This window comes from Pleurodeles waltl, chromosome 12, assembly GCF_031143425.1.
Source record: "Pleurodeles waltl isolate 20211129_DDA chromosome 12, aPleWal1.hap1.20221129, whole genome shotgun sequence".
Classification (NCBI taxonomy): Eukaryota; Metazoa; Chordata; class Amphibia; order Caudata; family Salamandridae; genus Pleurodeles; species Pleurodeles waltl.
Window position 1 is genome coordinate 163,735,291 of NC_090451.1, and position 72,089 is coordinate 163,807,379.

Sequence of the window (72,089 nt, forward strand, 5' to 3'; positions counted from 1 at the left end):
CTAAGTCTTTCATCTACCACTGGCCCACCCTTCAGGGGTGCTCTTGGGGTGGTGGAGGGCCCACTCAGGATTGGCCATGGCATTAGAAGTGCCAACCTGAGCATAGGCGTAACAGCGCCTCTACAGGCCTGCATTGTCAGGCCTAACGCATGTTTGAGAGGCTATTCTGGTGGATGGCACAGTCAAAGCAGCGTCTCCCCAGAAGCCAGGACCATAATTGCTCCGGGTATGTGGTGTACCTTTATACAGGCACTCCTGGGTACAGCAACTTAGCCAATCCCGTAAGAGCCCCTTCCTGGCATGTGAAGGAAGCATGCGTTCACTTTCCCACTGCAGTACTGTGGGAAAGTGCCCAGTGTGCTAAGGCCATTACAAAAGAGTCAGCTAAAACTGGGAGGAAAAAGCTAAAATATTTGTTGTAATCCCCTAAGAAGGGCCATGTCCAACATCAGTCCACTGAAAGACTTTTAACCAGACCCACTAGAATTATGTCTCGGTGAGGGCCACATTTAGTGGCAGGTTTGAGTAAATTATGTTGCATGAATAGGCAAAATATGCTAAATAACGTGAAAAACTTTGTGATGATATTACTTCACTATTTTGACATTTTTAATTTTGTTAACAGTGCCTGGGCATTAGTTTAACACTCAAAATATAGAAATGAGCAACAGGAAGGTGACTAGTCAACCTTTGCGCAGGGCCTTTCACTATGCGGCAACACGTGGCATTGCGTTCTTAGTAACTTTTGAACCGATTGTGCTAGAAAAAATTATTATTTAAAAAAGTCAGCAGATTGTGCAACAGATGATGGATTATGTGGTAAATGCAGCAAACATATCATTATATGGAAATTGCTACGGCTGCACAATCACACAGTTCCAGTAACCCTGCCTTTAACTTAAAGAAATGCTGCTCATGAAAGGATCTTGTGAAGGGTAGGGTATGTTATAAGAAAAAGAAGACTGTTAGACTGTAACAAACCTGCTTATAAATACAGACAAACATAATCATGCAGTCAACATTTGTACCTAAATGTATATTTAATTCAAAGCTATAGGTTGTTTTTCTGGTTCTGGAAAAAAGTTATTACATTGAATTGCAACATAATTGGGATTTTTGGGCATTTGGCTCTGTGGCCTAGCCTATTCACATTTGTTGAAGAATGTTAAATAGTGTGTCAACCAAGACGACTGGAGCCCATTTCAGCTCTAATAGTAGGGCAGCTTTGTTTTATGAGACACTTGAGGGGGCGGGATTGTACTTACTAAAAATAGGACTATAACCATTGTACCCTGTCCTGCAGTCTGTGAAAGAATAATCTGCAACCATGTCTGAATAACACTGTTGATTTTTTTATCTGTATAAATAATAAAATTAAACATAGAGATAAAAAAGAATGTTAAACAGCTGCAGCTTTGAAAATGCTTATTTTTCGTACAAGGTATACCGTGCTTTTAAGCTTGCATGTTGTGCCACAGTAAGAGTTTAGGGCGAAGGCCTGTACTCAAAGGGGGCTAGAGAGGCCGGAGCAAAAACCCCTCTAAGGCCTGCGAGAAAGTTTCCAAGAGGGGTGTGTTTCCAGGAGGGGCATGCCGGATAAACAATGGGCGATGCATGGAAGCGGCACCCCCCAACTTTTGCCCCTTTGCTGAAAGGGGTGGCCAAGTTGCTGGTCAAAAGGGAGGGCACGAGGCCTTGGCCAATGGGCAGCCTTGTGTAATTTTAAATTCTCCCGTCACACTGTCAGGGCTCGTGGGGAGGCTGCATCAATTATTCTGGGCAGCCGTGCAGTGACGCAGCAAGAACAAACCCATCCACCCGCACCAACCAAAGCTACCCAGGAAGTCACAGGCTGGGAGTCAGGGAGTAAGCGGGAAAGAATGTTAAAAAGTATTGAGAGGCCACCCAACATGGCAGGGTGGCAGGGCTACTTACCTTGGGATGCCGGATAGCAGGTTAAGGTAGTCATTGGAGGGGGTACCGTAAACATGGCACTTGCAGCCCAGGTCCACCGGAGGGCTGGACACAACGAATAATCAAAGGTAGCGAGTTAAGCGTAAGGGTAAAAAGCGTACCCCCCCCCACTACATGAAAGAACAAATGACAGCGCCAGAGGGCATTATACATAGGAAACTAATATGTGATTGATTTATGGCTAGGTGATTTATAAACATGTGACATTCAAATGATGTGCGATTTATGACAATCTGTAAACAAGGATTTATGGTCACTGATTTACATAAATGTAAGTGATTCTGACACAGTATGTAATGCAAATGTCAAAAATGTATATATGACAGGCAAAGAGTTTTTAAGATGTTGGTAATTATATTAAGATTGACTCAGTGATTTATTTCCCTAAAAGACGATAAGGGCAATCTTGCTATAAATCAATGTTAGTAAACTGTGACCAGTAATTCCCACAACCAAAAGACTGAGGTATTATTGTTGCAGACTAGGCTGCATGGAGGGGTTTAAGTAGTGAGCACAGTTTGACACTGGTGCCAGGGGGTCAAAGCAATTGGGCTGGAGCTCGGATTGTCAAGGTCCAGGCCTTTTGTCATTCAGAGCTGCCTGGGAGAGAGCCCATTCACACCTATTCCACTGGGAGGACAATGTAAGCCCTCACTTCGCAAATCAACCAGAGGGGGAAAGGACTGTCTCAGAGGATGGAGTGTGAATCCCGCTTTTCTCTTTTGAAGTGAAATGCTCTCGGTATGCAGCACAGACAGGAGAGTTTCCATTCTTAAGCTTGGTAGAAGGTGCAATCCAACACATTTACCTGTCTCAATCAGGCCACGGAGAGCCAGGATTTTGCAATGGCACAGACCTGCAATGTACAAATTCAGCAGCCACTTGTCATTTTCATGTGCTGTTAACTAAATTCCTTTTTAAACTAAAATAAATGTTCATGATTTTATTATGGCTGTTAGCCCTGACAGCCTTAGGGTGGTCACCCCTAACTTTGTGCCTGCCTCCCTCCACTTTTTGAGATACAGTTTTTGCTGGCTTTTAGACTCTGCGCACTTTACCATTGCTAACCAGTGCTAAAGTGCACATGCTCTCTCCCTTTAAACATGGTAACATTGGATCACACCAAATTGGGCAATTTAATTTACTTATAAGTCCCAAGTAGAGTGCACTATACGTGCCCAGGGCCTGTAGATTAAAAGCTACTAGTGGGCCTGCAGCACTGATTGTGCCACCCACTTCAGTAGCCCCTCAACCTTGTCTCAGGCTTGCCATTGCAAGGCCTGTGTGTGCAGTTTCACTGCCAATTCGACTTGGCATTTAAAACTACTTGCCAAGCCTAAAACTCCCCTTTTTCTACATATGTCACCCTCACCCCTAAGATGTGCTCTAGGTAACCACTAGGGCAGGGGCTGTGTGGGCAAAAGGCAGGACATGTACCTGTGCAGTTTACATGGCCTGGTAGTGTAAAACTCCTAAATTCGTTTTTACACTACTGTGAGGCCTGCTCCCTTCATAGGCTAACATTGGGGCTGCCCTCATACATTGAGTGGTAGCTGCTAATCTGAAAGGAGTAGGAAGGGCATATTTAGTATGGCCAGAATGGTAATACGAAATCCTGCTGACTGGTGAAGCTGGATTTAATATTACTATTTTAGAAATGCCACTTTTAGAAAGTGAGCATTTCTCTGCACTTAAATCTTTCTGTGCCTTATAATCTAAGTCTGGCTGGGTTTAGTTGACAGCTCCTTGTGCACAGACACACCCCAAACACAGGATACTCAGCCTCACTTGCATACATCTGCATTTTGAATGGGTCTTCCTGGGCTGGGAGGGTGGAGGGCCTGCTCTCACACAAAGGACTGCTACACCTCATACTGGGACCCTGGCAGACAGGATTGAACTGAAAGGGGACCTGGTGCACTTCTATTCCACTCTTTGAAGTCTCCCCCATTTCAAAGGCACATTTGGGTATAAAAACAGGGCCTCTGCCCTACCACCTTAGACACTTCCTGGAGAAGAAACCTGAACCAGAATCTGCACCTGACAAGAAGAACTGCCTGGCTGCCGAACGGACTCACCTGACTGCTTTCTGAAGAGGGCTGCTGCCCTGCTGTCTTGCTGTCTTGCTGCTGTCTTGCTTTGCTGCAGAAGTGCTCTCCAAGCGCTTGGATAGAGCTTGCCTCCTGTTCCCTGAAGTCTCAGGACCAAAAAGACTTCTTTCCTGCAGCTGAACTCCCCGTGCGCCGAAACATTTTTGACACACTGACTGCCGAAAACGACGCACAGCCTGCTCGTGGTGAAAAATTCACCGCCTGCCGAGTCTGGAATGACGCAGCCCGATTTCGTGACAGAAGATCGACGCAGCACCAGTGACACGACCTGAACTTCGACGCCCAGCCCTATTGAATCGACACAAGCCGACTCAGAACGACGCAGCCCGACTTCCTGAGAGGAATCGACGCAGCGCCTGCCGTGCAGCAGAAAATTCCACGAATCACCTACCGGAATCGATGCAGCCCCTGTGACTCCACTCCGCAAGCCCAGGATTCCACGCATCATCCCCAGGGCGTCTGAAAACCCTGCAACCCGCATGGAAAATAACAACACAAGTCCGTGTGCAATGGGGCAAAACCGACGCACTCCTACAGTTTTCCACACAACTTCTCTGCGGTCCCTTGCGAGGATTTTTCACTGCAAAACAGGTACTTTGCCCTGCAAGAGACACTTGTTGTTTCTAGGAGAAACATAAGACACTTTTTATTGCTTTTACAGTAATATTTCAATTCCAAGACACTTTATATCACTTTCAGTGATATCCCTACATTTGCTTATTTCATCTTTAACCGTTTTGACCTGCATTTATCCAGATAAACATTATATACTTTTATAAACACTGTGTGGTGTATTTTTGTGGTGTTATATTGTGGTATTGACGATTTATTGCACAAATGCTTTACACATTGCCTTCTAAGTTAAGCCTGACTGCTCAGTGCCAAGCTACCCAAGGGTGGGCACAGGATAATTTGGATTGTGTGTGACTTACCCTGACTAGAGTGATGGTCCTTGCGTGGACAGGGGGTAACCTGACTGCCAACCAAAGACCCCATTTCTAACAATGGCTTAAACGGTCAGTTCATTTATCCTGATGCTGGTTCTTTTTCCCATTTCAAGTAAACATTGCCTGGAAAATGCGAGGACAGTGGTGGCCTTTTTAGCTGCATTTCCTGTGTGCTTGTCAGCCGCATTTTAATGTGTGTCATTGCATTCTATGAGATTTAGTTTTAATGTGACCTTAAATGGTGTTTCAATCCCCAAGGTCAATGCCCCTCTATTCATGAGAAGGGCCTTCTACTAGAACTGATGCATTTTCGAAGCAATTAACTGCCTGCACAAGGTCCTTTGTGCTTTACTCTATGATTACCATTCTATTTGTTTAAGTAAATGACATTGTGCTTAAATCCATTAAAATGTAAGACCAGGAAACCAATGCATCCCACATTCATGGATGGGAGAAACAGCCATTTATGTTACTAACATACATAGATCCTGAGCTAAAAACATAGTGTTTTTATCATAAGCACTTTAAATAGACCATTTGGGTATGTGATTTGCATTATTTTAGTTAGCTATTCATATCACTTACCCTTAATGACTAAAAGTCTGTGTTGAGAATCTGAACTTGCAACCTGCAGAGGTGAGTGTTTGATTCACCCAGGTAGACTGAAATGAGGTGCTAAACATAAAGATATATGGGGAGAAAAGGAAAAATATTGATTGTTTTGGTCTAATGTAATTAAAAGCATTTTAACAGGTTCCACTAAAGCATGGAACAGCAATGGAATTGGCAATAATAGTTCAAGCCTCCTTAACAAAAGGAACAGGTATTATAAAAGTAGCAAATGCATAATGTGGAACTGTAGAGTTGCTGAACAAAAAAAGTACAGTGACTCTAGTAGCTTCTGTTGGAGTGATAGCCGCAACAGCTCCACTCTATGGGCTGGCCAAGACGTTTTCATCCATGTCTATCTGTACAATTTAAGGGCTGAGATTTCTTGGTGCTGCTGTTGTTTGGCTGCAGATTGGGAGGGGATTGCCCTTCCCCTTAGGCTCTCCAGAGTGTTATTGTTGACTCCACCATGTTCTTGTTGAGAGTAAGGCAACCAGTGTCTCATACAGTCCCTAAAACTGGTATATTTGAGCCCCCTGGGAGTTAAGCACTATTGTCCCAACTGTGAAGCACCCACCAGGAGCAACTTTATCCCTATTGGGGGTTGGTCCATGATTGCTCGAGGGACGATGTGTGCATCCACTAGTTTGTGTATCACTGGAAAAAGTCCAGAGGAGGATGTATGAGAGTGTGAATAGAATGTATATTCATTAGATGTCAAGTGGAGCAGGCGCCATGTATCTGAAAGGGTTAACGATTGTGCTCATTTTCCCAACAACATGGATTTGTGGGGTAGTACACAGTGTGTATCTAAGCCTGTCACTATAACAGGGTGGAAGGCAGAGCCCACAATGGTGTGTCCCGTCGGGTAATGAGGTAGCACTATGGTCAGAGCTTGGAGTGTAGCCTCAATTAAGGTGGGGGGGAGCATAGCCTGATGCTATAGTCCAACAGGGCTTGCCCAGGTTACAATCCCTCTTTGAAGTAGATTGTTCTCCCAGACTGGGGGAATGGGTTCTGCTGCAAAACATACACCTTTGTACAAGGAAGCAGTAGGAGGTGTGACTGAGCATTGATCATGATGGCAATCAGTGTCAGGCAGAAGCATTAAAAGGATTTAACTGATTTCAGCTTCCAGTGTGGAACGATTTCTAACACTTGGAAGCACATTACTTTTGATCCAAAATCGTGGATTGACTTTTTCGACAAGCTGAAATAAGCATCAGTGATTTCACAACATTTGAATCCAATTAAAATCGGGTCTCACTGGATTTTGAAACTCTAGTTTAAAGCATGTTTTATTAGACTCATGGCTCAAAATTTATTGGATGTTTGGAAACGTTTTTATTTCCTTTATGTATCGTACTAGTATCGGGAGCTGTGAAATCTTGTAGGCTCTAAAGCGAGCCCTGCACCATCCCAGCAAGACCAGTGAGTGTATGGAATGTCCAACATGCCCCCACAACTTGCCAAAACCTACATTTGGAAAGGAATTGCATTGTGCTGAGATCTCACTGAATTTTGAACCTCTAGTTTAAGGCATGTTTTATTAGACTCATGGCTCAAAATTGTTCGGATGTCTGAAAATGTTTTTATTTCCTTTACGTGTCGTACTAGAATTGGGAGCTGTAAATCCTTGTAAGTTCTGAAGTGAGGCCTGCACCATCCCAGCAGGACCTGTGAGTGTATGGAGTACCCACAATGCACCCACACCTTGCCAAAGCCCACCTTTGGGAAGAAAAAGCCTTGCACAGGGATGTTGGGAAACCTGAATGGAGTAGGAACCCTGACATACTCTACCATGTGCACCATCAAAGCAAAATATGTCATTTAGACATGTATAGCACTATTATTTGTACGCATAGGTATATCACTAGAATATACTTTGCAATTAACCAAAGTACTCCTTGTGTCCAGTTATCAACCGTGCAGCAAAAGGGCTTTCCTTGAAAGATATGTATCTCAGAGGCTATTTAGTTTACAAAGACACCAAAAGCACCTCTTTTCTCTCAGTTCCCATCTGTACTCTACAAATACATTTACTATACATGACGGCTTTCAATAGCTTCTTAAGCAACCCACTTCAGTTATTAGGGTTTCCTTTGTTGAGGAATTAAAATAGAAACGTGGTTATAAACTGCATTCATAAGCATCGTCAAAGGAGTTTGAATTTCTCACAATAAATGTGTCAATCTTTTATTCTGTACAATTGTGCAAACTTCACACATAGATTTATGTTTAATGTTTAAGTATTCATAAAATGCATGGCTATCCTTGGCTTTCTTAGAGCTGGGTGAGAGAGTAAATTATACAGCATGGAGCAATGTTGGGTGATGTTGCAGAATGTATTGTGGACAAAGCCATGCCTTGAGCATCTTCCTGAACCCTGGTTCCACATCCAAATGCCATAACTCAATGGGCATTGAGTTCCAGAGTTGGGGAGCCAGGTGTGCAAAAGATCTAACTCCCCACCTAGCATCCGTATTATTGGGATATTCAGTAGATGGCCCTGAACTGGTCATAGAGATCCGGTGGAAGGTATGGGGGTATGAGAACTCTAATCCCTGAAGATTTAATGCTTTATGTGCCAGACATGGTGATTTGAATTTTAATCTCACTTCTATGGGCAGCCAGTGTAATGTTCTCACAGCCTCTTTAACTGTTTCAGATCCGGGGATGTTTAGAAGAATTCTAGTGGCTGCTTTTTGAACTGACTGTAGTTTTTTTTGTAACATATTTTGGTGAACAGAGGGAATTGCCATAGTTCAGGTGGGGTAACACCAGGGATTGTATCACAATTCTTCAAGAGTACTCCAGAATGAGGTCTAGGAGCTTTCAAATGGTTCTTAGTAAACCAAAGCAAGTGGCAGCAAGTTTTATTGCTTAGGTGTCCATGACTAGGGCTTTGTCTAGCCACATTCCCAAATTCTTTATAGGAGCGCTAGGGACAGGAGGGATCCCAAAGCAGTCTGGCCAGCTAATCCCTGGCACAGGGTCTGAATTATTTCCCAAGATCATCAGTTCAGTTTTGCTGCCATATAATTTTAGGCAACAGTTTGCCATCCATCTGGCATCTTTTTCCAAGAAAGACCAAGATGGTGATGTTCTAGATTCATGCCCTCAGCGAAAGACGGCTAAGAGCCGAGCCCTGTAGTACCCCGCACTTGGAGAGCAGGATATCTGAGAATCATCAATTTTTCATGATTTGGAAGTCCCGTCTGTTATAAAGGAGGTGAGCTATCTAGTGCCTTGTCTTGACTCCAACGTCCTTTAGTCTCTGGTCAGAATCAAGTGATCTACTCTGTTGAATGATGTGCAAAAATCCAATAAAATAAGTGCTGCTGTACGCCCCTGATCAAGTATGCATTTAAGCTCCTCCGTCACAGCTAAAAGAGGGGACTCCATGCTATGTTGTACTTGAAAACCCATTTGCTTGGGCTGTAGGCACTGTTTATCATCAGGAAAACTCAACAGTGTTTATTTAACATGTTTTTCTAGCAGCATTCTCATGGCAGGCAAGAGCGAAATTGATAGATAGTTGCCCAAGGCTAATAGATCTAATTTGGGTCTCTTCAAAAAGGGTCTATTTACTGCATGCTACCATTTCTTTGGAACTAATCCAATTTCAAGAGAGAGGTTGAGTACTTCAACTATGGTTGTAATGAGTGAGTGCAAACCTTTGGCCAAACTATGTGGTGGAATTGGATCGAAAGGCGAACCCGATTTAACCTTATGCATGGATTCAAAAACCTTCTGATTAACCACTAGGATAGACACCAGTTGAGCTGAGACCACAAGAGTTGAATATTTGAAGAGAAGGTTGGGATAACTTGTCTAATGATGAATCATAGGTGTCCATGACCTTTTACTCAAAAAAGGCTGCTAGCTTGTTACAACAAGCCACAGTGGATAGCGAAAGAGGACTACCCTGATCAACATTGAAGACTGATTTGACAATCTTGGACAGTTCCTTTGGGGGGCTCGAGGCCTAACTAATTTTCTCCTCATAGTGAGAGGCCTGGTCCTTTTTAATTTAACTTTGATGATGCCTAATAGCAGATTTGTAATTCTTTTTTGTTGTGACTCGTGATTTTCTCCACCTCCTCTCAAGTCAGTTGCAATTTTTCCTCAACGAGGCACGGTTTTGCTTTTCAGGTCATCATGGATATTGGAATACAACCATCTAAAGCTTGAACTATCTAGTCTTCCCAGCATTTACAGGCTTGATCTGTATTACCCTTTAGTATTTGTAGTGTGGCTTGTAAAGCCAATATCCAATCGTTGGGTGATAGTTTAGCCCATCTACGCTCTAATCTCAGGAAGGAATTACTTGCTTCTCTGAACGATGAATTCTCCCGCATAAATGGGATAAAAAGTGGTCTGTCTATGGTAAAAGCAAAGCCATATCTATCTGAATCTTTGGGTCATTGCTAAAGGTTGGATCCAAAAGATGTACTTTCTCATGTGTGGGGGCATCTATTTTTTGTAGTAGCTGAATGGTCTCCAGGTGCTGTATTAATCTTGCCACCACAGAATGTGCAGTCTCATCTAAGTTAATATTGAAATCCCATAAGACTGAAAGAGAAAGAGAACTTTTTCCGACAACCAGGCTAGCTAATGTAGATGGTAACTCTTCTGTAAGTTTAGCATGTGAGCCTGCTGGTATAAAAATTAGAACACCTTAGAAGGTGTGGGTAGGAGATAGTGTGATATAAAACTGGAAATTTTCACACTCAGGGATTGGTCAAGGAGTGATTAGACATCTATATTTAGCTTTAGGAATGATTACAATTCTGCCCCCTATTCTGCCAATACGATTATGTCTAAAAATGTGGTAACCTGGTGGTAGAGCCATCAAAATGCCAGCACATGCACTCTCATGGAGCCCAGTTTCAGTGAGGAACGGAGCATACAGTTGTTCCACCTCTAGCATCAGTCTAATCTCTGTTGTATGGTATAGTAAAGACCTGCAGTTAACTAGGCCCATCTTCCAGCAATTCCGCCCCATCAACGGTTGTGCAATTGCCTCATTGGGTCTTTCCTGGACTTTTCATTAGTAGCTGCATTCAGACCAGTGAGTTTCACCATTGACCAAATTAATAGGTGTGCATGACAAAGTCCTAGTTAATGACCTAAGTGAAAGGAATTGTTGTGCTGAGTATCTAACTGGGTGTATGGCAGTTTGGGCAGGGTTCCTGGACCCATATGGATGTGGACGTGTGTAGATGGGCTTGATTTCTGTGACAAACGTAATGCAAGAGACTGTGAAAGCCATATAGTAATTTAAGGGAACAGTCATTGTCCAGATCAATTCCATTTGGAACCAGTGTCATCCAATTCTCTAAACACCAACATGAATTTATTTGTGTGATCTAATAACCAATGGGCAATTGTCCTGTGCACCACCCACCTTGGTGTGTTTGCTAAATTAAAAGTGCCCTCAAAAAGTACTATCTTGGAAAGCAAAGATGATGAAGTCTCAGCTTATTCTAGCAGTATCATTTACAGATTTGAGACCAATATCTCCTCAGGTGAGAAATTATTAATGGATGCCCTCTTCTTCTGAGGTAGTAGAATGTAATGAGTGTCAGCTGTTATGGTCTCCTATTCTTTCAAGGAGTATGCCTGGGAATCTGAGCATGGTGCATGATTCCAGAACCAATCCTGGTGGGCAATTGGAAAAATTATAAAAACTGCAGTCACGCAGAGGTGGAGATCTAAGCCCAACTTTTTCCTACTTTCTTTTGTAAATCAAACCCAAATCTTCAAGTATTGACCAATTACATAGCACAGCCTTACAAATGCAGCTGTCTCTTGTTTTATAAGTATTGAATGTCAGTATCCACTCTACGTTAATGATTTAATTGACCACATGAGAATTTAATCCTAATCACACCTTTGATCTGAGTTTATACACACACACATATGTCTGCATCAGGCACAAAAATCTATTGCACCGTCTTAACATTTGCAGTCAGAAAAGAGGAGCTGGGGATGATCTAGTATGCCTGCCTCAGCAGCAGAGTCACAGCTATGGGAAGAAGGGCAGATATTGTGACATTTTCTACAACAAATTGATAGGGTCATGAGATTTTGAAAACCAAAAACCAGGACAACCACAGACATAGAAGTATGATTGAGGGCCTGATTTAGAGTTTGGCAAAGGGTATTTATTACTCCATCACAAATGTGACAGATATTCCGTTCACCGTATTACAATTCCATTATAGCCTATGGAACTTGCAACACGGCAGATAGGATATCTGTCACGTTTGTGACAGAGTATTCCCTTCTCCAAACTCTAAGTCAGGCCCTAAATGTTGACACCGGGCATGGTAGGGAAGAAGTACAATGACAGCAACCATCAAAATAGCGTAGACTGCATTGTAGGTTGAATTAATGAACATGTTGTGAAAGCACACTCAGGACCCCTGGAACTATGCAGCAATAAAGGACAACTTATGTGCCAGAGTTGACTTAAATATGAAAAAAGACATTCTTTGCAAATCCCAAAAAAGTGTTATATAGCTAGCTCTTCTGCCATTTCTAAGCCTTGTCCATAAAGCAAAATATATATTTGTGACCTGCATATCACTATGTGTTTCAGCAGTGAGTGTTTAGGGCACTAAGCCATAATGATCCATCTTAGTGAACATTATACAGTAACAATAAGGACAATTTTTCCTTTCTATCTTTCACAGTAAAATGTTTTTTAAAACACTTACATGAAGTTAAATTCAGCTGAAAATGACTCTTGGAATGAAAGGTGTGCCTCTTTTACTCTGCACATCCCAATAATGTTTGAAAAAGTGTCTTCCATATTGGGTTTATCCTGTGTTCACTCTAAAGGTCTGATGCTGCTGTGGGCGGCGGTGGTTGGATTAACTTAATTAAAAGTATTTTGCATTAAAAAACATAGAAATTCACAGAAAAAAAACAAAGGCTACAGGGACGTTATCGCTAGGTCCTGAATTTACTCGCACAAAACCATAGAAATTCAGCACTTAAGATTTATTTCACGTAACTGTCACTCGCACCCTAAGGTAACTATTACTCGCTCCATTGGAGTGCACTGCTAATCTATAACACCATTAAAAATATATATGAAACATTGGAACTCAAATTATTAAAGAAAAAAACTGTGCATGGTGGGGGGGTGGCCAACCCCTATAATGACTAAACCTTGTGCTGCACATGGCCTTTAACTGTGTGCTGCAGGGGTTGTCTGCATGGCCCCCCTTCTCAGACCAATATCGGCCCTGGGGACCCCATCTCTTGGGACCCAATGTAGATATATTTTTTGGGGGGAGGTAGGGCTGCATGCCCCCCCCACACATCCCCGCCTGATCTCGTCCCGGGGACCCCATCCCCTGAGGCCTTGCCTAATTTAGGTTTATGGAGAGAATGGGCATGCGGGACCCATGACCAAACTCCTCGCTGTCCTCCATATGCTGGCGTCTGGATCATTTCAGATAACAGGTGCACATGTGGCTGGTATCTCCCAGCCATCCATCTCGGTCCTTCTACCTAAGGTCCTGGATGCTATCATACGCCTCACATCCCACCCCCTCTGCTTCCCAAACACCCAGCATCTGCAGCAGGAGGCCAAGTGAGGTTTCTATCAAATTGCTGGGTTTCCACACCTATATACCACTGTGGGCTCTTCATCCTTGCTAAATATACCAGCAGCATCCATGATGCATACTGTTAGAAATGGGGTCTTTGGTTGGCGGTCAGGTTACCCACTGTCCGAGCAAGGACCCTCAATCTAGTCAGGGTAAAAGAGAATCACCCTCAGCTAACCCCTGCTTACCCCCTTGATAGTTTGTAACAAGCAGTAGGCTTAATTTCAGAGTGCTAGGTGTAAAGTATTTGTACCAACACACACACAGTAATTTGATGAAAACACTACAAAATGACACAACACAGGTTTAGTAAAATAGGAAATATTTATCTAAACAAAACAAGACCAAAACGACAAAAATCCACAATACACAAGTCAAGTTATCAATAAAAATGCGAAAAGAGGCTTCATGTAGTTTTAAACACAATGCTAACGCTGTTAGCATGAAAATGTACATTGGGTGCGTCAAAAATAACCCCGCACGTCAAAAAGGGCTTGCGATGTGTCGATTTCACTCACAAGCAAGACTTCGCGTAGTTTCTCCTTACGTTGGGTCGGCGCGCATAGTTTCTTCTCTCCACAGGAAAGCGATGCGTCGATCCGGTCAGCACTCTCGGCTCTAGGCAAGCCTTGAGTTGTTTTTACACGCCCAGCAGTGTTTGCGTCAGAAATCCAGCCTCAGGATGATCCGAAAACCACACAGCATGGGTTGCGATCTCACCAGCCTCTGTCAGCGATGCTGCGCATTGTTTCTCGAGCCCGGGAGTTGATCTTCGGGTCGCGTTGCAGACGAGCGTCGATTTTCAGCTGCAAAGCCGGCAGCGCATCGATTTTTCAGCTGCAGATCAGGGTTGTTTCGATGTTTTCCCTGCACGGTGCTCTGTGCATGGATTTCTTCCTCTTAGGCTGCCAGCTTCTCCTTTCAGGGTCCCAGGAACTGGATGGGCACCACTTGGCAGAGTAGGAGTCTCTCCAGAGACTCCAGGTGCTGTCAGAGAGAAGTCTTTGCTGTCCCTCAGACTTCACATAACCGGAGGGAAGCTCTAAATCAAGCCCTTGGAAATCTTCCCAAGAAAGAAGGCCACACAAAGTCCAGTCTTTGTCCTCTAGCACAGGCAGAAGGAGCAACTGCAGGATAGCTCCACAAAGCACCGTCACAGGCAGGGCAGCTCTTCTTCCTCAGCTCTTCAGCTCTTCTCCAGGCAGAGGTTCCTCTTGGTTTCCAGGGTTGCTCTAAAGTCTGTGGTTTTGGGTGCCTTTCTCATACCCATTTTCTCCTTTGAAGTAGGCTTACTTCAAAGCAAAGTCCCTCTTGATTGTGAAATCCTGTCTTGCCCAGGCAAGGCCCCAGACACTCACCAGGCGGTTGGAGAATGCATTGTGTGAGGGCAGGCACAGCCCTTTCAGGTGCGAGTGACCACTTCTCCCCTCCCTCCTAGCACAGATGGCTCATCAGGAAATGCAGACTACATCCCAGCTCCCTTTGTGTCACTGTCAAGTGTGAGGTACAACCATCCCAACTGTCAAACTGACCCATACAGGGAATCCACAAACAGGCAGAGTCACAGAAATGGTATAAGCAAGAAAATGCTCACTTTCTAAAAGTGGCCTTTTCAAACTAATAATCTTATAATCAACATTACTAAAAGATGTATTTTTAAATTGTGAGCTCAGAGACCCCAAACTCCACATGTCTATCCACTCCCAAAGGGAATCTACACTGTAATCATATTTAAAGGTAGCCCCCATGCTAACCTATGAGAGGGACAGGCCTTGCAACAGTGAAAAATGAATTTAGCAGTATTTCACTGTCAGGACATTTAAAACACATTACTATACGTCCTACCCTAACCATACATGCACCCTGCACTTGAGGGTACCTAGAGCCTACCTTAGGGGTGTGTTACATGTAAGAAAAGGGAAGATTTAAGCCTGGCAAGTGGGTACACTTGCTAAGTCAAATTTACAATTAAAATTGCACACACAGACACTGCAGTGGCAGGTTTGAGACATGATTCCAAAGCTACTTATGTGGGTGGCACAACCAGTGCTGCAGGCTTACTAGTAGCATTTGATTTACATGCCCTGGGTACCTCTAGTGCACTGTACTAGGGACTTACTTAGTAAATCAAATATGCCAATCATGGATAAACCAATCAACCATGCAATTTACACAGAGAGCATGGAGAGCATATGCACTTTAGCACTGGTTAGCAGTGGTAAAGTGCTTAGAGTTCAAAAGCCAACAGAAACAGGTCAGAAAAAATAGGAGGCAAAAAGATTGGGGATGACCCTGCAAAAGGGCAAAAGTCCAACACATACATATTTCACCATTCCACCATCAACGAGCAGTTTCAGGATGGCCAGTATGGGAATGGTCTACTCATAGGTAGGAAGCCATATCAATCATAACACACAGCACACCAACTGTTAGAAATGGGGTTTCTGGTTGGCTAGGGTATGCACCTCAGCCAGGCAGAACTTACCCACTCTAGTCAGGGCAAGGGAGTTACACATCCAAGATAACCCCTGCTCACCCCCTTGGTAGCTTGGCACGAGCAGTCAGGCTTAACCCGGAGGCAATGTGTAAAGCGTTTGCACAACACACACACACATGTGACGCAACATCCCCACCACAAAGGAAACACAACACCAGATTATATGAAAAAAAACTGTATTGTACACAACGTAATTATTAGACCAACATCACATAACAGTACTATCCTGCTACCTTAGCAGTTGTCAGAACGTTACACATTAGTTACTCTGCAAACTAGCAGTAGTCACACATAACACACAGGTTACTCAGTATTCTGCAACATAAGCAGTAGTCAGGAAACACGTAATCACATTAGAACACTTGTCATAAGAATATCATAAAACGCCCATAGTAGGAACATTAGAAAATCTGTGGCAAGTTAGGGAAACATATTAGCAAGTCATGCCCATAAAAGGAACATGTGCACACATATGTAAAAGCATCATAGAACAGGTAGGCAATATATCACAATTAACAAAGTCTGTAGCAAGAACTTAAATTATGATTCTATTGGTCTGTTTAAAAAGTATCTGTCTTGATGGGGAGGCACTTCTAGTGCCTAAAACAACTAATGGGGACCCTGGCGCTCCTCTGCGCAAAACGGGGGCCTCCTGACAATTCTGGGAGCTAAGAGGGTAGCACACACCCCCTCAGTACTCCTAACGGGCCCCTCCAGGGGCCCGTGATCACTGGGGGCCCCCCTGGACCTCCACCGGCCCTCTTGAGGGGGGCCCAGGTCGCCCAATACTTTTAGGAAGGAGGGGGGCGCAACGCACCCCCTCCGATTCAAGTGCGGGCCCCTCCTGGGACCCGCAAACTTTGTCGGGCCCCCCCGAGCCTTGTCTGGCTCTCCTCAATAGGGGGGGAGCCCAGAAAAATTAGTGCTGGCCCACACAAGGGCCAAGCTGGGGACCGGCGGTGCAGGCGAGCCTCCGGCGAGGCCTCGGTCCGCCCGTGAACTCCCAGAGAGCCTCTCCAGGCTCAGCAGGGCAGGGAGAGGCTTCCTCCTCTCCCGGCCGTCTCTGGATTCGTTCCGGCCCAAGGCAGGGCCTTCCGGTGCCCCGGGGGGACTCACAAGAGCAGTCCTCGCCCCGGGGGCACCCACAGGAGCACGCTTGCTCCTTCAGATCCAAAAGGAGTTTTCCTTCGTGCCCTGGGGGCACAGTGCTGATCGCGAACCTCGCGCTCAGCTGAATGCTCTGCCCGGGTTGCGGCGGTGATTTCTTTTTAGTCCAGACGCGCTCCAGGAAGCGCGAGGGCATAATTTAAAACCCGGGCTGCGGCGGTGATTTCTTTTTAGTAGAGACGCGCTCCAGGAAGCGCAAGGGCATAATTGAAATCCCGGGCTGCGGCGGTGATTTCCTTCAGTCCAAGAAAAGCGCTTTCAAAGCGTGCTAGCACCTCAGCAGCTTCCACCATTAAAAGAATGCCTTTTTTTTTTCTCTTCAAGCATCCTGGGCAAAGATGTAAAAGATCGTTGCAGGGGTCAGGGGCCACAGCACCCTGCCCCTGGGAACAACTAAACAAGAAGGAGCACAGGGCTGGTGGGCCCAGCTACAGGCCAGCACAAGGGGTGCAGATGGTGGCAGTTCCTTCTAGTGACCAGGCAGGTCACAGGTCAGCACAGCAGCAGCAGTTCATGGCGGTTTCCTGGTGAGTCCATTCATCAGCGTTCTGTGTCCAGTTTCAAGTTCCAAGAATGTTCAAATTGTGGGGAAAATTCCCCTGTACTTATAGTCCTGTTTTTACAGTGTTTTACAATGATAGGGAGAGGAGGTTCCAGCCAGTTACAACTGGTTCTGGGAGTGCCCCCTCTCTCCTTTCAGCACAGGCTCCAAACATCAGTGGGGGGTTAACGACCCTATTGTGTGAGGCCAGGGCACAGCCTTTACAAATGTAGGTGTGCCCCGCCTCTCCCTTCTCTCAGCCCAGGAAGACTATTCAGTATGTAGATGCACCTCGGTGACACCTCCACCCTCCCTGTGTACAGGCTGTCTGAAAAGTATGCACAAAGACCCAACTGTCACTCTGCCCAGACGTGGATTGGAGTCAAGCTGCAAAACACCAGAATCATAAGCACAGATAAATGCGCACTTTCTAGAAGTGGCATTTCTGTGATAGTAATAAAAAATACACCCACACCAGTAAGCAGTATTTATTATCCCCATCACAACCATACCAAACACGCCTACGCTACCCCTCATAAATCAGACAATACCCCTTACACATAAGGCAGGGCATTTCTAATGCAATCCTATGAGAAGGCAGCACTCACAGCAGTGAGACACCAAGTTAGGCTGTTTGTCACTACCAGGACAGGCCATGCAATATGGCACATGTCCTGCCTTTCTACATACATGGCACCCTGCCCATAGGGTTAGCTAGGGCGTACTTTATGGGTGACTTACATGTAGTAAAAGGGGAGTTCTGGGCCTGGCAAGTAAATTTAGATGCCAGGTCCCTGTGGCAGAAAACTGCGCACACAGGCCCTGCACTAGCAGGCCTGAGACAGGTTTGAAAGTCTACTTCAGTGGGTGGCGCAAGCAGCGCTGCAGGCCCACTAGTAGTATTTAATTTACAGGCCCTGGGTATAGAGATACCACTGTACAAGGGACTTATAGGTAAATTAAATATGCCGATTAGGTATAAGCCAATCATGCCAACTTTAGATGGGAGAGCACCTGCACTTTAGCACTGGTCAGCAGTGATAAAGTGCTCAGAGTCCTAGAGCCAACAGCGAGAGGTCAGAAAAACCAGGAGGAAGGAGGCAAAAAGACTAGGGATGACCATGCGTATGGCCAAAAGTCCAACACAACCCCCTACCAGCCAAAAGCCAGGGGAGAACAATCAATACCTTGATGTACTTCCCTGATTGGGGCGATAGAACAAGGACCCAGGCCCACAACAGCAGGGGCATGTTCCAGTTCTACGCCTTCCTGACTCCACTGGGATCTCTCTGTCAATGCGTCCCAGGCAGCCTAGACCAACCCACGGGGATTCTCTAGCTGCCAATGGCCAGAACCAGGCCCCAGGCCATCTAGGAGCCTCTGGTCTCTGAAACCATAATGAGTGGGGGGTGGTAGCCCAAGGTGCAAAACAACCTGTCTCCACTCCATCTCCGATCAGTTCAGGGGCTCTACCCTGCCACTGATCCACCAACATAGGGTCCGCACCCATAGGTTCTACAGGGGCTAGAGGCGAGGCTCTCCTCCCTCTACTCCTCCTTCTAGGATCCCGCCCTCCTCTCCTAGGAAGGGTATCACCAGAATCCACACTTGCCAGGGTGCTGGGTACAGCAGCCCTGCTCAACTTTCTCGCCAGCCCAGGATCACTACCTGGCGACTGACCACCCAACCTAGGGACGATACCCTTGGGTTGCACCGGGGTCCGGGCGGGCTTCCCCCTCCCTGAACCCCACTTCCAGAGTCCTGCGTCTCCCCACCTCGGGGGAAGCCACCAGAAGTTTCACACGGGGGATGAGCACACTAACCGCCCCCCCAACCAGATCAGAGTTTACCCCCTGAACCTTTCTATCTAGTCCAGGGATGACACCCTTAGACTGGACCATTGCCCAGCGAACCAGGACTTCCTTGGGAGCACACCTACCCCTTACCAGATCAGAGCTTACCCCCTGAATCTGGCAATCCAACCCAGAGTCACTACCCTGCGGTTGAACCACTGCCTGGCGGACCAGGACTTCTTTGGGAGCACACGTACTCCCCATCAGGTCAGAGTTTACCCCCTGCCCCTGATCATCCAACCCAGAGTCACCACCCTGCGGTTGAATCATTGCCTGGCGCACTAGGACTTCCTGGGGGGCACACCTACCCCCCACCAGGGAAACACTTTCCCCAAGGGCCACACAAGAGTCTGGCTGGCGCAGGTCTCCTGACCTCTGCCCATCTGACAGAGTCTGGATTCCCCCCAGCCCAGAAATGGTCTTACCAAGGTCATTCCTGGGGGGCTCTGCTCTCAGAGCTGACCCCTGACCCTCCAGGTTCTCCACTGGGGCCCGCAGCCCCCTCTCAACCCCATGCCTGGATTTCCGCCTCCTCCGCTGTAGAGCGAGACTACCAGACACCAGGACCGGCGGAACGCTATCACCAGCCACCCGCCTAAGTCCTAATGACAAAATGGGATCCTTCTGAACAGCTGGCCCTACGGCACAGGTTAGGCTCACCTCCTGGCGTTCACTCATGGAACCTTCCAGGACCTGGGATGGTATCTTGGGCACCTTGGGCCTCAGCCCAGCCCCATTCCCTCTCCTCGGAGACGGGACATGGGGTCCCTCACCCATCCCAGTCCACTGGGACCTACCTGGGACACTCCATTCCTTTCCCACCACACCTTGTTGGGAAACACCTAGACCACTCTCATAAGGAACACCCCCTAATGCCACACCAGACCCTCTGGTACGCAACCAGAAGTCTGCCTCCTTTGCGAGCTCCCTGGGGTCAGAGAGCTCACACACTGACAAGTGTTGGCGTAACTCTGAAAAACAACAACGAAACAGGTGCTCTCTGAGAATCAGATTTAACAGCCCTTCAAAATTGTTTACTGTGCTACCCTTCACCCATCCATCTAGTGCAATGCAGCAATCCTCCACAAACTCCTCCCAAGACTGGTGGGACAGTTTCTTACCACCCCTAAACCTTTTTCTGTATTCCTCAGGGGAAAAACCATACTTCACAGTCAGTGCGTTCTTCACAGCGGAGTACCCCTCCCTGTCACTCTCTTCTAGAATCAGTAGGGCATCCCTCCCCTCCTCAGGAATAAAACTCCCTAGGCCAGTTCCCCAATCCTTCTCAGGGATCCTGCGCTCTACCAGAGCCCTCTCATATTCCTTTAACCACTGACGTATGTCACCCCCCTCTTGGAACCTAGGTACCAGATCTATGGGTATGTGAAGAACATCTTTGCTACAGCACTGTACATTGCTGCCACCACTGGACTCCACCTGCAGCGCTGGTGAGTCCAGAACCTTCAGACTGCGCTCTAGAGCGAGTCTTTCTCTGGCAAAGGCCCTCTCTGCCTCTGCCATTCTCTCCTGTACTAAGGCCTTCTCTACCTCAGCCCTTCTCTCCTCAACAGCTAGGCGCGCTAACTGCAACTTCAGGTCCCTCTCTTCCCGCCTATCTCTTAGCTCATCAGGCGTCAAGGAATGAGAGGTAGCCCTGCTTCTCACACTGGACCCAGCAAGGGACTTCCTATCACTGGGGCCTTCCCTGTCAACTGGCGTCCCCAACCGGTCATTCTCACCCTCCTGATCAGTCTCTCTACCACTCTCTAGGGATGAGGTCTGGGAGCCCTCCCATTGGGAACCCTCCCTACACTCAGGATCCTCTGGGTACCCCCTAAGCACACTCCCTCCCTGGGTAAATGTCACAAACCTTTCAAAGAAATTCAGAGATCTTCTGAGGTCCCCTTCTACAGGCAGCCCTCTCTCTCTACAGAACCCCTCTAATTCCCCCTGCGTGTAAAACGGCAGGTCCACTAAATCAAAGGTAAGACCCATCTTGAAAAGGTACAAATAACTCAACTGTGACAACCACAATACCCAAGCGTGAGAACTGAAAACAGGAAAAATGACCAAAGAGAGAAAGTTAAGAGAAGCCAAACATGTGATGGTCTAAACGCAATCCTTGTAGTGAAATAATGAGTCACAATGGTATTGTGCAAGCGCAAGTCCTATCCTCACCGCTGACAACCAATGTTAGAAATTGGGTTTCTGGTTGGCTAGGGTATGCACCTCAGCCAGGCAGAACTTACCCACTCTAGTCAGGGCAAGGGAGTTACACGTCCAAGATAACCCCTGCTCACCCCCTTGGTAGCTTGGCACGAGCAGTCAGGCTTAACCCGGAGGCAATGTGTAAAGCGTTTGCACAACACACACACACATGTGACGCAACATCCCCACCACAAAGGAAACACAACACCAGATTATATGAAAATATACTGTATTGTACACAACGTCATTATTAGACCAACATCACATAACAGTACTATCCTGCTACCTTAGCAGTTGTCAGAACGTTACACATTAGTTACTCTGCAAACTAGCAGTAGTCACACATAACACACAGGTTACTCAGTATTCTGCAACATAAGCAGTAGTCAGGAAACACGTAATCACATTAGAACACTTGTCAAAAGAATATCATAAAACGCCCATAGTAGGAACATTAGAAAATCTATGGCAAGTTAGGGAAACATATTAGCAAGTCATGCCCATAAAAGGAACATGTGCACACATATGTAAAAGCATCATAGAACAGGTAGGCAATATATCACAATTAGCAAAGTCTGTAGCAAGAACTTAAATTATGATTCTATTGGTCTGTTTAAAAAGTACCTGTCTTGATGGGGAGGCACTTCTAGTGCCTAAAACAACTAATGGGGCCCCCGGCGCTCCTCTGCGCAAAACGGGGGCCTCCTGACAATTCTGGGAGCGAAGAGGGTAGCACACACCCCCTCAGTACTCCTAATGGGCCCCTCCAGGGGCCCGTGATCACTGGGGGCCCCCCTGGACCTCCACCGGCCCTCTTGAGGGGGGCACAGGTCGCCCAATACTTTTAGGAAGGAGGGGGGCTCAACGCACCCCCTCCGATTCAAGTGCGGGCCCCTCCTGGGACCCGTAAACTTTGTCGGGCCCCCCCGAGCCTTGTCTGGCTCTCCTCAATAGGGGGGGAGCCCAGAAAAATTTGTGCTGGCCCACACAAGGGCCAAGCTGGGGACCGGCGGTGCAGGCGAGCCTCCGGCGAGGCCTCGGTCCGCCCGTGAACTCCCAGAGAGCCTCTCCAGGCTCAGCAGGGCAGGGAGAGGCTTCCTCCTCTCCCGGCCGTCCCTGGATTCGTTCCGGCCCAAGGCAGGGCCTTCCGGTGCCCCGGGGGGACTCACAAGAGCAGTCCTCGCCCCGGGGGCACCCACAGGAGCACGCTTGCTCCTTCAGATCCAAAAGGAGTTTTCCTTCGTGCCCTGGGGGCACAGTGCTGATCGCGAACCTCGCGCTCAGCTGAATGCTCTGCCCGGGTTGCGGCGGTGATTTCTTTTTAGTCCAGACGCACTCCAGGAAGCGCGAGGGCATAATTTAAAACCCGGGCTGCGGCGGTGATTTCTTTTTAGTAGAGACGCGCTCCAGGAAGCGCGAGGGCATAATTTAAAACCCGGGCTGCGGCGGTGATTTCCTTCAGTCCAAGAAAAGCGCTTTCAAAGCGCACTAGCACCTCAGCAGCTTCCACCATTAAAAGAATGCCTTTTTTTTTCTCATCAAGCATCCTGGGCAAAGATGTAAAAGATTGTTGCAGGGGTCAGGGGCCACAGCACCCTGCCCCTGGGAACAACTAAACAAGAAGGAGCACAGGGCTGGTGGGCCCAGCTGCAGGCCAGCACAAGGGGTGCAGATGGTGGCAGTTCCTCCTAGTGACCAGGCAGGTCACAGGTCAGCACAGCAGCAGCAGTTCATGGCGGTTTCCTGGTGAGTCCATTCATCAGCGTTCTGTGTCCAGTTTCAAGTTCCAAGAATGTTCAAATTGTGGGGAAAATTCCCCTGTACTTATAGTCCTGTTTTTACAGTGTTTTACAATGATAGGGAGAGGAGGTTCCAGCCAGTTACAACTGGTTCTGGGAGTGCCCCCTCTCTCCTTTCAGCACAGGCTCCAAACATCAGTGGGGGGTTAACGACCCTATTGTGTGAGGCCAGGGCACAGCCTTTACAAATGTAGATGTGCCCCGCCACTCCCTTCTCTCAGCCCAGGAAGACTATTCAGTATGTAGATGCACCTCGGTGACACCTCCACCCTCCCTGTGTACAGGCTGTCTGAAAAGTATGCACAAAGCCCCAACTGTCACTCTGCCCAGACGTGGATTGGAGTCAAGCTGGAAAACACCAGAATCATAAGCACAGATAAATGCGCACTTTCTAGAAGTGGCATTTCTGTGATAGTAATAAAAAATACACCCACACCAGTAAGCAGTATTTATTATCCCCATCACAACCATACCAAACACGCCTACGCTACCCCTCATAAATCAGACAATACCCCTTACACATAAGGCAGGGCATTTCTAATGCAATCCTATGAGAAGGCAGCACTCACAGCAGTGAGACACCAAGTTAGGCTGTTTGTCACTACCAGGACAGGCCATGCAATATGGCACATGTCCTGCCTTTCTACATACATGGCACCCTGCCCATAGGTCTAACTAGGGCGTACTTTATGGGTGACTTACATGTAGTAAAAGGGGAGTTCTGGGCCTGGCAAGTAAATATAGATGCCAGGTCCCTGTGGCAGAAAACTGCGCACACAGGCCCTGCGCTAGCAGGCCTGAGACAGGTTTGAAAGTCTTCTTCAGTGGGTGGCGCAAGCAGCGCTGCAGGCCCACTAGTAGTATTTAATTTACAGGCCCTGGGTATAGAGATACCACTGTACAAGGGACTTATAGGTAAATTAAATATGCCGATTTGATTTAAGCCAATCATACCAACTTTAGATGGGAGAGCACCTGCACTTTAGCACTGGTCAGCAGTGATAAAGTGCTCAGAGTCCTAGAGCCAACAGCGAGAGGTCAGAAAAACCAGGAGGAAGGAGGCAAAAAGACTAGGGATGACCATGCGTATGGCCAAACGTCCAACACCAACCATCTTGGACAAACAAGACAAACACAACACTAAACACACATGGGCAGGGCTACATAGATGTACAGGCAACAACACATATGCAACAGGCCAAACTACACTGCATACATTGCACTTTACAAATGCATACACGCACATGTACATTACACATCCACACCCTGACTAGCACACCCCGCGTGGACAGGTGGAGCCAAGTCCCCTTTGCATACAGAACATGCACACAAACCACTACAAGTGTCCATAGGTTGACAACTAAATACAGATCACACACACACATTACACCAAACAAAGAAGCACCCAGGCATGTCAATGGCATAGGCCATGGTCATTTTGAGGAAATCACAGATAGGCACAGTCCCACGTAAATCATGTTGGGCAAGCCTCTCTCAGAACCTAAATCAAATCCCACCCAAGTGGTGCCATGACCAACTACACATCATCTACACATATCTGACATACATGTAGTGTGCATATACACCTGTCTGTTGCATTGCATCCGACACATACATATACAAAATTATCTGCTTTTAAAGACCATGGGGCAGAATCATGAGAAATGGGGCAGCACCTATTCCAGTGCCACCTAACATGTTCCCCTAGTGCCCCATAACACCACCATTTCTTTTCCGCATACCAGAAATTGTAAACCATGGTGCAGAGTTTGTTAAAAAACTGTAACAATCATGGATGCCATAGTAGGACTCGGTAGGTTTACAGAGTACATACCTGACCTTACATGCACCATACTAAGGGACCCATGTGAAAAATTGCGGTGCCCCCTCCCAAAGCCTGCACTGTGCATGTGTAGAAAGTGTCTGTGAGAAATCATGTATTGGAAGCTAGGAGATATTACTGCACCAAATTACATCATCCTACTGATGTGTGATACACACCCTTGTACACTTGATGGCTGCCACAAGCATCATCTGCCACAAAGAGTCACAAAGGGCCTCGTTATGACATTGGCGTTCAGCTGATCGCTACACCGGAAATGGCGGTAGTACTGTCAGCGGGCTGGTGGTGAAGACTGCCAAATAATGACCGTGACGGTGATCCCTCCCATAGACAGCCAATGTGCCACCTAAACCGCCAGTGCGGTCGGTCCACTGACCACAGCAAAAGCCATCTTCAGGCAGGCAGAAGACAATGATACACTTACCATATTATGACATAGCAGACCACCAGGATTTCCGGGGCAGGACCGCCGCCACCAGAAATCTGGTGGCAACACATCACATAAAAGGAGACACTCACCTCCAGGGACACAGAGGAGTCTGGAGCCGCCATGGAACCCCAACTGGAAGTCCTGCTGATGCTGTACCATGCGATGGCAGTTCAAGAGCAGCAACACCGACGAAGACGGTGAGTACAGCCGCATAGCACACAAGGGAGGTAGGGGAGAGTGACACATCCAGATGCATAGCACACACTAAACACACATACCACACACCCAGAACGATCTGCAGAGGAAATCAACAGCAACATAAACCAGGAGCAAACAAAGCTAGGACTCACACCTTTGGTCCAACCATTGTAATAATGTGGGAACAGCGACCTGCATAAGTAGATGTGATGTGTGTGAGTAGTTCTCTAAGGAATTGGCCTGGCAAGGTGTAGCAGTCTTTTCATGTTTGCAAGGATTGTGGGTTATGTGGGGGTGTGTTTTACAGTGCTGTTGGTGGGTGTGTAGGGTGTGTGTATATGTGTCAGGTGTGGGGTTTTTGATCTGGCCAATGATGTTGGGTGCCCAATTCTGCTGCAGAAATATGCACTGCCAATGGCTGACCACTGTTTAATTTCTGCTGTGGTGATTCCTGGGTCATAATTTGGAGTAGCGGTGAGGGTGGTGGGTCCGACAGTTTTTCGCCTTTGTTGGGTCTGGCTGGTTTCTGTCTGTTTCCTGTTTGTGTGTAATGATCTGGCAGCCGGATTACCACCTAAGCAGTGGTCTGTTGGCGGCCGTCACCACAGCGGTCTTCAGAATAGACCATCATTGTCATAATGACCCCTAAAGTGTCACACTGCATGCGTACTGCCACATGGTAACAGACGGCACAATCCGGGCTTATACGACAACTATGGTGTCTCAAAATCTGACACCACTGTGGTGCAACGAGGTGGTAGGTTTCATCTAAAAATATAACACTGCTTCAAATATGGACTAGACAATATATTTTCATAAATTATAACCATCATTTTGGGATCAACATTTAAATTCCCAGGCCCTTGAGCCACTACCCAAGATTATCACGTCCATCAACACAGTCAAATGAAACCACTTCATAAAAACAGGAACATACACTATACCACAAGCAAGTCTGTGTCACCACTCCAACTAAAACTAATAACTGCCATAGCATGTTCCAAACCAGTATAAAGACGTACCAACACATCTTCTCTCTTTCCTTTGCAGCTGATCATGGGTACGGCATACAGCCAGGGGTGATGACTCCATTTGCCAATCCCTCATTGGTGGAAGACCGGGCTTACAGTGAGGGGCACAGGAAAACACGCAATGTGGTGGAGAGGACATTTGGGCTCCTGAAATCAAGGTCCAGGTGCCTGGCCCTGACAGGAGGCACCCTCTTGTATACTCCACCATTCGTCTGCAAAATAATTCTGACATGTGCAATCCTCCACAACATCTGTGTCAGAACAAGTATCCCCTGGGATGACCAGGTTGATGTCCCCAATGAGGAGGAGGATGATGATGGAGGAGATAATTTGGAGTGGGAACAAAAGAAGACTGCTGCAGGAGTTTGCAGGAGACTCCACATTGTTGAGAACTTCTACACATACTCACTATACTAAAACCATCACATTGTAAATAGCACAAATAAAATACTTTGCACCTGATTCTCTATGGTCTACTCATTCTCCACTATTTAAGCCATTGGAATGTGACTCAAACCTCAGTGAGTAAGTAAGAAACACATTGGTGACAAGCATGGTAGCAACATCATGTGTGATGTAAGAATGTCTACTGCCTCCATCTCATATAACAGTGACACACAATTCACGGGCATGTGACTCCTGAAGGCATAGTTCCATGCACCACTACATATATTGTGCGGTCAAGTGGTCAAGGTGCTAATACCTAGCCCATTCACCACAACAACACCATGACTAACAGGATGTATGCAAGAGGGGCACACATAAGTTAGGATCTGTTAACAAATGGATATTAAGTAATGTAGGAACAGACACTGTCGCAACTCATGCTGATTGCAGCTTTTCCTTCATGGTACATGTGTGACAAGCGTGGGACATCATTGGTAATGATGGACCTTCAGTAATTGTCCAAGGATTGTAACCAATGCAGATGCTGAGCCTGCACAGTGTATCCATGGGATAATGTCCTGGCACTGACACTAGGCACAATCCTGACACATGGTGGACTGTACCTCACGTATGGCACACACACATTAGCAGTGGAGTTGCGCAATGGGTTGCCAGACAAAATAAGCAGCTATGGGTCCAGAATCACTATCCAAACACATGGCCCATTATCAGGATCTAAAGATTTGTTGGGACAATGCACCACCAAATAGTTCTCAGGGTTGAATGTAGGCAGAGTGTCTTACACTCACTATGTACATGAGGTGCACACTTGTCACACAAATCTGCTGTCTTGACACATGCCTAGAGCAAATCCAGATAAACATGTGAAGACTGATGTACGGGTGTATGTCCTTGGTAGCAAAGGGTTTGCCAGTATCAACAATGCTTGACATGTGTCAGCATGTTTACCTAGTATTCTCTGTATAACAACATCACACAGCACATAGCAATACACACCACTCATTGTCACTCATGTAACAGAAAAAGTGCATGGTAGCAATAGTAAAAATGTATCCCATATATGTTTTGGGCTCCAACATTGCTATCAAGTGTGGGATGTGCTACTATGTCCAGCATTGTTTTATAATGTCTGAGACACAACATCAAACTGGCTGGGAATAGACCTAGCCATATATGTTGCATTTGGCTAATGAACAGTACAGCCCTGAGATTATTTCACACCTCAATATCATTCAGTCATGGTAAGAGTTACTTGGGTTGTGGCATACTGGAAGAAATGCATACTTATGTTCAATGGAGGATGTGGATGGACAGCTTCAAGACACCCACAGATACTTGCAAATACAATAAGGGAGATCACTTGGAGACAACACAAGAGCTGTGGCAGGTGTAATGTCATGTGTGCGTGGAACTCATTACATCTCACAAATACCATCAATGGAACCTGAACTATCAAGTAAACAGCAGTAGAAGATGTGTAATTCTTCAAATTACACAAGTCACACGTTGCATCATGTCCATGTATGAGCAGACAATGTTGCTGTAGAAGTTGTGTGCAAAGTGCAAGCGGCCTAAAGAATGGGAGCAACGTAGGTGACAATACATACCTTACTAGTAATGCAGGAAAACATGGAGAAGGGACACACATAGACCAATACTGACTGTACAACACATCAATGTGTACATTTTACATATGTAGAGAGAGGGTGGCCAAGGCAGTACATAACCCAGTCATGTTTGCCACTAGCATACCATGGTGTTTGCCCATTGCATGCCACTATGACAGGAGACAGTGACAGACAACACCATCTGTACCGGGGCATGTTTCCAATATTAAAGTCACAACACATGCACAAGTCCTAAACAACCTGCCCATGGAAGCAAATAAGGACATCAAATAATGAGACATGTCCTACATGTGCAAGCCCCCGGGCTCTTTACATGAGAGGGGAAGGCTGACATCAAGTACCGCAGAGGAAAATGTGATATCCTAGTCTGTGTGAACACAATTGTGCATGTGTCTGACTGCTGGGGAGTGTCCATAGTTCTGCTGAGTAGCAATCATGAAGAGTCTTGATCTCTGCTCAATAAACCCACACACCACTGCTCTGGCTACATGAACGTATTACATTGTCAGGGGCCTGATGCATGTGCACAGGGGGCTGAGTAAACTGGAGCATCATTAACCTGCACCTTCACATGCAACCATGGGTTTGTGTTGCCATACAAACTTACACAGTGGTGTTTAGGAGTAGGTTGGCATCTATGCCAGACTGCAACACTGATACACAGAGGAATGCCATTGTATGTGACAGTCATAACAAAATGATGTCGACAAATGTGAGTGCCCAGTTGGAGGCATGCATACATATACCACATCTCAGCAAACATGTACCACTATAATGGCACAAACATGGTAATGTGTATGGATTCTTAACAAAAGGCAACATAGCACAAAAATGAGGGTATAGGTATCACAAGATCAGTAACTGAATGCAATTACCTTCACATGTGTTCCGACACACGGAAACATAGGTGGCGCTGATATGACTACAAATGCTTTTGTACAATGCCAACATGTGTCTATGCAAGACGATAGTAATGTGAGGTTTTACATCCCATGAACACACAACTGTGGTCATATGTTACAGAAATGACACAACACATGTCTTTACACACACAAGGCATATACCAACCTTCACTAACACATGTACATAACATCTCCTGCAACTAAGATGCATGGAGAACCAAATGGCATACGTGTAGCGGAGCAACATGAAGTAAAATCCAACAACACACCAGAGAGTGGACACACATGCACATGCAAATTGCCAGGGGTTACGTGAGATCAATGCAGTCCCAGTCCGCTGAATTCTTGTTTAGTACCACTTGTCATGGTTGTTACATGCCTTACCATGTGTTGGACATGGGCCATCACATGTAGTGTGTTGTAGGAATGTGTACATTTGTTTCTCAGACATAACAATGTAGTCCACCCACAAATTAGTATTCATACACATATGTACACAAATAACACATACACCAACATGTATGTGGACACAGTGTAGCTACACATGCACATATGACCAAGGTATGAGTAACCACATGCAGCAGACTCATCGACAAACCCATGGATTTGACATTCCAATGTCATTGTAATGATATTACTGTATAGTCACGCACATGTAACCATACCACATGTACACCATTGTAGCACAGTCCATATGACATGCTAAGTGAATCAGGGTGCACTCAAGACCTATAATGCAAAAATCCACACAATTCCATCATGCTTTAAAAATATGACACAAATGCATCAACACCACACTGCAACGTAAGTAAAATGACGCCTGGGCCATGAGCGGCAATTACATGTTCAAATGCCTTTTAATGCACCATGGTGAAAAATCGATGCATGACCATCGTGCGTCAACATTTTTCACACATACACACATACCATAAATTCTACTAAGCCAAAAGACGCCTAGCCCATGAATGTCTATCGCACATCCACAGGAAATTTCAGGAAAATGGTGAGCAGAATGAAGCATGACCATCATGCGACAAAAAAAGGACGCATGACTGGAAGCGTGACACACACGCCCAGGAAGTGATGAAACAGGACAGCTTGCCTGCAAACATGGTACAGTGAGTTCACTTTCACTTTCACTTCCCAGTCGTATTGTCTGTGACTGTGTGAAAGTGTGTGGAGCTGGTGCTGTAAGAGTTTTAGAGTGTTTATAGTATTTATAGTGTTTATTGTGCTGTGTCCCGTAGATGTTGTGCTTTATTTGTCTTTAAACTTGTCTTTTGTATTATAAGTGTCCTGTTTTTGACTCTACATGTAGGATGTTTGTCTAGGTTAGTATAGTTGTTGGGGTAGTTTGGTTGGTTGTTAGGTATATTCATTTTTTGTTTTGGGTGAACTGCATTTGCAGTCCAGTATGTCTGAGAAAGAGAGGATGGCATAGATGTCGGCCGATGAGCTGGGGGTGTTTTACATGGCTTGTTTGGCACTGCCTCCCCATGATGCTGCAACTGGGTGGCCATGTCATTCTTGGCTACCCCAGAGAGGCAAGGCGGCTGCGGTGGGGCAAGGTGCTCCACCATCTAACACGGATCTTTGGGACAGGAAGGAACGACCACCAACTCAAGCATCGCTGGGAAGACCTTGTTACAAGGGAGCAGGCTCATCTGGGCATAGAGATTGGTGGAGCAGTTGGTAAGTTTCCCGTTTCCATACAAAGGGGGTCATTACAAGGCTGGCGGTGCTTCACAGGGCATTACGACCACGGCGGAAGCGCAGCGCTGCCCAGGGGATTACAAGTCCCCCTACCGCTGGCCTTTTCAAATCGCCAGGAAAAGACTGGTGGTACGGGAGTCACGGGCCCAGGGGCCCCTGCCACGGCCCTGTGCAGCTTTTCACTGTCTGCTATGCAGACAGTGAAAAGCGTGACGGGTGCAACTGCACCCGTCACACAGCCGCAACACCGCTGGCTCCATTTGGAGCCGGCTCCTGTGTTGCGGCCGAGATCCCCGCTGGGCCGGCGGGTGGAAAACCAGGTTTCCGCCTGCCGGCCCAGCGGGGATCTCAAAAGGTTCTAATGAGGGCCAAAGTCCTTTCTTTAGCATGTGTATGACAGTTGCAGACACGGTTGAGTGCTGCATGTAATGGTTGTGGATTTAGACATGTCTTATGCTACCTGTATGAAGAGTCCCAGCGCCACCTTATGTTAATGAAGCATAATGAAGCTGATGCAGGGCAGATGTACCATTTCCCCTGCACAACCATTACAAAGTCTTGTGATGCATGCATAGGGTAACTCGGTAATGAGCAGCACCAAATGAGGCCTGCACTATGCATCATGTATGGAAGAGGGTCCCAAAACATGTCTGGGAGGCAAATGTATAAGCCACTGAGTAAAATGAGAAATCCCTTATTTCAATTTTGTATGCATTCTGAACGGCTGCTGAGAGCAGGGGTGATATGGGGCATAAAAATGTATGAGATGGGCCCCATGTAATCAGCAGGCGTTGTGAGGATCTGTTGCAACTGCTACAAAGTACATTTACCTACACATTAATATATGCAGTTGGACCCTACCTGCATCATGCTGTGCTTAAATCATCATTAGGCACACACATGGCAGAAGGGCTGAATAGATCCAATTGGTGCTGCACCACTGTTGTTCTATTGGCCCCTTAGTGAAAATGGCTACAGTCGTGTAAGGGAGCTTGACCATGCACTGGGTCCAGACTAGTAGCACTTCCTTGTTCCAGTTCATTGTGTATCACATACACTGCAAACTATGGTAATTACCACACACATGTGCAGAGTTAGTTCCACAGGCCTGATGTTTCTCACTGACAGTATAGAGCTGCCCAGCATATGCTCCATCACTGGCACATTACTCAGTAACCTGCACCAACAAATGCATCCTTGGACCACAGAGCAAGTGTGTCTGTGTTGAGGCATGTTTATATGCACTTGTTCTTATCTCTCTCTGGACAATTAATGGTATACTATGGGAACAATGGCTGGCCACACACTATTGGCAATATATTCATGATTTCAGTCACTGTGCAGGTAGGTACAACTATCTTCACATGAGTAAACTCCAATAGCATTATCAATTGTGTGTGTGCCTTGTGATGGCACACACATATTACTTACTTCACTGAAGGATTTATCATTGCATTCCTCAACACCTTGGACTACCCACACAACCACTGTGCTGTAGTTTCTCAGTTTGCTGTGACAATGAGGTAGATGTCTACAACATCTGAGGCAGGCTCAAATGCTATGGGTGTCACAATGGGACAGCCACTGCTACAACAATTGCATGGCCCTCAGATGCAATATACAGTGTCAAGCAGTCCCATATGGCCAAGGAGGTGTAGAGCTAACATACATCTTCAGTACAATGCCATGTTAAAATGCTGCAGTGAGAAGGAGCACAGGAGTGTCAGGGACAGGGATGGTTTGTAGGTGCGTGGGTCTACATTATCTGAGACTGTGTATGATTGACTGAACATGGATGTCTTTCAGTTGCTCTGACCTACCACTAGGATGACTTGCTCACTCAGCCTAAAACATTGACAGTAAACAATGTTGTACATTAACTAAAAAGTACAAATTACACTAAACAATGTTTGCCTTTCATGTCTTGCACCTGGGCCCTACAGTGTAGGAGAGGTTGCCCGATTTGAAGTCCCCGATGCATCCAGTGAGTGCCATCTTGTGCGTCATGTGTGGTAACCAAGGTTTTGGTGTCAGTCAGTCTGAAGTGTGGAATGCTCTCAAAGATGTTTTTGCCTGACCAATGATATGATATCGTTGGAGAATGGATGGTGACATCATGTATGTTGGAATGTTGTGCAAATGGAATGGCCTGCTTGTACTTCAAGGGGCAACGTGTGCTGGCATGGAATTGTGTGAAATAAGAATTGTAATGGTTGGCCACTTATTCATTGATGTCTACCTGATGTCTCAGGGCAGCTGTGTATGTACAAAGGATGCCTGTTGACAACCACTTTGTCACAGCACCAAAGTCAGCACTGTGTGCCACACATAGCTTTCACTTACTGACAAGAAGATACAGATGTGGGTTATATCTGTAGAGGTCTCCTGGGGGCTTATGTAGGGCACACATACACAACAGGTGCCTCAGTACCCTTTAGATGTAATGAGTCTGTAGTACTGCAAGGAGCCATATTGTGCTGCACAACACTCAGTAGTGTATACATTTAGTAGACAACTAAGCTCCAGATGGTTGTGGGAAAAGTCTATGATTCTTCCCACTCCAGATCTTAGCAGGTTTCACAACATGGTCCTGCCACCATGATATTTGTGAGTAATGTAGGTCACATCACACATGATGTGAATGCTGTGTGCATACCTGGTACTTTGATTATATCTGACACACATGGACAAATGATGTACAATATATGAGGATACTGTTGCAGCACCCAGTGCAGTGCCAAACTCACTGTGGGTCTAAGGGCACCCATACAGCCACCATGTGTGTACCGTTTAACACATGTAGCACAACATAGCACAGAGTAGGAGGCTTCAGTGCTATATTGTGTTGACAACTTTGATGTGCAACTCAGGCTTTGGCCAAACTTTCTGGGAACACTGCAAAAGTTGTACATGTGGGCACATCAAGGGCAGTGGTGTGCCCCCTTATAATATATGCTCAGGCTAGGTCTTACACCAGGACGCATGAATGTTGATTTACCAAACCTGAGAACAGCAGGTAGGAAGTTACCAGACCCCCTATCATATGGCCCAGACCTTTCTTCCATGATGACTGGGCAAGCATTGATGTTTTGCCTGGTGTGTAGAGGGGATGGATTGCATGCACACCCCTTCTTATGCACAGGGACATAGGAACTCCAGACTTGTTAGAGCACGTGATCCTCACAAGTTAGATGACACAAATGTTGATCATGGACAGTATTGTCAAATCATCTCTGGGCCCTGTTGGTTAACAATGGATTGATGTCATCCCAATTACATGTACATGATACTGTTGATGGCTGGTAGGAAACTATCATAGATGAGAAGTAGGTCATTGCTGTGGAATGTGTGTTGGACTATATGTGTGATCTGCAGTTGTAGTGTACATAATATGTCTGTACAACTTCCACCCAATGCTGATACTGATACTGATGCTTACTTCTCCTCATATTTCAGCTGCCAACATGAGGCAAGACCAGAGGTGAGCTTACCACAAGAGGGGGAATGCTACTGGCACATAATGGAGATTGAGACCGCTTACCGCCGAATGGGAAGGAGGTTCTGAAGTGAGAAAGCATCAGGGGAATGGTGTGCGTTTTCACATGGTGTACCTCCACAGCAGCCACAAAAGGACACTGGAGCAAAGTCATCAGGGGTGCAGGGGGACACAGCTGGACCAAGGCCCTCCAAGTCAGCTGCAGCAGTCATAACCCAGCCACCAGTTCGGCCACCTGCTGCAGTAGTCCTGGACCAGTTTGAACAAGACATGAAAAAGGACATTGGCAAGATTGTAGCCAGAATTAAAAAAAATTGGAGGAGGAATCAGGAGAGAACCGGAGGATGTTGCGATACATCAAAGAGAAGATGAAGAAAAGCAGGAAATGACCTTTTTGTGACATACAACTTCCTGGTTCCTTCCCCTACCTTTTACTATTTTAGATAGTATTATATTGGGTTTTAGATGGGTAGTTTAAGGTTAGTGTACGGTAAGCGTAGTTTAGTTGAAGTATAGTGGGGGGTGCTTCTACATTTTTTTATTGTTGGGGGGCAGATGTGGGGTCATGTTGGGGTATTTGTGTATAAAATAAATATTATATATATATATATATATATATATATACAGGGAGTGCAGAATTATTAGGCAAATGAGTAATTTGACCACATCATCCTCTTTATGCATGTTGTCTTACTCCAAGCTGTATAGGCTCGAAAGCCTACTACCAATTAAGCATATTAGGTGATGTGCATCTCTGTAATGAGAAGGGGTGTGGTCTAATGACATCAACACCCTATATCAGGTGTGCATAATTATTAGGCAACTTCCTTTCCTTTGGCAAAATGGGTCAAAAGAAGGACTTGACAGGCTCAGAAAAGTCAAAAATAGTGAGATATCTTGCAGAGGTATGCAGCACTCTTAAAATTGCAAAGCTTCTGAAGCGTGATCATCGAACAATCAAGCGTTTCATTCAAAATAGTCAACAGAGTCGCAAGAAGCGTGTGGAAAAACCAAGGTGCAAAATAACTGCCCATGAACTGAGAAAAGTCAAGCGTGCAGCTGCCACGATGCCACTTGCCACCAGTTTGGCCATATTTCAGAGCTGCAACATCACTGGAGTGCCCAAAAGCACAAGGTGTGCAATACTCAGAGACATGGCCAAGGTAAGAAAGGCTGAAAGACGACCACCACTGAACAAGACACACAAGCTGAAACGTCAAGACTGGGCCAAGAAATATCTCAAGACTGATTTTTCTAAGGTTTTATGGACTGATGAAATGAGAGTGAGTCTTGATGGGCCAGATGGATGGGCCCGTGGCTGGATTGGTAAAGGGCAGAGAGCTCCAGTCCGACTCAGACGCCAGCAAGGTGGAGGTGGAGTACTGGTTTGGGCTGGTATCATCAAAGATGAGCTTGTGGGGCCTTTTCGGGTTGAGGATGGAGTCAAGCTCAACTCCCAGTCCTACTGCCAGTTCCTGGAAGACACCTTCTTCAAGCAGTGGTACAGGAAGAAGTCTGCATCCTTCAAGAAAAACATGATTTTCATGCAGGACAATGCTCCATCACACGCGTCCAAGTACTCCACAGCGTGGCTGGCAAAAAAGGGTATAAAAGAAGGAAATCTAATGACATGGCCTCCTTGTTCACCTGATCTGAACCCCATTGAGAACCTGTGGTCCATCATCAAATGTGAGATTTACAAGGAGGGAAAACAGTACACCTCTCTGAACAGTGTCTGGGAGGCTGTGGTTGCTGCTGCACGCAATGTTGATGGTGAACAGATGAAAACACTGACAGAATCCATGGATGGCAGGCTTTTGAGTGTCCTTGCAAAGAAAGGTGGCTATATTGGTCACTGATTTGTTTTTGTTTTGTTTTTGAATGTCAGAAATGTATATTTGTGAATGTTGAGATGTTATATTGGTTTCACTGGTAATAATAAATAATTGAAATAGGTATATATTTTTTTTTGTTAACTTGCCTAATAATTATGCACAGTAATAGTCACCTGCACACACAGATATCCCCCTAACATAGCTAAAACTAAAAACAAACTAAAAACTACTTCCAAAAATATTCAGCTTTGATATTAATGAGTTTTTTGGGTTCATTGAGAACATGGTTGTTGTTCAATAATAAAATTAATCCTCAAAAATACAACTTGCCTAATAATTCTGCACTCCCTGTATATATATATATATATATATATACATATATACATATATTTGTTTAGGCTATAGTTTAGTACATATGTAGTCATAGTTTATGTTGTCCTACTTGTATCTTGTCTCTTAAAGGGGGGGCAATGTTTAGAGTGTGGTGTTACATGTGTAAGATAGGTTTAGAATAGATTAGATAGGTGTAGTTGTTAATTAGGTATAGTTAGTATAGGTTAGTTTAGCATAAAGTAAGTTTTAAGTATTCTTTTGGCATGTGGTTCTAAAATAAATCTGTTCATCTTAACCTAATGCTTTTGTAATTTGATTGAGTGTCTGGGAGTTTTCATGAGTGCATTGGCCAAGTTGGGGGCATGGCCTACAGTATGCTTACTGTCGTGATTTCCCAGGTTTCCCATGTGCATCCCCTATGACAAAGGAACTGTCAGAATGACTGCTACATACTGTCTCCTAGTGCATACATTTGTTATCCAGTGTTCCAGCCATTCACAAGGTGTATGAATTCTTTATCTTGGACAGGTAAATGTGGGACTTCACCAGTCATTGGCGGGGTCCAACAATTTCATTGTTGGCAAGTGTGGTACATGTGATAAAAGGCTAATGTGGAACTGTATCCTGCAACACTGACAGGTGGCCATTACTGATAAGGTTAACTTTTCCTGTTCCACACAAATAAGTTACACTTGTACTCCCATCTGGGTAAATTACCATTGGTTTGGTTCAGAACCATTAATAGCGTATGTCTACTTCAAAGGATATGGGTTCAAAATCATATAGTATACACAGTAAGTTGGTTGTAGCCGACAACACCATCATTCAGCTTTCTCTTCTTCGGATCATAGTGTGTGGCTTAGTGTCAGACAGTCATGCATTCACGTACTGATGTTCTATACACATTGACATGGATTGACACAGTGCTATCTTTTAGCTGAGTAGATGGAGAACAGTAAAAGTGGAAATGCTACATGCGTACATGCACTTTATTTACAGGTGCGATTGTAATTGTGATTCCTATAAAATATCCATTTCACAGACCCTGTTAGACTTTCACCTGCCTGTGATTGTGCTTTGTTGGGCTATCCTGCAGATACGGCTTCTGCCTGTCAAAGTGGACAAAGACTGGACTTTGTGGCATATTCCTCCTTGTGAAGAATGTCTAGGGCTTGAACTGAGCTTGCCTTCTGTTTTGAAGTCTCAGGGATATCAAAGACTTCCTCTGCCAGCATCTGGACCCTCTGTTGAGACTCCTGCCCTGCCAAGTGGTACCCTATACAGTCCCTGGGCCTTTGAAAGGTGAAGTTGGCTGAACAAGAGCTGAAAATCCATGCATAGAACGCCTTGCATGGAAATTTTCAACGCACCATATGCAACACTACTGATAAATGATATGCTGCCGGATTTGCGGCTGCTGATAACGACGCAAACCCCATGCAGAATGGTTTTCTAATACCGTGCAACCAGATTTTCCATGTATCGTCCCCGGGTGTCAAAGTCATCCAGACTCTGCGGGGATCCAAGGTGCCCCATCCAGAAATTGACACATCGCTCTCTTGCAACGGAGAAAATGATGCATTGCCGACCCAACCAGAGAAGCAAAGTCGCACGGACTCCCTTGAGAGGAAAGAATGGACGAATTGCTGCTTTTTACGATGTACGTTCACCCGTGCGGCTTCATTTTCACACTAACTAGGTACTCTGTGCAAGATCATCTTTCCATTATTTTCCATGGAGTAAGACTCTTAGGCCCTCATTACAACCCTGGTGGTAAATGCCGCTTACCGCCGTGCAGAAGACCGCCAAAATACTCCTGCGGCCGCCGAGTTCCGCTACAGCTATCACGACCCACAGCTCGGAATCTGCCATCATCCAGACACCCACACAAGTCTGCCACACCAAAGGTCAGTGATAAACTGGCGATAACAAAACTGACACCGTCACGCCAACAGGAATACGCCCACACTATCATGACCCATGAATCCACGCGGCGGTCTTTCAACCGCGGTAAACCATTGGCGGTACACACCGCTGCACTCAAAATACACACACATTTACAAAACACAACTGCATTGGATAATTCAAAATACACACACCTAACACACATACACACACCACACCCACACACCCAATCCAATATAAAACACACACCCACATCACCCACAAACCCTTACTACCAGAATTCTGAAACCACGCCAGAGAGAGACACCATCATAAACAACTCCAGCATCCACAGACACACAACACCATCACTTACACAACATCCACGTACCTCAAACAACACACAACAACACATCCCCTTACATCACAACACATACCACCTCACACATCAGCCACACCAGATCATGGCACCTCAACTACACCCCAGGTTCTCTGACGAGGAGCTCAGGGTCATGGTGGAGGAAATCGTCTGGGTAGAGCCACAGCTATTCGAATCACAGGTGCAGCACACCTCCATTGCAAGGAAGATGGAGCTATGGTGAAGAATTGTCGACAGGGTCAATGCAGTGGGACAGCATCCAAGAACAAGGGATGACATCAGGAAGAGGTGGAACGACCTAGGGGGCAAGGGGTGTTCTGTGGTCTCCAGACACCAGATTTCTGTACAGAGGACTGACGGCGGACCCCCACCTCCTCCCCCACAACTAACAATATAGGAGGAGCAGGTCTTGGCAATACTGCATCCTGAGGGCCTCGCAGGAGTAGCAGGAGGACTGGACTCTGGTAAGTCAAAGCTTTACTACTATATCCCCCACCCTACCTGCATGCCATCACATACTCCCACCCTCACCCTCACCCCCATCACTCCAACACCTCACATGTGCCCCACTATCACAACCCACCCATCCCAATACCAAGGCCTGCATGCAACACCAAAGCATGGAGACCCATCACCAAAGCATGTCCACTACAGATGCCCACACAGAGCCCAAACCAAATATCACACAAGGACCACAACAAGAATGCAAGGACTGGAGTACCCTGGTCACCATTGCAGGGGTGGTGCAAGACCTTGTCAACACCAGGAGGGACACAGTGGCACAACAAGGGGCCTCTGACACTAGCCTGGATGATGAACAGCCCTCCACCTCCGCCGGCGCTAGTGGACAGGAGGCACTGCCACAGGGACACGACACCAGCACCCCACCCCCTGCAGAAGGAGAACCACCCGCAAACAGTCCCTGAGATCCAGGAACAAGACAGAGAACATTGCCAAGACCCCTGCCAGGAAATGAGACCCCCCTGAATGTCACCCTTCTGTCCCACTTTGTCACCCTGTCCATCCTTCAACTGCCATTGCTCCACTTCCTATGCCCCTTTGGACAATGCACCTGTGAAACAAATAGACTGGACTCTGCCATGGACATTTCTCCACCATCACCCCTGCCCATTTTACAACCCCCTTCACCATTTTGCACTTAAATAAACACCCTTGAATCACAAAACATTCTGGAGTCAGACTGTGCTTTCACAAATGTGTATTTGCTATAACTAAGGCAAATAACAATGTCCATTGTACTGTCAACATACCTATGTAAACAGCTCTAGTCCATGAGGTAATATAGCAGAGGGCACACAGTGCGACCCACATCTGTGAAATGGAAAGGCAAAGTGGCAAGTCAGGGTCCATACACTGAGTGAAAATGACAGACTTATGCTAGCTCCAAAAATAGTACGAGATATGGGAGGCAGTGACATCTTCTTACCTGTGTCTCACTGGAAGTATTGCATGATTATGTTGTTTCTGTTGTCGAAATCCTCTTCTTCTGCCTCCTCTTCTTCACTGTCCATAGGCTCCACAGCTGCCACAAGACCACCAGCTGGCCCATCCTCCTGCAGAAAAGGCACCTGGCCCGATGATCTGGCACACCTTCTTTGGTGAGTAGTAGAGAGAACCACCTGTCATATGGAAGCAGCGGAATCTGGCCTTCAGGAGGCCGAAGGTGCATTCAATCACCCTCCTAGTTTGCCCACGTGCCTCATTGTAGCGTTCCTCTGCCCTTGTCCTGGGATTTCTCACTGGGGTCAGAAGCCATGACAGGTTGGGGTAACAAGTCACCTGCAAATATGTAGGGACAACTGTTAGACACACACTAACCTGAAGGGACAACCCCATACCCAGACACCGATTCACTCTGTAAAGGGTCCTTGTCCTCACCTATTAGCCACACACGGTGCCTCAGAAGTTGCTCCATCACATAAGAGATGCTGCTATTCCTCAAAATGTAAGCGTCATGCACTGAGCCAGGAAATTTGGCATTCACATGGGAGATGTACTGGCCTGCCAAACACACCATCTGCACATTCATTGAATAGTAGCTCTTCCGGTTTCTGTAGACCTGTTCACTCCCACGGGGGGTACCAAGGCCACATGTGTCCCATCAATAGCACCAATGATGTTGGGGATATGTCCCAGGGCATAGAAGTCACCTTTCACTGTGGGCAAATCCTCCACCTGAGGGAACACGATGTAGCTGTGCATGTGTTTCATCAGGGTAGACAACACTCTGGACAAAATGTTAGAGAACATTGGCTGGGAGATCCCTAATGCAATGGCGACTGTTGTTTGAAAGGAACCACTTGCCAGGAAATGGAGTACTGACAGGACCTGCACTAGAGGGGGGATTCCTGTGGGATGGCGGATAGCTGACATCAGGTCTGGCTCCAACTGGGCACACAGTTCCTGGATTGTTGCATGATCAAGTCTGTATGTGATTATAATGTGTCTCTCTTCCATTGTAGACAGGTCCACCAGCGGTCTGTACACCGGAGGATGCCGCCATCTCATCACCGGCCGCAGCAGACGTGCCCTATGGAGGAGAACAGCGAGCAGAGAGTCAGCCAACACTGAGGCATCCCAAAATGTCATTTGCACAAATGTATTAATCTGCAATGTGCCTGTAACTGTGTGTATTCAAGGCCTACATTGGTGTGACGCAGTTAATATTAATGCAATATGGCACCCTGAAATGGTGGCTGCCTGACCTGTAAGGAGGGAAAGGGGATATGAGGTAACTGCGCTGGCGTTGTACACCGTCACGGTAGAAGACCGCAGTGCAATCCAGAATTGGTTAACATTGGACCCTATGGGTCTGAGGAGCCAATGACGATGTGCGCTGGCGGTGACGGTACGCACCGCCGCGGACGTGACCACCATTTTATGTCTGTTCACTCACTTGATACCTGACATTCAACAGGAGAGGACATACACTGCAAGTGCTGCTGTGACCTGTGTCTGGAAGCGACGATGGCTCATGTGTCTGGGGAAAGGGCCACTGCCTTCACTTCGGAAGAGCTGGAGAAACTAGTGGATGGGGTCCTCCCCCAGTACACACAACTGTACGGTCCTCCAGACAAACAGGTGAGCACACTGTGAGCATGCTGCATGGGCAATGCCTGTTTGGAGTGGTTTGTATGGAAGATGTGAGGATGGTGAGTGTATGTGCATCAGGGTAAGCGTCAGGGCAAGGGTGGGAACGTGGGCCGATGAGTATGACGATCCGGATGGGTAAAGATTTTCCTTTCTCCCAGTACTATTCCTCTAGGTCAGCGCCCACCAAAAAAAGGATATTTGGCGTGCCATCGCCAAGGACGTCCAGACCCTGGGGGTCCACCACAGACGGAGCACCAACTGCCGTAAAAGATGGGAGGACCTGCGCCGCTGAAGCAAGAAGATGGCAGAGGCCCAGCTGCGGATGGCCTCCCAACGTGGGAGGGGTGCCCGTCGCCCCCTGATGTTCCGGATCCTGGCGGTGGCGTATCCGGATTTGGATGGGCGCTTGAGGGCATCACTGCAGCCACAAGGGGGTGTTAGGGTTTGTACACAGCAAAGAGCATGTCCCCTCTCACTGCACTAGTGGGTTCTGTAATAGCTCCCTTTTAAACTTACTATTGAAAGCCTTTCTTGTTATCTCACCTTCCCCCCCCTAGGCTTCTGTGTATGTTGTTTAATGTGCTGTTTGGTTTACACATTGGGCCTTGCTTTTACCAAGGCTTCTTTAAAATACTCCTCCCTAGGCCATGTGTTAATCCAACTCATTTGTATAATAACTGAAACTCTGCACACCTTTCAAGAACATGTGCAGCATGTGAGGACCACACCCAGCTCTGCACACCTTCCAAGAACATGTGCAGCATGTGAGGACCACACCCAGCCCTTCAAACCACACCCAGCCCTGTCTATAAAAGGCATCCCCCGAGCCTCACCCAGTGCTTGTGCTCGTCTACCTCCCGCTTACCTGAGAACAGATCCCTCGGCGCTGGCACTCCTGCTCTTTACAGACTTTCATTGACTTCAATGGGCGCAGCTTCTGGCTCTTTCTTCTTCCGGTTTCCGGTTCCTCCTTGCTTCAGCCTCTCTCCTATGAGTAACCTGCAAAAGAGAAAGAAGACAAGGTTAGACTGATCAGTATCTCTTGCCAGCAACAAGTAAGTGCAAAACCTTTTATTACCTGAAAGAACTTTGACAACAATTTCTGGATTCGTGTATAGACAGTTTGAAGCGTAATACCTTCCACGAACATTGTGATTCAAACTCTTTGTTACAAGAATATTTTGCAGAAATTTGTGAAGCAAACATTGTTTTTTCTCATGGAACTTTTAAGAATCGAACAGTGGAAACCATTAACAGCAAGGCAAACAGTAAATCAAGGACTTGCACAAATTACATGCTGTATTTTGATGTAAAAGTACAGTATTTGTTTTATAAAAGATTCTGGAAATATGGGAAAAGTGAGTCTGCTATTGGGAATTTAGGCTTTAGTTATATTATGATGAATGTTTGATATTGGTAATTCTGATAACGGTATTTGTTTAATGTTTTAGAAGCTTTACAGTAATAGATAACACATCCCAGAGCAGTAACACATTCCAAACCTGGAAACTAGAGACCAGGATCCAAGAGGTACTTTTAGAAGAGAATTTCTAATAAATAAAGTGATAGTCAGGAACCCATTTAGGAATAGGTTGCACTTATCTGTTCTTTGTTTATGTTTCATTAGGCACCATTTTCTACAGAAGTCAGAAAGGGCTGCAGATGTGTGCAGCACTTCAACAGTGGAAACGCAAGAACGGTGTTGTCTCTCTTTTTTATTTTATCCACTTCCCCCCTTCCCTTGAGCTTCTGTTCTTAGTGCACTGTTTTAAAAACTAGTGTGCTGGAACAAGCAGTTTCAGGGTGGGGTCGGATTGTCTTCAACCTCCATCAGAACTGAACAAGAACTCAGGTGAGCTGGGCTTTGACAGAAGCACAAGCCTTAAAAAATTTCAGTTTTGGTGGACGATGAATACCGGGGAAGAAATAGAGGGCATTGACGTCACGGATATGGCGCAGGCCCTAAATGAGGACTTGGCTCATAATGAATCAGTGTCTGGCATCTTGCAACATATGCAAGAGGAAATAGAGAGATTAAAGATGGAGAATACCTCTTTAAAACAGGATGTAAGCAGGTATAAATTTAGGGGATCTCAGTGGAACACAGCTTCTACGCCTTTGTTTAAAACCTCCTCAGAGACAGGGGCGCCATCAAAACATACAACTTTGCCTTCCCCAGTTGAGGTTACTGTTAATGTTCCTAATGTTGTGCCCTTAGCAGCACCTGAACGTTTTCATGGAGATAGTAACAAATTCCATGTTTTTATCAATCAATGTCAATTACACTTCGTTTGTAAGCCACAACAGTTCCCTACTGATGATACGAAAGTGGCATTCGTCTTGTCTTATTTGGGTGGCACAGCAGCCAATTGGTCAATTCCTTTCGTGGATAGAGATGATCCCATCCTCCATAATTGGAATCAATTTAAACGTACCATGACCAGCCTTTTTGCAAAACACACTTTCATGCAAGAAAGTGATAATGAGCTTTTAAATCTTAAACAAGGCAACAAGGATTTATTGACCTATCTCACTAGTTTTAATCATTTACTCACCGAGACACAGTGGCCAGAAGAAAAGCGTGTCTCCCTTTTTTATAAAGGTTTGAGAGACGAGTTAAAAGACGCGCTGGCTCTTATCGTTGATTTGCCAAAAGACTATTCGGACTTTGTAGATTTAGTTGTGAAATTAGAACATAGACTAGGAGAAAGAAAGGGAGATAAATACAAACTGGAATCACGGTTAACTTTTATTAGACACGAGAAGAAAGACACAGATAATAAACTCCCTGAACCAGCGCCTATGCAAATAGGGACACTCAGAGGTCCACTCACATCAGAGGAAAAAGAAAGAAGGAGAAAATTTCAATTATGTTTATATTGTGGCAGGGCAGGTCACTTTGCCAGAGAATGTCCAGTAAAGCCTAAAACTCCACGAAAGGGTGCTGTTTCCTCCACCTCCTCAACTGAATCGGGAAACGATTAAGCTCGACAAGGAGAGAGGTTACTTGTTCGAGAAAACATCTTAATCAAACCTCTAATGCTGCAGCCTTCAGGGTACCGCACATACCTAGACATTTCATAATTCAGGTCGTTTTAATTGTTACTACCCAAGTGAGGCATTCTCTCCCTGTCCTACTGGACTGAGGCGCGACAGGAAATTTTGTGGATAATAAGTTAGCTGAAATCTTAGGACTTCCTATGTGCCTAAAGCCTTGTCCAGAAGCAGTATGTGCAGTGGATGGGTCAGAATTGACCTCTGGATTAATCACAAAACAAACAAGTCCACTTGTTATGGTCTGTCAGAACGGGCACACAGAGGTGATTAGCTTTGATCTGATAGATACTCCTAATTTTGGTTTGATTCTCGGGGTACCCTGGTTAACAACTCATAACCCAAAAATTGATTGGGTGAATAGAAATGTTACTTTGGATTCCTCTTTCTGTAGAACCAATTGCTATCAAGAAGCAGGTACAGAACAGAGCACAGTATTACGCTGTGCTAGTGTTATACAAGATGAACCAAGTCTCCCTCCTGAATATTCTGACTTTAAAGACGTCTTTGATCCAGTAAAGGCTAGTGTGCTGCCCCCACATAGGTCTTATGACTGTCGTATAGATCTTATCCCAGGGGCCCCTTTACCTAATACAGAGTACATGCTTTGACTGACGAAGAAACCAAATACTTAAGAACCTACCTAGATGGCCTACTACAGTCTGGGTTCATCCGTCATTCCACATCTCCGGTGTCATCTCCACTCTTTTTTATCCCGAAGCCGGATAAATCCCTGCGCGCGTGTATCGATTATAGAGGACTAAGGGGGTGATTCTAATTCTGGCGGGCGGCGGAGGCCACCCGCCAGAATTCCGCCCCCATTATACCGCTCCGCGGTCAGAAGACCGCGGAGGGTATTATGAGTTTTTCCCTGGGCTGGCGGGCGGTCTCCAAAAGACCGCCCGCCAGCCCAGGGAAAAACTCCCTTCCCACGAGGATGCCGGCTCGTAATCGAGCCGGTGGAGTGGGAAGGTGCGACGGGTGCAGTAGCACCCGTCGCGTATTTCAGTGTCTGCAAGGCAGACACTGAAATACCTTGCGGGGCCCTCTTACGGGGGCCCCTGCCGTGCCCATGCCATTGGCATGGGCACAACAGGGGCCCCCAGGGGCCCCGCGACCCCCCCTACCGCCATCCTGTTCATGGCGGCTTTCCCGCCATGAACAGGATGGCGGTAGGGGGGGTCAGAATCCTCATGGCTGCGGAGCGCGCTCCGCAGCCATGGAGGATTCAAACGAGCAGCGGAAAGTCAGCGGGAGACCGCTGACTTTCCGCTTCTGACTGCAAGTGAACCGCCGCGGTCAGAATGCTTGTTGGAGCACCGCCAGCCTGTTGGCGGTGCTCCCGTGGTCGGTGGCCCTGGCGGCCACCGGCCGCCAGGGTCAGAATGACCCCCTAAATAAGGCTACAATAAAGAATAAATATCCTCTTCCTCTAATACCTGTGTTGTTGGATCAATTAAGACATTCTACTGTATACACTAAACTAGATCTGCGGGGAGCTTACCACCTGGTCCGAGTAAAAGAGGGGGATGAGTGGAAGACAGCTTTCAAGACAAAGTTTGGTTTATTTGAGTACACAGTAATGCCCTTTGGGTTATGTAATGCCCCTGCGGCCTTTCAGTTCTTTATAAATGAAGTCCTACACGAATTCCTGGACGTTTGTGTCATAGTATACATAGATGACATCCTCATTTACTCTAAGAACTCAGAAGAACATACCCAACATGTTCGTGCAGTATTATCAAAGTTAAAAGAAAATCATCTTTTTGCTAAGTTAGAAAAGTGTACTTTTAATGTCAACAAGGTGGACTTTTTAGGATACTGCCTGTCACCTCAAGGAATAACTATGGATGTAAAGAAAATCAGTGCTATTGCTGATTGGCCAGAACCATCCTCTGTAAAAGATATTCAGAAATTTCTGGGTTTCGCCAATTTTTATAGGAGGTTTATTGCACATTTTGCAGACATTGCGGCCCCAATAACTACCTTGTTGCGGAAAGGGCAACGATTTATTTGGACTGATGAGGCGGCACACGCCTTTCAACTCCTAAAACAAAAGTTCACTTCAGCCCCAATTCTGAAACATCCTGATCCTGACTTGCCCTTTTTTGTTGAAGCGGATGCTTCACAAGTAGCTTTAGGAGGAGTTCTCTCTCAACGAGATGCAGTAGATGGCCAGTTACATCCTATAGCCTTCTATTCTAAAAAGTTATTGCCAGCTGAACAAAATTACACTGTGGCTGAAAGGGAACTACTAGCTATCAAAGTAGCCTTTTCAGAATGGAGGCACCATTTAATGGGAGCCAAGTACCCAGTTACAATCTTTTCTGACCATAAGAACCTACAGTTTTTTGGATCACTTAAAGCACTAACACCACGTCAGATGCGCTGGTTAAATATTTTTAGCACATTTGACTTTGTTATAACCTATAGACCAGGTGCACAACAAATTCAATCTGATGTGTTATCTAGATACGGACATACCTCAGACATGAAACAAGATAAAATAGGAGAACCCATTATTCCTCCCCAAAAGTTGTTGGCACCAGTACAACAGAAGGATTTCATCACAGATCTATATAATGCACACATGCAAATAGCACCTCAGGATTGGTTAAAGGATTCCCATAACACAATACAACGAGGTTTATTGTATCACTACAACATGCTGTTAGTGCCCACCTCTGAATTACAAACACAGGTGATAATTTGGCATCACGCCTCACCGTTGGCAGGTCATCCTGGTTGGGTAAAAACCCTGGAAAATGTGCAAAAACACTTTTGGTGGGACACTATAAGAAAGGACATTAAGCAATTTGTCACTACCTGTCCAATTTGTGCAAGACATAAATCTTCTCATAAGGCTCCTGACGGCTTGTTAATACCAATGCCAACACCCACACAACCTTGGCACACTGTGAGCGTAGACTTTATTGTAGGTTTACCACCTGTAAAATCCTTCACAACAGTGTTGGTTATAGTGGATTTTTTATCTAAAATGGCACATTTTGTACCATTACGGAAATTCCCCACGGCGGCAGAATTTGCCGATATTTTTATAAGGGAAATTGTGCGTTTACATGGTTTGCCAAGCAAAGTGGTGTCAGACCGAGGGAGCCAATTCAACTCCAGATTTTGAAAAAAAAATTATGTGAAAAACTGAAAATAGATGTGGCCTTATCCACTGCTTTCCACCCAGAGACAGATGGACAGACTGAAGGACTGAACCAAACCTTACTTCAAACGCTACGTTGTTTATTGGCTGATTATTCTAGTGAATGGTTGGAAGCTCTCCCTGTAGCAGAGTTTGTTTATAATAATACTGAGCATTCAGCTCTACTTTGCTCACCATTCTATTTCTTGCAGGGGTATCATCCAAGAGCTATACCCATTTTGTTAGAAGATTCCCTGTTGCCTACAGTAACGGATAGACTAACGAGGTTAGGTGACATACAAGACAAAGCCAGGAAACATTTATTAAAGTACAAGGAAAGCATGAAAAGACAAGCAGACAAACACAGGTCTGAGGCCCCAATGTATAAAATTGGTGACAAGGTATGGCTCTCCACAAAGAACCTAAACATAGAGGGATCCCGAAAGCTGCAACCACGTTTCATTGGACCCTTTAGTATAACTGCCATAGTAAACCCGGTAACAGTAAAATTAGATTTACCAAAAGAATATCCAGTACATACTACATTCCATGTGTCCTTGCTTAAGCCGTACAACTCAAAAACCCGACCTGAACCACCACCTCCACCCATACCAATTAAGGGAAATCTGGAATATGAAGTGAAAAGCATAAAAGACTCAAAAAGAATTAGTGGACGTCTGTTTTATTTAGTCGAATGGAAAGGATATGATGAATCTGAGAATTCATGGGAACCAGCATCATATGTACATGCCCCACAGCTGATTAGACGGTTTTATTTAAAAAATCCAGGAAAACCCCGTACTGTAGGAGGGCCTTTGAGGGGGGCAACTGTTAGGGTTTGTACACAGCAAAGAGCATGTCCCCTCTCACTGCACTAGTGGGTTCTGTAATAGCTCCCTTTTAAACTTACTATTGAAAGCCTTTATTGTTATCTCACCTCCCCCCCCCCTAGGCTTCTGTGTATGTTGTTTAATGTGCTGTTTTGTTTACACATTGGGCCTTGCTTTTACCAAGGTTTCTTTAAAATACTCCTCCCTAGGCCATGTGTTAATCCAACTCATTTGTATAATAACTGAAACTCTGCACACCTTTCAAGAACATGTGCAGCATGTGAGGACCACACCCAGCTCTTCAAACCACACCCAGCTCTGCACACCTTCCAAGAACATGTGCAACATGTGAGGACCACACCCAGCCCTTCAAACCACACCCAGCCCTGTCTATAAAAGGCATCCCCCGAGCCTCACCCAGTGCTTGTGCTCGTCTACCTCCCGCTTACCTGAGAACAGATCCCTCGGCGCTGGCACTCCTGCTCTTTACAGACTTTCATTGACTTCAATGGGCGCAGCTTCTGGCTCTTCCTTCTTCCGGTTTCCGGTTCCTCCTTGCTTCAGCCTCTCTCCTATGAGTAACCTGCAAAAGAGAAAGAAGACAAGGTTAGACTGATCAGTATCTCTTGCCAGCAACAAGTAAGTGCAAAACCTTTTATTACCTGAAAGAACTTTGACAACAATTTCTGGATTCGTGTATAGACAGTTTGAAGCGAAATACCTTCCACGAACATTGTGATTCAAACTCTTTGTTACAAGAATATTTTGCAGAACTTTGTGAAGCAAACATTGTTTTTTCTCATGGAACTTTTAAGAATCGAACAGTGGAAACCATTAACAGCAAGGCAAACAGTAAATCAAGGACTTGCACAAATTACATGCTGTATTTTGATGTAAAAGTACAGTATTTGTTTTATAAAAGATTCTGGAAATATGGGAAAAGTGAGTCTGCTATTGGGAATTTAGGCTTTAGTTATATTATGATGAATGTTTGATATTGGTAATTCTGATAACGGTATTTGTTTAATGTTTTAGAAGCTTTACAGTAATAGAAAACACATCCCAGAGCAGTAACACATTCCAAACCTGGAAACTAGAGACCAGGATCCAAGAGGTACTTTTAGAAGAGAATTTCTAATAAATAAAGGGATAGTCAGGAACCCATTTAGGAATAGGTTGCACTTATCTGTTCTTTGTTTATGTTTCATTAGGCACCAGTTTCTACAGAAGTCAGAAAGGGCTGCAGATGTGTGCAGCACTTCAACAGTGGAAACGCAAGAACGGTGTTGTCTCTCTTTTTTATTTTATCCACTTCCTCCCTTCCCTTGAGCTTCTGTTCTTAGTGCACTGTTTTAAAAACTAGTGTGCTGGAACAAGCAGTTTCAGGGTAGGGTCGGATTGTCTTCAACCTCCATCAGAACTGAACAAGAACTCAGGTGAGCTGGGCTTTGACAGGGGGTGAGTACACTCTCATTCAGCTGACTCTGAGAGCATTACCAGGTGTCTGGGTGGGGGAGGTGGGTAGTGGGTTCCCCTAGACCAGGGCGAGCTTGGTAGGCAAGGTCCCTTGTGAGGCAGGCTCTGTGGCACCCCAACCCCACTAGTGGTTAGTGCCATCTACACCTAGTCAGGCTCCTGTGACTTCCAGGTGTTCAGCAATTGGGCTTAGGCCTTGTACCCCATGGGCATGTGAAAAATCTAGGAACTATAACTGCATGGTGTAGTGCAGAGGGCTGCTGTGTCTGTTGTGTCCGCCAAAGGTAGTGGTGTTGCATGTACTGAACATGTCTTTCTCCTGTCTTCCCCCCACCCTTTTTGTGGTCTCCCTGTTCTTGTGTGCAATAACATCATCAGGCGGAGGAGCATTGGCACAGGAGCAGGAGGGAGCTGCATCCCACATGGCCCCAGAGGGCGAAACAACGGAGTCTGAAGCCACCAGTGGGAAGGAGGGCGAGGGGAGCTCCACGGCGGGGACAGGACCAGAGACCAGCAACAGCGACTCCTCCTCTGGTGGGAGCTCCCTTGCGGTTGCGGGCCCCTCTGTGCCCCCGCCACCCCACCTACCAGCACCGCCCTCCCAGCAGCCCCTCAGCGTGTGTCCCGTGCCCCCTCACCCAGGAGGGTGGGCACCTCCTTTGCCCTAGGCACCTCAGGCCCTGCCCCAGTCAGCCCTGCTGCCCTCAGTGAGGAGGCTATTGACATCCTGAGATCCCTCACTGTTGGGCAGTCTACCATTCTGAATGCCATCCAGGGTGTTGAGAGGCATTTGCAACAAACACATGTATACCTGGAGGGCATTCATTCTGGCCAGACAGCCCAACAGAGAGCATTTCAGGCTCTGGCCTCAGCACTGATGGCAGCCATTGTCCCTGTGTCCAGCCTCCCCCCTCCAACCTCCACCACCCAGACCCAATCCCCTTTACCTCAGCCTATCCCAAGCACACCATCAGACCAGCATGCACACTCATCAACACACAAGAGTGGCTCAGGCAAACATAAGCACCACACATCCTACAGGCACTCACACAAGCATCATACCCATGGACACATACCAACATCCACTTCCTCCACTGTGTCCCTCACCTCCACTTCTCCCTCCTCCCTCCCTCCCAGTCTCGTCTCCACTCACACCTGCATGCACTACATACTCAGCCACTACCTCCATCACCAGCACGCCCATCACCACACACCGCTCACGTGCAATCACCACCCCCACTACCATTCACACACCCCAGTGTCCTCTCCCAGTGTGTCTATGAGCCCTCCTCCCAAAGTACACAAACGCAGGCACACACCCACCCAACAGCCATCCACCTCACAACAGCCTCCAGCTCATGCACCTTTACCCAAATTCAGCAGATGTACACCTCCTAAAACCACTACCTCTACCTCCACTCCCAAACCCCCTCCATCTACCTGTCCCAGTGTGTCTAAAAAACGTTTCCTGGCTAACATTGACCTCTTCCCTACACCTCCCCCACCTTCCTTCCCCTAGGGCCAGGCTTTCCAGGTCCCGGCCCAGCACCTCAGCCACCACATCCCCAGGCACAATGGTGCCAGAAACTGCGGGGTCATGGAGTGTGCCAACCATCAGGGCAGCCAGTGTGCCACAGAGCAAGGGCAAGGACATTCCGCCACCTGCCAAGGTGAAAAAGGTGCCCACATCCCGGAGGGAGAAGCTGAAAACACCTGCCACCAAGGGGTCAGGGAAAATGAAAGGGGATATTGGCAAGACAGCTGCACTACCATCAAAGGTGGAGAAGGGCCAAAAACTGAACGGCAGGTCAGGAGAGGGTATGGTGGCACTGACTGAGGGACCAGTGTCACACCTTCTGTCCAAGTCGACACTAACCTGTACGGCGGAGAACACCACCACCTGTACCGCCACAGACCCTGCAGCCAGCACTGCCGCCACAGACCCCACCGCCAGCACCGCCGCCACAGACCCCGCAGCCAGCACCGCTGCCACTGACCACGCAGCCAGCACCGCCGGCACAGACCCCGCAGCCAGCACCGGCGCAACTGACACTGCCGCAACCACCACCGCAACTGATACCGCCACAAGCACCGCCAGCGGCCCCGCAACATCCTCAGACAGAGGCACCACTGCAGACATGGCTACCATCCCCAGTGGTCAGTCGTCCGAGGCTGGTGGTGAGGGCCAGGACCCCGGGCAGCTTCCATGAAGCATCACTGTCATCACAGTTGTCACCTGCATATGGAATGTGAAGCCGCAGCAGTGTGGGGTATGTCTCTGCCTCCATGGCGTATCATGCTACCTGTACCTCGGCAATCTCGTGACACACACACTCAGGTGAGTGTATTGTTCCGGCCACACTGCATGTGGGGCACCAAGCCCCCTCCAGAACCAGTGAAGTATCACATTCACTACCTCAGTCCTTGGCAGAATCAAGCACTCTGGGCACCAAGCCCCCTCCAGAACCAGTGGAGAAAGGCATCCACTACCTCAGTCCTTGGCAGGATGAAGCACTCTGGGCACCAAGCCCCCTCCAGAACCAGTGGAGTATCACATTCACTACCTCAGTCCTTGGCAGAATGAAGCACTCTGGGAACCAAGCCCCCTCCAGAACCAGTGGAGAAAGGCATCCACTACCTCAGTCCTTGGCAGGATGTAGCACTCTGGGCACCAAGCCCCCTCCAGAACCAGTGGAGTATCACATCCACTACCTCAGTCCTTGGCAGGATGAAGCAATCTGGGCATCAAGCCCCCTCCAGAACCAGTGGAGTATCACATCCACTACCTCAGTCCTTGACAGGATGAAGGACTCTGGGCACCAAGCCCCCTCCAGAACCAGAGGAGAAAGGCATCCACTACCTCAGTCCATGGCAGGATGAAGCACTCTGGGCACCAAGCCCCTCCAGAACCAGTGGAGTAGCACATCCACTACCTTAGTCCTTGGCAGGATGAAGCACTCTGGGCACCAAGCCCCCTTGAGAACCAGTGGAGTAAGGCATCCACTACCTCAGTCCTTGGCAGGATAAAGCACTCTGGGCACCAAGCCCCCTCCAGAACCAGTGGAGAAAGGCATCCACTACCTCAGTCCTTGGCAGGATGAAGCACTCTGGGCACCAAGCCCCCTCCAGAACCAGTGGAGTATCACATCCACTACCTCAGTCCTTGGCAGGATGAAGCACTCTGGGCACCAAGCCACCTCCAGAACCAGTGGAGTATCACATCCACTACCTTAGTCCTTGGCAGGATGAACCACTCTGGGCACCAAGCCCCCTCCAGAACCAGTGGAGGCTGTTATCCACTTGAGAGACTGTGGCTTTACACTCCCCAGGATAAAACAGTGGGCAACCCACCCACTGTAGAGACTTGAGAGACTGTGGCTTTGCACTCCCCAGGATGCAGCAGTGGGCAAACCACCCACTGGAAAGACTTGGGAGACTGTGGCTTTGCACTCCCCAGGATAAAGGAGTGGGCAAACCACCCACTGGAAAGACTTGAGAGACTGTGGCTTTGTACTCCCCAGGACCAAACTGTGGTCATGGAGCCCCCTCGTGGAGCAGTGGTGTCGTGCGTTCATCAGGCTGAGGTGCCCTCCTCCCCCTCCCCCTGAGGTGCCTGTATATTTTCTATCTGATGCCCCTCCAGTGTTCTCTCCATTTGGAGTCAGGTATTATGTGTGGGCCTTGCCCATGCATTTTGGGCCCAGTGCTCCCCAGACAATGATTGGTGCACTATCTGGACTTGTGTAGTTGGTGTACATGATTGTATATACAGGATTTTGCATTTTGATTATGATATTTCCCATGATTACATTCGTTCAAATCAATTCCTTTTGTCCTTGCGTTCTTCCAGAGGGGTGGGGGGGGCATATATGTAATGTTGGAGCATGTATTTGTGTGTATGGTGTTGTGGGTGAGGGTGGGGGTGTTGTGTGTTGTGTGTGTGTGTGTCACTCTCTTTTCCCTCCCCCCTCCCCTGTGTTGTAGGTGCAGTACTCACCGTGGTCATCGCCACCGTCATTGGAGCTCCTGATAGAGGAGCAGGAAGATCATTGCCGGCAAGATCTGCAATTCGGGCTCCATGGCGTCCTTGTTCCTCGTGGGGTGTGGAAAGGTGCGTGTTTTCCCTTCTGTGTACTTTTTCCGCCGTGTTTGTACTCTCATTGGTTCTGCCCCGGAACAGGTGGCGGATAGGCGTGTTGTGATAGGGTGGGCGGTACATTGTCTCCGTCTGTCTGTTGGCGGTGTCCGCCGCGCTGTTTGTTTGTACCAGTGTTAAAGTGGCTGTCTATGTTGGAGGTTTCCGCCACGGTCGTAATCCCATTTTTTTTTCCGCCGGACTGTTGGCTGTATTACCGCCGCTTTAACACCAACCGCCAGGGTTGTAATGAGGGCCATATTCTTTTGACATTTCATATCTTGACTTGTGTCAGTTGTGTTTTTGTCGTTTTGGTGTTGTTTGATTTAGATAAATATTACCTATTTTTCTAAACTGGTGTGGTGCCATTTTGTAGTGTTTTCATTGTATTACTGTGGGTGTTGGTATAAATACTTTACACATTGCTTCTGAGTTAAGCATACCTGCTCGTGCCAAGCTACCAAAGGGGTGAGAGGGAGTTAACCAGGTGTGTTTCTCCTTTGCCCTGACTAGGGTGAGGGTCCTTGCTTGGATAGGGGGGCAACCTGACTGCCAACCAAAGACCCCATTTCTAACACTAGTTATCAGCAATGAGGATTGGACTTGTATTTGTATTTGACATACAGTGATTAAGTGTACACTAATGTTTTCAGTGCAGACCATTACTTGACCACATACTATTTGTTTTTACTTTTGCTCTCTTTGTACTTTTTTCCTGTATCCATATTTTTGGTGATTTTTTTATTAATTCTAGAACTTCTCATTGCCTTGGAACTTTGCACGTTTGATTTGTCAATCTGAATCAATCTGGAGATGCATCAGCTGGAGCTGTTTTTGAGTTAGTAAAACTGGAAAGTTACACAGATGCTCAATTGAAACAGTTCTGTAAGGATCTTGCATGTCCCATTAAGAGGTCCACAGGAAGGAGGAGCTGCAAAAGGAACTGAGGGACTGGGGAACAGCCAAGGAGGCTGGGGGGGGGGCACACAGAGGAGGAAGAGAAGGATCGGGAAGTACAGAGTATACACAATGGTGTAGTGGATGTGCCTGTTATCCCTGGGGGGTCTCCAGTCCAAGTAGCAGTGTGCCATCCAAGGGTCTGACTCCAGAGCAGTTACAGGACAGACAGGCAGAGAGAAGTCACCAGATGGAAGTGACGATGCTCAAAATGGATATGGAAGGGAGGAGACTTCCATAGGAAGAGAGATAAAGTTACTGCTGGCTCATGAGCTCAGCTTGAGGGAGCTGGATCAGAGGAGCCAGTCCAGTAGGGATGGTGGCAGCAGTACATCAGTGCAGCCTGAGAGAACGGTACACTTTCCTAAAGACGTAGGAGGTCATTATGAACGGTGTTTACCACTGTGTTCATGCTGGCGGTCATTTCACTGACCGCCAGCCCCCAGTTAGACCCCGCCGGCCACACAAACAACATTCTGCTTGTATGGGACATTGCCGGCGGCTTCACATGGAGCCACCGTCAATGCCGCTGTGCAGCATGTGCAGCAGCACCTGTCACGCAGATCACTGCCCATAAATCGGGCAGTGACCTGCGTGACGGGGCACTGCATGGGAGCCCCTGAGCACCCCTTCTGACAGCCTCTCCTTGGCAGTGAAAGGCTGAAGAAAAGGGATCATTATCCGAAGGGCAGCGCTGTTTGCAGCTCTGCCCTGTCGGATGATGATTTCCTCCACCGTCAGGCTGCCTGTAAGCAGTAGCCTGGCGGTGGAGGAGAGCTGCCATAGGTGGCACTCTCTGTGCTCATTATATGGCAGTTCAGATGGCCGTGCCGGTGACGGTCTTTGCCGCCTGCTGCCAGCACGGGGTCTGAACCGCCAGGGTTCATAATGAGCCCCTTAGTGAATGAATATAAGAGGGAGGATCACATATACTTGTGGTTCAAGGAGTACGAGTCTGATCTCCATATGAACCTGGTCCCTGAGGCACATTGGGGGGTGGGTTTGTGTAAGCACTTTGAGATAGACGGGAAGGACAGTCTGACATCCTGAGTGGATCCTCAGGGACTCACCTACACCATAATGAAGGACAACCTACTCACAAGATATGGTATGACCCCTGAGCAGTATAAGGACAAGTTTAGGTCCTACACAAAACAAAAAAAAGAGTCCCAAACCTGGTTGGAGTGTGTAGATTCCTGTTGCAGGTCACTGGCTGGTTGGGTGAAGGGCAGTAAGGTAACAATGTATGAGTGGCTTTACAATTTAATTGCTTGGGAGCACTTGTACAGTCTTTGTTTACCAGAGCTGCGCCAGAACCTGATTGACAGCAAGCTGACTGACCCCAGGACCACTGGGAGAGCACCAGGGTCCACAAGAGGTATGGTGGGAGACCACGCCAAGGATGGACAGGGTGCCTCTAAGAAGAAAGGGGGGATAAGGGTAAACAGGGGATTTCTCTAAAGGGCCCCATACTAGATCCCAGGGTAAGGATTCCGAGCCCCCCAGTGAAATGAATCCATGGTTCCTCAAATGGAAACCTGCAGAGGGGGGTCTCCGCAAGTGTCATGCTTGTGACCAGGTGCGTCATGTGAGAGGGGATCCCAAATTTCCAAAGGGGACACCAGCACCCACTGGTGCTCAATCACAGGGTTTGGTCAGTGTAGCACTTGGGGAGAAGTTTGTTCCAGGTGGGTTGGAGCCAGCTGAAATGACCCTTGTCTCACTAGGGGACAGTGAGATGTTCCAGAGAACCCTTGTGCTGGAAAACACTAAGAAGTAAAAGCAGAGGGTGACCATCAATGGACAGAAAGTGGAGGCTCTGAGAGACACAGGAGCCAGTATGACTATAGTGAGGAGTCACCTGTTGTCTGAAGAGCAGATAGATCCCCGTGTACTTCACCAAGTATTTGCAGTGGACAACTCAGAGCACCTGTGTAGATTGGTGCACGTTCCATTTAAATGAGTGGGGTCTCAGGTTCCTTGAAAGTAGCTTTCAGCCAAACCATGCCTGTAGATTGTTTGCTTAGCAATGACCTTGAGGATTCCCCTTGGAAGGAGGTAGAACACAGGTCACACGTGGAGATGTTGGGTCTGCCCGGGTGGGTGTGTGTGTCTACCCAGTCAATGGCATCCCAACAGGGTGGTCAGAAGCCCCTGGAACCTGCAACAGTGGCCCAGGGGTCAGCCAGTAGGAGGAAGGGAAAGGGGTGCGGGAAACCAGCCCCAGAAGTTCCCATGATCCATCAGGAGGCTGAACCTGAGGGTGACGCCCCAGAGCCTACAGGGGAACAGGTGGCTGAGCTGGGGGAGGTCCATGAGCTGTCACAATGGCAGCAGAAAGGGAGGCCCACAAGGGAGGTATTCTGTGAGGCACAGAAAGTATGCCCTACTCTGGAGGGTTTGTTGCTAACCGGGTACTTTGTACAAGATCATCGTTTCCATTGTTTCTATGGATTAAGACTAAGGGGGTCATTTTGACCCTGGCGGTACAAGACCGCCAGGGCTAAAATGACGGAAGCACCGCCAACAGGCTGGCGGTGCTTCCTGGGGTATTACGACCGCGGCAGAAGCGCTGCGGTCGCACCGCCGGGGCCGGCGATATTCCGCCAGATTTGCCCCGACGGTGATAATCTGCCTGGGCAGCGCTGCTTGCAGCGCTTCCCAGGGGATTACGAGTCCCCAACCGCCAGCCTTTTTTCTGGCGGTTTGTACCGCCAGGAAAAGGCTGGCGGTAAGGGGGAGTCGTGGGGCCCCTGGGGGCCCCTGCACTGCCCATGCCACTGGCATGGGCACTGCAGGGGCCCCCTGACAGGGCCCCATGCAGCTTTTCACTGTCTGCATAGCAGACAGTGAAAAGCGCGATGGGTGCAACTGCACCCGTCGCACGGCCGCAACACCGCCGGCTCCATTTGGAGCCGGCTCCCATGTTGCGGCCCACATCCCTGCTGGGCCGGTGTGCGAAAACTTGGTTTCCGCCCGCTGGCCCTGCGGGGATGTCAAAATGGGCACCGCGGGAGTGCGGCTGCATTTGGCGGCCGGCAACGTTGTAATGACCCCCCAATTATTTTGAAAATTCATATCTTGACTTGAGTATGTTAGATTTTTTTCATTTTTGCCTTGTTTGATTTGGATAAATAGTACCTATATTTCTAAACTGATGTGGTGTCCATTTTGTAGTGTTTTCACTATATTACTGTGTGTTGGTACAAATACTTTACACCTTGCTTCTGAGTTAAGCCTGCCTGCTCGTGCCAAGCTACCAAGGGGGTGATTAGGGGTTAATTAGGTGTGTTTCTCCTTTGCCCTGACTAGAGTGAGGGTCCTTTCTTGGACAGGGGGTAACCTGACTGCCAACCAAAAACCCCATTTCTAACGGACCCCATGAGTGAACGTTAGCCAAATGTAGCACAATCGGAGTCCAGGGTTGAGGGATGTCATTAGACATGGTTAGGAGTAGTGTGCATTAGTGAGGAGTTTAAAAATTGCTATTTGGTATGGAAGGGACAATTACACCACATAGCATACAATTCAACAGTGGTTAGGTGAAGAGGACACATTTCCTACTGTCACTGGCATGATCTTGAGGCCATAACTAAGGAGAAATTATCCACATGGCACAGACTAGTGCTCCCGGGTGCTTTTCCTTGTTAATGTTATTACTCCCACATCTTCATCCTCTGATGTTTGTGGTGCCTCCTGTGCCATGGCTGATACTATTGTAGAGGGGGCCACACACTCTTCAGGGGATAAATATGTTGAGTCAAAGGTCCTAGCAACTGCTATTTGTGGCAACAAATAAGGAATCAATGCTGCAAGGAGGAACTGCTGGTTTTTCAAGACCGCAGCAACATCACAGTGGCAGACAGCCATGTTTTACCTGAGGGAAGCCACTTCCCGCTGTATGGACTCCAGCAGGTATACTACATGCTACTGGCCATTAGGAAGGGCACTTGTTGTAGCCTCTGCTTAATGACAGCAGCTATGTCCACCAGAGACTGCTGGAGTGCACACAGTGGGGACTGGGCACCTCCTGTGGCAGCTGGGTGGTCTTTATTTGGACTGAGGCACGTCTGCACTCCCTCTAGGCTGCCTGCCATGGTCTCTATCCCCTCCCTAACCTGCTTGGCCAGCTCCCGCTGGACACCTACCACTGTCTTCTAAAAACTGATCCCTGGATCCTCGGAGTTTAGGGCTGTGTGAGTACTGGCTGGTGGTGTGTGTTGGTGGCTGGGTGGTTCATGTGGAGAACCTGCAACACTGTGTGTCCTCCCTGCCCTACCTGAGGTGGTGTATGGAGTAATCCTAGGACATCCTGTTCATTGATGGTTGGCAGCTGGTCATCCATGTCATCAGAAAAATTGAGGACAGGCAGGTTGGAAGGAAGTAAGCCATCATCCTCTGCAATGAGACAGTGTAAAATCAATACTCGATTGCATTGGCTGTTGACATGGGACATCATGTATTTGTCACTGGTGGCTCAGTGACATGTCACTGTAGGAGGCTGGCCTGGCTTAAAGTGGGTACTTAGTGGTACTTACACCTTGTGCCAGGTCCAGTTATCCCTTATTAGTTGATTAGAAGTGTTCTAGCAGCTTAGGCTGATAGAGGTAGCTATAGCAGAGCAGCTTAGGCTGAACTAGGAGACATGCAAAGCTCCTACTATACCACTTATATCATTTAGCACTATGGTGGTCATTATGACCCTGGCGGTATTATAACCGCAGGGCCAAAACGACAGGAGCACCGCCAACAGGCTGGCGGTGCCTCCCGGCGTATTTTGACCGCTGCGGTAGCGCCACGGTCGCACCACCGGGGCCGGCGGTTTACCTCCACAATGGCCCCGGCGGATGTAATCCGCCAGGGCAGCGCTGCTTGCAGCGCTACCCAGGGGATTACGAGTCCCCGACCGCCAGCCTTTTTCTGGCGGTCTGAACCGCCAGGAAAAGGCTGGCGGTACAGGGAGTCGTGGTGCCCCTGGGGGCCTCTGCACTGCCCATGCCGCTGGCATGGGCAGTGCAGGGCCCCCCTGAGAGGGCCTCATGCGGCTTTTTACTGTCTGCTGTGCAGACAGTGAAAAGCGCGACGGGTGCAACTGCACCCGTCGCACAGCCGCAACACCGCCGGCTCCATTTGGAGCCGGCTCCTATTGTTGCGGCCGTCATCCCCGCTGGGCCAGCGGGCGTAATCCAGGTTTCCGCCCGCCGGCCCAGCGGGGATCTCCAAATGGCCGCGGCGGGGGTGCGGCCGCATTGGCGGCCGCATCGCGGTCTGATCTTGGCGGGCGGCTGATGCTGCCCGCCAGGTCGTAATGACTCCCTATATCTTAAGAAGCACAATACTCAGAGTTACTAAAAACAAAGGTACTTTTTTTATTGACAATATTCCAAAAGTATCTCAGAGGATATATTCCCTTAGGAGGTAAGTAATATACAGAAAATATACACACAAACCAAAATCAGGTAAATAAAACACTTAAAAAAGTAGTGCAAACACTGTAGAACACAATAGAATACAATCGCAGAAAATAGGCCTGGGGGCAACACAAAAGTGGAATGCGAACCACGAATGGACCCCAAGCCTAGTGTATGTAGAGGGTCGCTGGGAGTGTAAGAAAACACTAAGGGTGTCCAAGAAACACCACCCCAAGACCCTTAAAAGTATGTGTAAAGTTACCCTACTACCCCAGAAAGAGAGTAAAGTCGAGATACGGGATTCTGCAAAGACAACAACTTACTGCAAAGCACTGAAGACGGATTCCTGGACCTGAGGATTTGTAATGGAAGGAGACCAAGTCCAAGAGTCACACAAGTGTCCGGGGGGGCAGGAGCCCACTAAACCCCGGATGAAGGTAAAAAAGGTCTGCCTCCGGGTGGAAGAAGCTGAAGATTCTGCAACAACGGAAGGTGCCAGGACTTCTCCTTTGGTCAGAAGATGTCCCACGGAGTGCTAGAGGATGCAGAGCTGTTTCCATGCAGAAATACCGCAAACAAGCCTTGCTAGCTGCAAGAGTCGCAGTTGAAGGGTTTGGCTGCTGCGAGGGCCCAGGAAGGACCAGGAGGTCGCCTCTTGGAGAGGAGACCAAGGGGGTGCTCAGCAATACAGAGAGCCCACAGAAAAGCAGGCAGCACTCGCAGAAGCACCTGAACAGGCATTCAGAAGATCTGAGCATGGTGGTCATCTCAGGACAACAAAAGAGATTCCCACGAAGTCGGAGGTCAACTCAGCGAGTTGGGCAATGCAGGACGGAGTGCTGGGGACCTGGGCTGTGCTGTGCCTGAAGGAAGTCTTGCAAAAGTGCACAGAAGCCCTAGCAGCTGCAGTTCACGCAGTACACAGGATTACTGTCTGGAATGGGGAGGCAAGGACTTACCTCCACCAAATTTGTACAGAAGGACCACTGGACTATAGAGGTCACTTGGATTGGGCTCCTGTGTTCCAGGAACCACGCTTGTCAAGATGAGAGGGGACCCAGAGGACCGGTGATGCAGAAGTTTGGTGCCTGCATTGGCAGGGGGAAGATTCCGTCGACCCACAGGAGATTTCTTCTTGGCTTCCAGTGCAGGGTGAAGGCAGAGAGCCCTCAGAGCAGGCACCACCAGAAAACAGTCGAGAAAGCCGGCAGGATGAGGCGCTACAATGTTTCTCGTAGGCTTCTTGCTACTTTGTTGCAGTTTTGCAGGCGTCCTGGAGCAGTCAGCGGTCGATCCTTGGCAGAAGTCGAAGAGAGAAGTGCAGAGGAACTCTGGTGAGCTCTTGCATTTGTTATCTGACAAGAAACCCACAGGAGAGACCCTAAATAGCCCTCAGAGGAGGATTGGCTACCTAACCAGGTAAGAGTCTATCAGGAGGGGTCTCTGACATCACCTGCTGGCACTGGCCACTCAGAGGTCTCCATTGTGCCCTCACACCTCTGAATTCAAGATGGCAGAGGTCTGGGACACACTGGAGGAGCTCTGGGCACCACCTCTGGGGTGGTGATGGACAGGGGAGTGGTCACTCCCCTTTCCTTTGTCCAGTTTCACGGCAGAGCAGGGGCTGGGGGTTCCCTGAACCGGTGTAGACTGGCTTATGCAAGGAGGGCACCATCTGTGCCCTTCAAAACATTCCCAGAGGCTGAGGGAGGCTACTCCTCCCCAGCCCTTAACACCTATATCCAAAGGGACAGGATGTAACACCCTCTCTCAGAGGAAATCCTTTGTTCTGCCTTCCTGGGACTGGGCCGCCCAGACCCCAGGAGGTCAAAAGCCTGTCTGAGGGTTGGCAGCAGTGGTAGCTGCAGAGAAAACCCCAGAGAGTTAGTTTGGCAGTACCCGGGGTCCATGCTGGAGCCCCGGGGATTCATGGAATTGTCCCCCCAATACCAGATTGGGGTGACAATTCCATGATCCTAGACATGTTACATGGCCATGTTCGGATTTACCATTGTGGAGCTGCACATAGGTTTTGACCTATATGTAGTTCACGCGTGTAATAATGTCCCCGCACTCACAAAGTCTTGCGGATTTGCCCTGAACAATGTGGGGGCACCTTGCCTAGTGCCAGGGTGCCCTCACACTAAGTAACTTTGCACCTAACCTTCACTAAGTGAGGGTTATACATATAAGTGACTTATAAATTACTTAAGTGCAGTGTAAAATGGCTGTGAAATAGCATGGACGTTATTTCACTCAGGTTGCAGTGGCAGTCCTGTGTAAGAATTGTCTGAGCTCCCTATGGTTGGCAAAAGAAATGTGGCAGCCCATAGGGATCTCCTGGAATCCCAATACCCTGGGTACCTGGGTACCATATACTAGGGAATTATAGGGGTGTTCCAGTATGCCAATCAGAATTGGTAAAATTAGTCACTAGCCTGTAGTGACAATTTTAAAAGCAGAGAGAGCATAAACACTGAGGTACTTGTTAGCAGAGCCTCAGTGATACAGTTAGGCACCACACAGGGAACGAATGCAGGGCACACTTTATGAGCACTGGGGTCCTGGCTAGCGGGATCCCAGTGACACAGGCAAAAACAAACATACATACAAGTAAAAATGGGGGTAACATGCCAGGCAAGATGGTACTTTCCTACAGTCACTGACCCAAGGTTGTGGTTGTACTTATGTGTAGCATTGTACATCACACATAAGTCAAGCTCACTAGTAACGGAAAATGACAGGACGTATCGCTGCGCTAAAAGTGTCAATGCCCCCAATGCATCATTTTCACAATGCAGGGATGTGCAATATTAATTTGTATACGGCACACCCCTGTGTAGTCCCCAGCGCTGGCTCTAAATTGAGCTGCCTAGTGCCAATGCAGGCATCCTTGCATCATTGTGCAAGGATGTCTGCGTTGAAAGGTTTGATTATTTATGTGTGGGAAGGTGCCTTTTTCTGCACATACACAATCGCTCATGGTGATTTGGCACTTCTGTATGTGCTACAGAATGCAGCGCACACAGTAGTGCCAAAGTGTCATTTTTTAATGACATTTTATTGGCAGGAAGGGACACCTTCTCCTCATTGACAATCATGTCTGGCATTTTGCTCTTTCTATGTGTGCTGTAGAATGCAGCATAAATAGAAATAGAAAAAACTAGGGGGAATAAAACTGTACCTCCTCATTGCTCCTTGTTAACACCACTCCTATGGTGACATTAGATTTTGACACTGCCTCAGGTTTACTAAAACTCGTAAATCTGAGGCAGTGTCAAAATGCAATGGGTGTTGTTGTGGCATGCCCAGAGCAACACCCATTGCATGCCCCTTCCATGCAAAGGCTCCGTGTGAAGGGGCCGTCGATACAGGGTGGATATAAGCCACAAAAATTGGGTTAACACCACCTTTTATATACAGCACAAGGCATTGCGCCACTGGAGCATCATGACAAGTGATGCTCTGGTGGCGCTTGGGGCTCATAAATATCCCCCTAGGTATTGGGGCATATGTAGGTGCCCCAAGTGCCACCTGAGTATAACTTTTGATGAAGCTCAGGTGGCATAATGCCCTGCCCCTTATGTACTAGGTGGCATGAAGCCACTTTTTGTGCCTTGGTGTCACCTTGTATACGTGGCCCCTTCACACCCAGCACTTTGCATGGAAGGTGTGTGCAATGGGTGTTGCTGTGGGAGTACTACAGCAACACCCATTGCGTTCCGGCACTGCATCAAAATTTGGACTATTCTTATACCGGACGCTGGGCCAATATCTGACAACAGCTCAAAATCAAATCAAAGCAAAATCTAGGAGTAGTGCTTACATTTCTACTGGATTTCTTGCTTTTACTATGTGTGCTGCATTCTGCTGCACACAGAGTAAGAGCAAATCACACTTTAAGTATGTTGTTGTGCAGGACTGTGTTCCTTCCTCACATAAACATTTCCCCCTCAAAGCAGCCATTCTTGTACTATGGTGCAAGGGTGGCTGCATTGGCGCACGACATCTGATTTCCACTTGCGCATGGGGGTACACAGCCGTGCGCTGTATTCTTATGTATATGCGCATTCCTGCATTTTGAAAATGATGATGCATGATGCTGCCTAATTTTGTACAGTAGAACACACCATCATTTTCTGTTTGACCTAGCCCTCTATATTGTCAAATAGTGAGATTGCAGCTACTCGTACTGCTGCACACATGATGTTCACATACATGCACAATGTGTTGTGTGCATTTTATTTTGTGGCCATTCCGATATATCACGCATATGATTGTGTGTGAGTTATTATGGGTTCACCCTGTATGGCTTGTGTTCCACAGATTGCAAGCTTTATGGCAGATTTTTTTCTCATTTGACATGGCTCAGGGCAGCTGCCACATGTGTTACAGTACACTGCAGCAGATATGCAGTGATGTGCCATATTTACTTGAATACAGTACAGCCCCCCAGTTTCCCCTGCACCTGCATAGATTTGTGCTTGCTGCACCAACACAAGCATTGTTGCAGCATGATGACAGGGTGTCTGCCTTGAAGTGATGATTTGTTCATGTACAAGCTATTTTTTCTCAGATGGCATTTCAATGTGTGCTGCAAGATGCAGCACACATGAGTAAAGCAATGCGACATTGAGGAAGGGAAGCATTTTGGCCAGAGACACCACCCCTGGGGTGGTATTGACGTCCGTCCTAGTCTCTGATGTCTACATTGTGTTGGTACAGGGGCTTTGACTAGATGAAATGGGTGTTGTAATGGCACAGCCACACTATTTTCATGTGCCTACCAGGAAATGTGGTGCTTATTTACGTGGTGGAGTATAACCATAGTGAGTGGCCTATGTCGACGTTGTGTATGTGTTGGAGTGTATCGCACAACCAAAGTATCAGCACATGTGTGGCTTGGGTGAGGATGAAGCATCTTGATTCAGGGCCTATGTATCCCGATGCAACCCTTTAGTGTGTCCTATGTGCATCCCTCTTCTGTCATTAGTGGAGTTCCATATATACCCCCCCTTTAATTTACTCTGCATTTGTGGTGGTTCTTAATAGTCTGCGCTGTCCTGCGATTCCAGTGACCAGCTCCTCTGGAATGAACGCTGCAACCATCTCCTCCAGCTCATCCAGGTCCTCCTGTGGTGCGGGACTTCCACCTACAGTCTGCAGTGCTGCCTTACGGTTCCTGGCTAGTTTCTCCTTAGTCCTGCACGTAGAATTGTGCCAGCGCTTCTTGACCTCAGTGACAGTCCTCTTCACCTCAGCAATGCCGTTGACTTTGTCCACTATTGCCTGCCATATTGCATCTCGTCTACCAGCTGGCAATTTGGAGGTGAAGAAGAGCTGGTGTTGGTGCTCCGTCACCTCTCTGACCAGGATGTCATGCTCCTCCTCACTAAAGCAACACATGCGCTTTCTCTTCTCCTGTGACTTTTCCGGACCCTCCTGGTTGGTACTTGGGTGTTTGGGGTCTCCCTGGGGTGCTCTCCTGGAATGATGATTCCATCTTTTCATGAAATTGCACTCTTTCCTGCTTGTGTGTTTTATTTTGACACTAATGTGGTGTAAAAATGCTTTTGTGACATGTTTACATGCCTCTAAAAGGTGTAGCACCACTTTTGCAGCATTGGCGTAATTTTTCCTTATGGCATGTCACAGATGTTAGTGCCTTTTTTCTTCACGCTAACAATTCTTTAGCACCATCCTAGGTCATTTCATAAATATGCCGCAAGGATGGCACTAAGGAATGTCGCCAGCTTGCGTTAAAAAAAATGACGTTCAACTGCACCAGCGCAGTTGTGCGTCATTTTTCATAAATATGCCCCTGAGTCCTAACTATTTCTACATAGTGGTGACCGGCACTAGGTAATAAATCTATCTATCTATCTATCTATCTATCTATCTATCTATCTATCTATCTATCTATCTATCTATCTCCGTATATATATATATATATATATATATGTATATATATATATATATATACATATATATGTATATATATATATATATATATATATATTTAAGCATATATTATATATGCACATATATATGTACGTATGTGTGTATGTATATATATTTAAATGTAATAACATATTTTGTGCATATCAATATGTAAACAAAGGAAAAGCAACATAAAGACCCTGAATTCCTAGTACAAGCATTAAAATCCCCTAATTGGCATTGATGAATGTAGGTTATGTGCAAACAACAATCAAATCATTTTATATTGAATCACAGTGTAGTGCACCATCATTGTTTAGCTGCAGATAAAGATCAAACATCAATAGTGAAGTATTTTGTCATTTAAAACTGACCCAGATTGCTTTTAGCAATGTTCTTAAAAGCAGTAACAATTTCTAGACACAAAAAGTCTAAATTCAGTAGCTTCATGTAGCTAACCTTTTATTTTAATACACAGAGAATGGGTTAATATGGGTTAATATGCATGAAAAATATTTGGATTAACACAGGCTATGGAGCTTTTCCTTTTATATTTCTGTCCTTTTTGCTGTTTCAGGTGAGCAAGGTGTGTTTAAATGCAAAGTGTCTTTAAGACTGCAGTACCGCCTCCTGTCTACAGGGGCAGAGCAGGGCAAAAATATAAAAACACTTGATGAAACACAGGTCCCCACAAGGTATTTTTTTACAAAGTTGTAAAAATTGGCACAGAAGTTCCAGGCGTCATTTTTTATCATTTAGAATATTTCCATGTTTTTACCCTCCTGTGTCCAAATTCTTTCAAGACATTGTTACGTGCGAGGCTCTATTTAGATTGTGTCCCTATTTCTTTGTTGTCAAGCAAATTTGTCATAATCCCCTCCTGGGATATTTATGCAGATGTTTCTCCAATTTAGGCTCCTGTTATTTTAAACATTCTGTGCAAGGAGTGTCAAAGGTGACATTTGATAGGCCCTGCTTTTAACTTTGGCATCTTTTTTTACTTCAGTTTACAATACTAATTGATTTAACCTGTTCTGGGACATGGCAAATCCTTTTGCACATAGAAACACACTCTTGCAGAATGTTTCAACACCTTGAAAATGTTTACCATGAAGTTTATTATTGTATTGCACTAGTTCCCTAAAGTAACTATAACTTTGCCCCAGCCATGCACAGCTTATTATCTCATATATCGCATCATTCATATCTTCTATGGCATAATTGAAATTATCACTGCAACATTTACACTACAAACTTGTGCCCCACAGTTTGTTCATGGAAAATTTTACTGCAAATATTACATTGATATTATCAATGATGTTATCAAAGATGTTATGAGAGCCGTAATTTGTGTGGTAATTAGCAGTGCATGGTGAGGGTGAAAGCTATAGTTACCTTAAGGCACAAGTTATAGTTACTTTAGATAACTCTAACTATAAGAGGTGAATTTCTGTGGTTTTGTATGAGTAAATTCAGAACCTAACTATAACATCCCTCTAACCTTTGGATTTTTCAGTGAATTTCTAAAGTTTTTAAAATTCTATTTCGTAACTATAACCTCCCTGTAAATTCGTTTTTTTCAATGAATTTCTATGGTTGTTTAAATTATGTTTCCCAATTATAAAGTCCCTGTAACTGTTCTTTTTTGTTTGTGAATTTCTATGGATTTTTTAACGTATAGTAATTTTTATTACTATATGTTAATCTAACCACAGGCGTGCACGGCCTTTGGCCATGAACGTTGGCAGTTGGCCACAGACCCTGAGATCAACCCCCTATAAGCACCCAACCTTGCACCCTGCACAACCTTCGCCTGTGCGCAGCAGGGGTTGCCCACAAGACCTGGCCTGCAGGCAGTCCCTGCGGCCAATGCACCTAAACAACCAACCCTATGCTTCACGCGGTCGTTTGGCCATGCGCGGCAGGTGTTGTCGACAGCCGATCTCTCTGGGTGTGAAAATAGGTGTGAGAGGGTGTACATGGGGGTGAGAGTGGCTGCGAGAGTCTCTGTCTGGGTGTGAAAGTGCGTGCATCAGTGTTTTTGTGGGTGCATCAGTGTCCATGCAGGTCTGTGAATTGGTGCATGAAGGTGTCTTTGGGTCTTAGAGTGGGTGTGTGAGAGCCTGAGTGGGTGTGTCAGTGTCTGAGTGGGTCTGTGAGTTGGTGTATCAGAGACTGAGGGGGTTATTCTAACTTTGGAGGAGGTGTTAATCCGTCCCAAAAGTGACGGAAAAGTGACGGATTTACCACCAGCCGTATTACGAGTCCATTATATCCTATGGAACTCGTAATACGGCTGGTGGTATATCCGTCACTTTACCGTCACTTTTGGGACGGATTAACACTCCTCCAAAGTTAGAATAACCCCCTGAGTGTGTTTGTGAGGGGTATATCAGTGTTTGAGTGGGTCTGTGAGTGGGTGCGTAAAGGTCTGAGTGGATGTTTGAGTGGGAGAAAGAGACCAAAAAGAGAAATTGAGAGAGAGATAAATCGAGTGAGAGGTAGACAGGTAAAGAGTTTTTTAGGCTTGATGCTTTGATGAATGATACACTTAGAATGAGATATTTCTGGACAAATTGAAAAGAAAAATGTATTTGTCTATTAAAAAGAGTGAGATCACCTCTCATGTACGTACCTTAAACATTGAAAGTTGAAAGGAAACTAGGACAGGGAAATGACCACAGACTCACTTGACCTGAACCCTCAACCTTCAGCGTGAGGGTCTGAGACCTTAACCACTAGGCTAAAAGTGACTGCTTTCTGTGCTTTCTCCAGACTTACCCACAATATTCAACTGATAGATTTTGTTGAGAAAAAGACTTCTATGTTCCATTACTAGAAATGTTTAACAGTTAAAACACTTGACAATAAACAGACATGCTGCATGAGATACCAGGATTTGAAACTTCAACCTACTGAGTGACACTCCAGGAGCTTTACCAGTAGGCCAGAAGTGACTCTGTTCCGCTGTGTACTAACATGTAACTATAACATTTGAATGAAACATCTTGATGGTCTGACACTTTCAAGTCTTTGTATGGAGACACTGTTTCAATAGCAATCTCTCTCTATCTCTTACATCCCATTAGGAGATGTTAGAGAGAGAGAGAGAAACTACCGCAGGGGGAGCCTGAAGGCCTCTGTGATATTAGTCAGCTCTCCACATCCTGCAGGAGTAATGTTTTTATCTGTTTTCCTGTATTTTGCGTGTCAGGGAAACAGAAGCAAACTCGTTCTCTGCAAGCAGGAGCTCTTTGACAGCTCTTGTTTGCAGAAAACAGAGTTATGGTTCCTTTTGCTTTGTGGGAGCTGTCAAAGCTCCCACCAAGCAAAAACAAACAGCTATGTCCCAGGGGTGGGCACCCCGGGACATAGCAGGAGTCGGCGATGGAGAGTGGCAGCCCTCAGGGCCATATATAGCTCCACAAGAGGGGCCACACGGTCCCCCCTCCGAAGTTGTATTTGCCCCGGGAGGTGATGGTCGCTGAGTCTAGGGGTCTTCTACAGACCCCCTTCATTCTCTTATTTTAACCCGTGGGAGGTCTTGGTCCCACCGGGCTGCAGGGGGGCCCTCAGGGTCACCTGCATACAATTCAATCTTACCTCTGGGGAACTCCACACCAGCTCCTCCTTAGCCCGTGATACAGTGCCATGCCATGAACTTCTTCCAGGATACAGATGACAAAGTCATATGGATAAGGATTATGCATTTTTATTAAAATGTTCTCAGAAAAAAACACGTTAACGGCCAATGCGTTTCGGCAGTATGCCTTCAACTGGGCCTCATAGTCATTGGTAATGGACATCTTTTTACAAATGGACATCTTTTTACAACACAGTCCCTCCTTAGTTTCAGTAGCCCAATCACCCCAACGTTACAATTCTAATCCCGCCACTCAAGATGGCACATTTCATCCTCCATTTTGTGCTCACTCACCTCCTTCAATAATTGTTTGTGGTATATCTACTTATACATTTTAAACATCCATTTCATGATAACGGTTTGTTCTAACAAAGGATACTTCATTCATCCCACATCGGCTCAAACATACCTAACAATAATTGTGATTCAGAAGCACATGTCCCCATACCATATTACGCTCCACATAAGGATGCCATATAAAGAATGTATATAAAATTCATATTCCCTTCATACAATTCAAGTTCTTAAAAATACATCCAAAATGAATCCTCTGTATCTAACTGAGGCTTAATGAGATCTAGTATGTGTAAGTTCTACCCAACCCCGTCCAGGAGCAATATAAAGTCACATGTGCCTTGTTAGCCTGTGAATTTTTTTTTGTTCACAGTAACTCACTGAAGTTCATAATTTATGCTAAGTCAAAGAGACACACTATACTTCACATAACTAGGCCATTACATTAAAATATATCAACTAGGTTATTAATCATTTCTCCAGGATACCACAATTTGTAATCCCTTTTCTTAAGGATATTTAAGGCGGCACATGCTCCATAACACAAAAAAAATTCAATAATTATTTGAGTTTATCATTCTTCTAACTAAATTAGAAAATTGCACCAATACAAATAAATGTAATTGCATTAAAATGCACACAACAGCTCCTCAATCAATCCTCCAGTACA